Raw genomic sequence first — 71552 nt, 5'->3', positions numbered from 1 at the left:
ATTGTGTTGAGATCTTGTATAGCTAACAATATCTGTTCTACCCTGGTACTTATTATGTAATTTGACTGGTTGTAAAAATCTATAAATCTATGTTGAAAGTAATTTTCTTTTCTTTTTTTTTTCTGCCTCCAGGGTTATTGCTGAGGCTCAATGCCTGCACCACAAACCCATTGCTCCTAGAGGCCATTTTCTTCCCTTTTGTTGCCCTTGTTATTTATTGTTGCCACTGTGATTGTTATTGTTACCATTGTGGTTGGATAGGACAGAAAGAAATTGAGAAAGGAGGGGGAGAGAAAGATAGACATCTGCAGACCTGCTACAACACTTTGTGAAGCGACTCCCCTGTAGGTGGGGAGCCAGAGGCTCAAACCTGATTCTTTAAGCTGGTTCTTGCGCTTTGTGCCATGTGTACTTAACACGCTTGTGCTACCACCCAACCCCCTGGAAGTAATTTTCTTCAAAAGTTAGAAGCCTCTTTCCTATTGATGTCTAACTCCCACTGAAAAGTATGAAACCTTTCAATTGGTACTGTATTTTGTTTTTGCTTGCTTGTTTTTTTGATAACCTGTTTTATTTCTGGAAACTTCAAAATAATAGTTTTTGGGGTCCAGTGGTAGCACAACTGGTATAGTGTACAAGTTACCAGTGCAAGGACCCAGATTCAAGCCTTTACCCTCCACCCCCCTGCAGGGGGGGAGGCTTCACAGATGGTGAGGCAGCCTGTAGGTGTCTTTCTCTCCCCTGCCCTCCATCTCTCTCCCTGCTTCTCCCTGTCTCTATCATAGTTTAAAATATAATAGTTTTTCCCCATTTTCATTATTTTGAAGTTGTATGATGCTATGTCTTAAAAACAGTCTGATCTCATATATTGTTATAAACAATGATGATAAACAATGAGTATTTTGCCTTTTCCTCAGTGTACTCTTTTTTTTTTTCTTTCTGGGCATACTAATAAGTTTTTGTGGGGATAGATAGCATAGTGGTTATGCAAAGAGACTCATGCATGAGGCTCCAAAGACCCAGGTTTAATCCCCTACACCACCATAAGCCAGAGCTGAGCAGTGCTCTGGTAAAGAAGAACCAAAAAAGTTTTTTCTCCTAGACTGTTTCATCATGTATGTTCTTTACTTCCTTCAAGTTGCTTTTTTTTTTCCCTGTTGGTTTTGGCTTCTGTCATTCTCAGATGCCTTTTGAATCCTATCGGCTTCAGTTTTGAGAGCCAGGCTCGAAAGGAGGGGTTTTATTTTATTTTCAGAAAGACCACAGAGGGGGCCAGTCAGTGGCACACCTTGTTAAACTCATATTGTACCTTGTGCAAGGGCCTAGGTTTGAGCCCCTGCTCCCACCTGTAATAGGGATGCTTCACAAGCGTTGAAGCAAATCTGCAGATGTCTTTTTTTTTTTTTTTGCCTCGGGTTATTGCTGTGACTTTTTTTTTTTTTTTGATAGGGCAAAGAGAAGTTGAGAGGGGAGGGGAAGATAGAAAGGGAGAGAGAAAGACACCCGCAGATCAGCCTGACCACTTGTGAAGCGACCCTCCTGCAGGTGGGGAGCCAAGGGCTTGAACTGGGATACTTGCATGCATCCTTGCACTTTGTATTAAGTGTGCTTAACCTGGTGTGCCACTGCCTAGCCCTATGCAGGTTTCTTTCTCTCACCCTCTCCCCTCTCAACTCCTCTCTGTCCTAGCGAATAAAATAAAATTTAAAGAGACCACAGCACTGCAGCTTCTTTCATTGCAAGGCTTGAATATAACAAAGTAGCATACTATCCAAGTGAGCTATTTTTCCCTAAAGCACAGCTTCTTTTTCTTTTCTTTCTTTATTTTTGTGATTTAATAATGTTTAAGAAGATTGTAAGGCAACAGGGTAAAATTCCACACAGTTCCCACCACTAGAATTTTATATTCCATCCCCTCCATTGGAAGCTTCTCTATTCTTTATCCCTCTGGGAATATGGACCAATTTCTTCATGGGGTACAGAAGGTGGGAAGTCTGGTTTCTGTAATTGCTTCTCCGCTAAACATGGACATTGGCAGGTCGATACATACCCCCAGCCTGTTTCTATCTTTCCCTAGTGGAGTAGGGAGGTTCCAGGACACATTAATGAGGTCACCTGCCCAAAGAAGTCAGAATGGTGTCATGGTAGTATTTGCAACTTGGTGGCAGAGTATTGGAGCTGGAGTGTTGACATCTCAGGCTTGGAATCTGTGGATATAGTCTATAGTGCAACATGGTGTGCTGACAATGGTTGCACTGATTTGGTTGAGGTCCGCAGATGCAGTATCAAATGATAGGGATCAAGAGAAATATGAAGGAAAACAAGCAAAGTCCCAGAGGGTCCAGGGCTGGGAGAAATATGGATTTTAAAAAGAATGAGAAAGGTTCCTTGTTGTCTTAGAGTTTAATAAGAGGATAGATAATTACTGTTATACCCCAGTTATTTGGGTGCTTGATTTACTTTGATGATCCCATAGCTAGGATTTACTGTACCATACATGACCTCACCATGATTTGTGTCATTTAGTGTTATTTATAAGTAACTGTATCTTAGATACTGACAGGACCAGTTGCTGCTAGTCTACCTGGCCTAAGATTATAGGTGATTTAATATTTCAAAAAAAGTTATTAAATATGCCTTAACAATTTAAGCCCAGTGTCAGAATTCAATTTACAAATTTGAAACATCAAATGCTTATTAGACTAAAGGAATATATACTCAGAACTGAAATCTATGCCTTTAAAGAATACACAACATTCAATCTGTTTCCCCCCATCATACTGAATAGTGATTTATAAGACTATAAATTAATAGGAGTATAGATTAACACCATACCTGCCTCCAAAGATCTGAAAGCACAGCTCCCTAACAAATTCTCCAAACACAACATTTGTTGCAAGAGTGTGAAAATAGTGATAGCATCTGCCTACAGAGTGACTGAGCAGCATCTGGGGAGACAGGAACCCCTTTCTACCCCAGTCTACACACAGCTTTATGTTTTCCCAGAGTAACAGTATATTTTCTGTGTGTGCTGGTACTAAATGTGTTGGCAGCTCAGGTCTGTAGATTCAGCTTACTGACTGTGGGTTTCACTGTTGCCTGATAAAGCATTTTTCTTGAGGCAGCAGATCTATGGCTGAATCTTAAGAGCTTTTATTTTTAGCTGAACAAATCCTCCAAGAATCTTTGTTTCCTGCTCAGGGGATATAGGTCTGACTTTCAGCATTTCAAAATCAGAATTGAGGGGAAAAAAACCTTCAGCATCCAATATGCAAATACTCTGTAAAATCAGCTTTATGTACAGTATACCTCCCTTCAAATGTACCTGTATGCTCCTGTATACATCCTTCTCATAGGCTCTTAGATGTATAAATTCTGTGTCTTCCACTTGAACAAGAAGAGAGAGCCTTACTGAACTGTTCAGGGGAACTGTGAGTATATATGGAAGAAAGATCTGGATATTTAGCTATTTCTTACAATTTTGTCCATTCTATTTTTTTTTTAGTGACAGTTATTTGGAGTTACTGAGAGATTATAATTTTTTATTTATTTTTTTATTTATAAAAAGTAAACATTGACAAAACCATAGGATAAGAGGGGTAACACTCCACACACTCCCACCACTAGCTCTCCGTATCCCATCCCCTCCCCTGATAGCTTTCCTATTCTTTAACCCTCTGGGAGTATGAACCCAAGGTCATTGTGGGATGCAGAAGGTGGAAGGTTTGGCTTCTGTAATTGTAATTTTTTTTAACATGATTTTTTTTTTTTTTAATTGCTTCCCCGCTGAACATGGGCGTTGACTGGTCGGTCCATACTCCCAGTCTGCCTCTCTCTTTCCCTAGTAGGGTGGGTCTCTGGGGAAGCTGAGCTCCAGGACACATTGGTGGTGTCTTCAATCCAGGGAAGTCTGGCCGACATCCTGATGACACCTGGAACCTGGTGACTGAAAAGAGAGTTAACATACAAAGCCAAACAAATTGTTGAGCAATCATGGACCCAAAGCTTGGAAAAGAGGAGAGGAAGTATTAGGGAGGTACTCACTGCAAACTCTAGTGTACTTCTGCTTTCTTACTTTGGTGCCATACTCCAAACTCAGTCAATTTCTGCTTTGCGTTTCTACTTCTTTTTTTTTTTTTTTTTTACATGCATAACATTCCCCAGATTCCCATTTAACAATACAACCCCCACTATTTCATTCATCATTTTTCATGGACCTGTATTCTCCCCACCCACCCACCCACCCCAGAGTCTTTTACTTTGGTGTAATACTCCAATTCCATTTCAGGTTCGACTTGTGTTTTCTTTTCTAATCTTGTTTTTCAACTTCGGCCTGAGAGTGAGATCATCCCGTATTCATCCTTCTGTTTCTGACTTATTTCACTCAACATGATTTTTTCAAGGTCCATCCAAGATCGGCTGAAAACAGTGAAGTCACCATTTTTTACAGCTGAGTAGTATTCCATTGTGTATATATACCACAACTTGCTCAGCCACTCATCTGTTGTTAGACACCTGGGTTGCTTCCAGGTTTTGGCTATTACAAATTGTGCTGCCAAGAACATATGTGTACACAGATGTTTTTGGATGGCTGTTTTGGGTTCCTTAGGATATATCCCCAGGAGGGGAATTGCAGGGTCGTAGGGTAGGTCCATTTCTAGCCTTCTGAGAGTTCTCCAAACTGTTCTCCACAGAGGTTGGACCAATTGACATTCCCACCAGCAGTGCAGGAGGGTTCCTTTGACCCCACACCCTCTCCAGCATTTGCTGCTGTTACCTTTTCTGATGTATGACATTCTCACAGGAGTGAAGTGATATCTCATTGTTGTCTTGATTTGCATTTCTCTGACAATCAGAGACTTGGAGCATTTTTTCATGTGTTTCTCGGCCTTTTGGATCTCTTCTGTGGTGAATATTCTGTCCAAGTCCTCCCCCCATTTTTGGATGGGGTTATTTGTTGTCTTGTTGTTGAGTCTGGCAAGCTCTTTATATATGTTGGTTATTAAACTCTTATCTGATGTATGGCATGTAAAGATCTTCTCCCATTCTGTGAGGGGTCTCTTGATTTGGGTAGTGGTTTCTTTTGCTGTGAAGAAGCTTTTTAATTTGATGTAGTCCCATAGGTTTATACTTGCCTTAGTCTTCCTTGTAATTGGATTCGTTTCATTGAAAATGTCTTTAAAATTTATGCGGAAAAATGTTCTGCCAATATTTTCCTCTAAGTATCTGATAGTTTCTGGTCTAACATCCAAGTCCTTGATCCACTTGGAATTTACTTTTGTATTTGGTGAAATACAGTGATTCAGTTTCATTCTTCTGCATGTTTCAACCCATTGTTTCCAACACCATTTGTTGAAGAGACTCTGCTTCCCCCATATAATAGTCTGGGCCCCTTTGTCAAAGATTAGATGTCCATAGGTGTGGGGCCTCATTTCTGGGCTCTCAATTCTATTCCACTGGTCAGTGTGTCTATTCATGTTCCAGTACCAAGCAGTTTTGATGACAATGGCCCTATAATACAGTTTGAGATCTGGCAGTGTGATGCCTCCGGTTCTGTTCTTTTTTCTCAAGATCGTTTTGGCAATTCTAGGTCTTTTCTGGTTCCAGATAAACATTTGTAGCATTTTTTCTATTCTCCTAAAAAATGTGCTTGGGATCTTGATGGGGATAACATTAAATTTGTAGATGGCTCTGGGTAATATATTCATTTTGATGATGTTAATTCTTGCAACCCATGAACATGGAATATCTTTCCACTTCTTTGTGTCTTTTTCAATTTCTTTGAGTAGTAACTCATAATTTTCGGTATACAAGTCTTTCACTTCTTTGGTTAGGTTTATTCCTAGATATTTTATAGTTTTTGTTGCTATAGAAAAAGGAACTGATTTCTGGATTTCAATTTCTTCTAACTTAGTGTTTGCATAGAGGAATGCCACTGACTTTTGAATGTTAATTTTATAGCCTGACACATTACTGTATTGCCTGATGATTTCCAAAAGCTTCTTGCTGGATTCCTTAGGTTTTTCCATGTATACTATCATGTCATCTGCAAATAAGGAGAGTTTGACTTCTTCTCTTCCAATCTGTATGCCTTTAATTCCTTGCTCCTGCCTGACTGCTATGGCAAGAACTTCCAACACTATGTTGAATAGTAATGGTGATAGTGGGCAGCCCTGTCTAGTACCTGATCTGAGGGGAAATGCTTCCAGTTTTTCACCATTGAGTATGATGTTGGCTGTAGGTTTGCTATATATAGACTCCACTATCTTCAGGAATTTTCCATCTATTCCTATTTTTTGTAGTGTTTTGATCATAAAGGGATGTTGTATTTTGTCAAAGGCTTTATCTGCATCTATTGATATGACCATGTGGTTTTTGGTCTTGCTTTTGTTGATGTGGTGGATCACATTGATTGACTTACGTATATTAAACCAACCTTGCATGCCTGGGATAAACCCCACTTGGTCATGATGAACAATTTTTTTGATATACTGCTGTATCCGGTTGGCTAGAATTTTGTTCAATATTTTTGCATCTATGTTCATCAGAGATATTGGTCTGTAGTTTTCTTTTTTGGTTGTGTCCCTGTCTGCTTTTGGTATCAGGGTGATGTTGGCTTCATAGAAACTGGCAGGGAGTATTCCAGTGTCTTCAATCTTCTGGAAGACTTTTAAAAGTAGAGGTATTAGTTCTTCTTTGAAAGTTTTGTAGAATTCATTTGTAAAACCATCTGGTCCAGGACTTTTATTTTTGGGAATATTTTTGATAACTGTTTCAATTTCATTAGCTGTGATGGGCCTGTTCATGTTATCCACTTCCTCTTTACTTAGTTTTGGAAGTTGGTAGGTATCTAGGAAATCATTCATTTCTTCCAGGTTCTCTAGCTTGGTGGCATATAGTTGTTCATAGAAGCCTCGCATGATATGTTGAATTTCTGCAGTGTCTGTTGTGATTTCTCCTCTTTCATTTACTATCCGATTTATTTGGGTCTTCTCCCTTTTTTGTTTTGTGAGTCTGGCTAAAGGTTTGTCGATTTTGTTTACTCTTTCGAAGAACCAACATTTACTTTCATTGATCTTTTGTATGGTTTTCCTATTCTCAATGTTATTTATTTCTGCCCTAACTTTAGTGATTTCTGTCCTTCTGGTTGCTTTAGGGTTCCTTTGTTGTTCTTCTTCTAGGTCTTTGAGATGTGCAATCAGGCTGTTTATTTGTGCCTTTTCTTGTTTCCTAATGTGTGCTTGTATAGCTATGAACTTCCCTCTTAGGACTGCTTTAGCTGTGTCCCAAGTATTTTGATAGCTTGTGTCTTCATTTTCATTGAACTCTCGAAACATTTTGATTTCTTCCTTGATTTCCTCTTTGACCCAGAAGTTGTTAAGAAGTGTACTGTTGAGCTTCCACATTTTGGCTCTGTTACTAATCTTTTGTTGATTGTTAAATGTTAGTTTAATTCCACTGTGGTCTGAGAAGATGCTTGGGATGATTTCAGTGCTCTTGAATAGGTTGATGCTGTCTTTGTGGCCTAACGTATGATCTATCCTTGAGAAAGATTCATGTGGATTTGAGTAAAATGTGTATTCCAGTTTCTTGGGATGAATGACTCTGAAAATGTCCAATAGTTCTAGTTTATCTATCTCTTCATTTAGCTCCCTTATGTCTTTACTGATTTTCTGCCTGGATGATCTGTCAAGTTGAGAGAGTGGGGTGTTGAAGTCCCCTACTATGATTGTGTTACTGTTAATATATTGTTGTAGCTCTTTCAGTAGAAGTTTAATATATTTAGATGGCTTCTCATTGGCTGCATAGATATTAATAATTGTTAAGTCCTCTTGATTGACTGATCCTCTGAGCATTAAGTAGTGTCCATTCCTATCTTTTTTAATCTTATCTATTTTAAAGTCTATCATGTCAGATATGAGAATAGCTGTTCCTGCCCTTTTTTGTGGGCCATTGGCTTGAATGATAGTTTTCCATCCTTTCACTTTAAGTCTGTGTTTGTCTTGTTGAGTTAGGTGAGTTTCCTGTAGACAACATATTGTTGGGTTGTGTTTTCTGATCCATCTTCCTACTCTGTGTCTTTTAATAGGTGAATTCAGGCCATTGACATTTATTGATATCAAAGATTGAAGATATTTTAACGCCATTCTTGTAGAGTTTTAGAGTGTTTTGATATATGTCTTATTTGTGGTGGTCTGACTGTTTATAGGAGACCTTTCAGAACTTCTTTCAGGGCAGGCTTGGTGATGGTTGCTTCCTTCAACTGTTGCTTGTCTGAGAAGGTTTTGATGCTTCCATCTAGTCTGAATGACAATCTAGCAGGATATAGTATTCTTGGCTGAAAGCCTTTCTCATTGAGCACTAGATAGATATCTTGCCATTCTCTTCTGGCCTGTAGTGTTTGTATGGAGAAGTCTGCTGCTAATCTTATGGGTTTTCCTTTGTAGGTGACTCTTTGTTTTTCTCTTGCAGCCTTGAGGATCCTTTCTTTATCCTTATTCCTTTCCAATCTAAGTATGACATGTCTTGGTGTCTTTAGGTCTGGGTTAATTCTGTTTGGGACCCTCTGGGCTTCTTGAATCTTTATGTCTTTGGTGTTGTCTAGACTAGAGAAATTTTCAGCTATTATGGCCTGTAGAACGCTTTCTTCCTCCCCTTCTCTTTCTTCCTCTGGTAAGCCAATAATGCGTATATTGTTTCTTTTGAAGTCATCCCATAGGACTCTGTTGTTGTTTTCAGCATCTCTTAATCTCTTTTTGAGATCTCTTACTTCTTTTTTAGTTGTCGCTAATTCTGTCTTCAGCCTCATAGATTCTATTCTCTCTGCCCTCTACTGTTTTCTGGAGTTCATCTATTTTGTTGCCCTGCTGTGATACTGTTTTAGCTTGTTCAGCTAGTTGCCTTCTTAGCTCAGCGATTTCAGCTTTCAGCTCTCTAATAACCATGAGATAATTAGAATTTTCTTCCATATTCTCATTTGTTGTTCCTGCATTTCTGATTACAATTTTTTCAAATTCTTTACTCAGTCCTGTTATTATTTCCTTAGCTAATGTTTGGATGTTGAACTCGTTGTTTTGTGCTTCACCCTCTGGAGGACTTTTAGCTGGACTCTTGTCCTGGTTCGAGTCTCCAATATTTTTTCTTGTTGTTTTAACCATTTTAAATAAGTTAACAGTTTTTTCAATCCCTGAGTTGGAGTTCAGTGGTGTAAAAGCCTTTTTTTTTTTTTCCCCTGTAGGCTATGGGAGCCTGAGGGCTTTTAAACTATCAATAGGCTTCTTAGCTTAATCACTGACTCCTGACCAAGAGATAAAGCAGGGTGTGGCAGAGATAATCCAGTGGTTATGCAAAGAGACTTTCACAGCCCCTCAGCTATGCCACCGAGGTATAGGTCTTCTGAGTTTCCCGGTTAGATCTCTGTACCCTGGTGTCCCTCCCTGTTGCTGCTCCAGATTCTGAGGGTAGTAGCAATGGAGACTCAGAGTTGCACTTGGTGAGTCTCTGGGGAGTCCTTTCCTCCCTTCAGCTGTCCCCTTGTTGGTGGAGCAGACTGAAGGTGGTGTCTCCACTGACAAACTGTCGAACTGTTAGCAGTCACTTAATCTCTCCTTAGGCCCCTCTCTCCTCTCTGTCACCAGCCACGCGTGTTTGTACTCACGGGTGATTTACTGGGTTTCTGTGGTCATTCTAGTCCTGTCTTGTTTCGGTCCGGGTGGTCTCCTTTGGTATTCCTAGTTGATCCGTCTAGTTCATTTTTTAAAGCTTTCCATTAAAGAGGAGTTGAGTGATGCCCTAGACAGCCTGAGAGCTCTCTAACATGATGTTTTTATCCTGTAACTTTTCCTAAAACAGAAAATAAATTTCTCCATGTGAGTGCCACCTTTTCTTTTATATATATATATTCCCTTTTGTTGCTATTGTTGTTTTATTGTTGTAGTTACTGATGTCATTGTTGTTGCATAGGACAGAGAGAAATGGAGAGAAGAGGGGAAGACAGAGAAGAGGAAAGAAAGATAGACACCTGCAGACCTTCTTCACCGCTTGTGAAGCGACTCCCCTGCAGGTGGGGAGCCAGGGGCTCAAACCAGGATCCTTACTCTGGTCCTTGCACTTTGCGCCATGTGCATTTAACCTGCTGCGCTACCACCCGACTCCCCCATTCTTCTATTTTTAACTCATCTTACCCCTCTTGCAAAACTTCTTTGAATTCTCAGTCTTTGGGGTGTCTTGAGTGCAGTTTGAGTTCTGACTTGGCTTTCTTCACTGCTAAATTAAGAATATATGTCTTTGACACATTGGGTAAGTTTGCAGCCTTAAAGAGACTGCAAAATGCATTGACTGAAAAATGCTTTAAATTAATTCATTGCTTTAATAAAAGGAGTAAGCCTGACAAAGGATTACTATCAAGGATATACTAAGACCCCTACACCTCAATATTAGTGTTCACTCAAAAAAAATTGAACAAGAGATATGAACTGATTATGTGTTTCACAGAAGCAGAAACTTGTCTACATACATGTGAAGAGATGTTTTGCACCTAAGTAATAAGAGAAATACATGCAGATCACAGGAGAGATCACATTTCATTCATTCAAATGGCAGAACTTAGGAAGTTGAAAGATCTAAATAAAGAGTTTCTAGATCCACAGATTCCTGTTTGCACCAGGTGAGGCTTTAAATTACTCCAATGAGATTGGAGAATAATTTACCATTATGTCACTCTTGGGGGTATACTCTTGACTAAGTTTTACACAGTACAAAAAATGACATACAAGTAGAATCAAAGCAATTCTGTTCATAGTATGAAAAACCTGGAAACAACATAGGAGCCTATCAGCAGATAAATGAAACATTATAAAAGCAGAAATAACCTCTGTGTTATATAGCAATCTGAATGATTTTTAGCACTATAATATTAAATGAAAAAGTTAGCCCCAGAAGATTAGACATCATGAGACCCTTTTGCAAAAACTAAAACTTAACATATATAAACATTTATTTTTGTAACTACTTAAGTTTAACATGATGTGTTTATTTTTTGGATGCCATAAATAAGAAAGCTAGGAGAAATTTAACCTAGAATTTAGGATAATAGCTACTTAAATTGGGGAAACAGGAATAGATTGGTAGGGAGGAAGGACTTTTTGATTACAGGTGGATTAATGCCTACCTTTTGTTTTGGGTGGTAGACTAGTAGACACCTGGTTATAATATTAAAAAAAAAAAAAAAAGTATTAGATCCCTCAATGAATGAAAAGGTAAAGGGGCTAGGATTCCTAGGGTGAAATGAAGATCCTTGCATGGAGCTTAGTTCTTTGGTCTGTTTTGTTTAAGAAGTTGCCTTTTGAATCTTGGGACAAATATCTGGTAGTGGAAAGGTAGATGTATATTATGTTGTGTAGTATATATTGACTGAAAGCTAACAAGCTTTCTAGGTGGGATTCATAATGCCAATAAATATCATATACTTTATAGATTATTTCATGCATAAGTATTTATAGCTATTTCTGTTCTTTCATAGAAATTTTTTTTTTTCCTTTCTTAGGACAAAATTAAACTATAACCCTCCAAAAGATGATGGATCAACCTATAAGATTGAACTTGAAGGGATATCGGTAATGGTTATGAGAGAGATCCTGGATTACATCTTCAGTGGGCAGGTATGATGAGAAACAAGGAAGGAGGACTGAGTAGAGACCTCTGAGCTCAGGGTGAGGGTCTCCTTTCATCCATTCTATGACAGAGCAGCACTATCATCTTCATCTTCTGTCATTATGTGCTCACTAGTGTCTCCAGTTCTGATAACACACCAATGTGTGTATTTCTAGGATTCTGCTCTTAAAGCAAAGCAGACTGAAATATCATCAGATGCTAGTGTTTTCACCATTTTAACTCTGCCTTCCAGGATGATTCATGACATTGGAGTACTTCTGCATATAATTCTGTCGCGCTCCCTCTCCCTCATTCCCTTCCTCCTTGATTCCAGCCTTGTTCTGAAATATACAAGTAGGGACTTACTCTGTCACACTAGAATGAAAAGGAGGATTTCTTGGATGGTGTGGGTTGTTTTGTAGAAGTGAAGTTTCAGATTCCCACAAATGACAACAGCATTGTCTTCATGGTACCTTGGTCCTTATTGCCTTTCTAAGACCTACATTCCTATTCTCTCCCACTCTTTCTTCCTAATTCTCCCTTACTCTCTATTTGCTTATATTCTGGGATTTAATGAAACACCAGGAAGGAAATGATTAGACTTCTTTTCTTCCTTCAACTCCCCACCCTATATTATGTGACTTGAAAAAATGTTTCTGAGAGGAATATAAGGAAAACCTTAGGTGTGATCAAGGCTAGCTATTTTAACAGAAAGAAATTCATTTATCTTGCATCCTAGTAAGACTCTTTTGTCTGTATTCTTTTTGAGATCTTGTTTCCTACTCTCTGCTAGTCCTTTGTAACCCTGTTTTCCTTTTCTTTTCTGAGAGCTATTTCTCCTATATATTTTCTAAATATTAAGCATGTAGTACTTACTTTTTCTGAATATTTTCATACTATCTAGAGTCAAAGTTAGTGACTGTCATCATTTTTGAAGTTTTTGATTTAACTTCTTGATGTTTATCCCTTGTTTCTTTAAACGCTGGTGGTGGGTGTGTAGATGTTAGGCTGTGTGTTAGTATATGATTGTTAGAAGTAAATGGAATTAAGCTGGCAAAAGAACTCAGTTGGATAGTGTGCTGCTTTGCCATGTGTGTGACCCAGGCTTGAGTCCAGTCCCCACCACATTGAAGGAACTTTAATTGCTTTAAAACCATAGTTACAACACAACTTAGTTATAGAAAACTTCTAATTTAGCAGTTTAGTTTTATTTAGATAGAATTTACTGTTTTCTCGGGTGCCTTGCTAAATTTGATACTAAGTAGCTGGGAAATTTTTCTTTACCTGCTACTTACTTTGTATTTTTCTTGACACGGTTTTATTTTCCAGTTCAAGTGATTAGCAATTATACATTTTTTTTATATCTGTGGTATGAAATGTTTCTTGCTGCATTCTATTATGAAAGCTCTCCTTCATACTAATTATTTGGTAGATATAAGCCATTTATTATTATGGGAGCATTTTATTTTATTTTTATTTTAGACAGATACTGAAAGACAGGAAAAGAGTAAAAGAGACCACAAACTTGGGGATTCCTTCATTATAGCAGAGACTAGGTTAAAATGTGGATCACACACAGCAAAGTATCATGCTATTCAATAACCTCTTTTCCATCCTGTGGAAGCATTTTAAAGATTCATTTCTTTTTCTCTCTTCCCTCCACACCTCTTTCTAAGTAGAGATTGTTTTTTTACATTTCCTTACTGTATGATGGGAAAATTGAGAAGAGACAAAAAGCACCAATCAGTGATTTTTTTTTTTAAATCTCATCTTGGGAATTTAACCCAGGAAATCATTTTGAGACTGAATTGTTGCACTGGGTGTGCTGTTTTGGAATTCAGAGTGAAACTGCTGATGTAGTACAGACTTTCCTTCTGGAGTTTACACTCAGGTTAGCATGCCATTTGTGAAAAGACTAAAGTGACTATATTTGGAAGCAAGATTTCCAGTAGTTTCTGACATTATTATTATTATTATTATTATTATTTTTGCCTCCAGGGTTATTGCTGGGCTCGGTGCCTGCACCATGAATCCACCACTCCTGGAGGCCATTTTTTCCCCTTTTTTGTTGCCCTAGTTGTTGCAGCCTCGTTGTGGTTATTATTGCCATTGTTGACGTTGCTTTGTTGTTGGATAGGACAGAGAGAAATGGAGAGAAGAGGGGAAGACAGAGAGAGGGGAGAGAAAGATAGACACCTGCAGACCTGCTTCACCGCCCGTGAAGCGACTCCCCTGCAGGTGGGGAGCCAGGGTCTCGAACCGGGATCCTGACGCCGGTCCCTGCGCTTTGCGCCACGTGCGCTTAACCCACTGCGCCACTGCCCGACTCCCACTATTATTTTTTTTAAATCATCTTCATTATACCATACAATGCAGAACTTTACAATTTTGAAGCATTTAAATAATTTAGAGCTTTTCTCTTAATGAACAAGGAACAACATGAACATCCACTATAGGAAGGGTTATAGTCACTATTACTGATAACTACTGTTGATAAATCAAAGGAAATGCTGGGGAAAGTTAATTAGTAATACACTGTGTTGTTTAAAGAAGCCTTGGGCAGTGGCACACTTGGTTAAGCACATACATTACAATTCAGAAGGGCCCAGGATCAAGCCCCTGTTCCCCACCTGCAGGGTGAAAGCTTCACAAGTCATGAAGCAGGGATGCAGGTGTTTCTGTCTCTTTTCCTCTCCCTTCTAGATTTCTCTCTGTCTCTATCTAATAAATAATGAAATAAATATATATAAAGACAGAAGAAGTGGCCTTGGTACCTGCAAACTCTTCTTGAACAAAACTGTTTAAAATTGGTTGAACCTATGAAATTGCCAATATTTAATCATTATTGACCTAAAAAAAAAAAAGGAGACTTCATTTGCTTCAATCTACTAGATTTGTGGTTTGGGTTTTAAGTAAATAGATTCAAATGTGAGTTACTTGTGTGATATTCACATAGATCCGGCTAAGCGAAGATACAATCCAAGATGTTGTACAGGCAGCAGATCTACTCCTGCTGACAGATCTTAAAACCCTGTGCTGTGAGTTTCTAGAAGGTTGCATTGCTGCTGAGAACTGCATTGGAATCCGAGACTTTGCACTTCACTATTGTCTGCACCACGTCCACTACCTTGCTACAGAATACCTGGAGACTCACTTCCGAGATGTCAGCAGCACTGAAGAATTCTTAGAACTGAATCCTCAAAAGCTTAAAGAAGTGATTTCTCTTGAGAAATTAAATGTTGGCAATGAAAGATATGTTTTTGAAGCAGTAATTCGATGGATAGAACATGATACAGACATTAGAAAGGTACTGATAGTTTATAGAACGGTCTCATGTCACCTTTTTACTTATTTTAGTCATTTTCAGTCACTGATTGATTTAATTATGTCTAATCCATGTTATAGCTATTTTTAATCTTCTTTACCTCAAAAAACTTAGGATGTAAAGGATATCCATGAAACATTTTCTCACTGCATGATTACTAAAGTGGTTGGTTTTTCAGACCAGAACAATCTACATAAGCCTATGTATTTCATAAAATGTCAGTGAAAATACCAGTATTTATAAGGAAAGTCCTAATCATTTGTGCATTGTTTCTGATGGAAAAAAAATCCATCTCATACCTTAAGCTGAATATGATAAAAATGCAATTTCCTCACCATAACTTGCAGCATCCTTCCTGAATGCATCATTAGGCTAATCCCCTATAGGGAACATAATGCTATCAGCAGGGAAAGTGGACTTCATGAGCCCTGACAGAGGAGTGAGGAATTTGAGCCCTCATTAGAGTGATTGTCACCATTATGGGAAAAAGCAGGAAAGTACTGAGCAGTGCAGTTCCAAATAGGAAGTGACAGCCTGGGAGGAAGGGTTTTATAGAACATCAGAAATAAAATCAGAACTTTAAATACAGCATTTATAGAGAATAGCCTTGATGACTATATTCAAAAACTGATTGTATTTCTGTTCTTAATAACTATTTTTAATAATTATAAATTTTTACTCTTTTAGGCTTAGTGGTATGTCTGTGTAGAAATCTTAAGTGTGGTCTCTGCTCAGTTTTTTTCTTTTTTTCTTTTTTCTTTTTTTAATTTCTTTATTGGGGAATTAATGTTTTACACATGACAGTAAATACAATAGTTTGTACATGCATAACATTTCCCAGTTTTCCATATAACAATACAACCCCTACTAGGTCCTCTGTCATCCTTCTTGCATCTGTATTCTGAGACTCTTTTACTTTGGTACAATACGCCAAATCCAGTTCAGGTTCTACTTGTGTTTTCTTTTCTGATCTTGTTTTTCAACTTCTGCTTGTCTGCTCAGTTTTTATCTATGTTCTTATTAGCTTGTAAGTTAGAAAAGGGGAAAGAAGAATTTCCAGTTCCAGTGTGATACCACTTATGGTGATCACTGCGGGCAGCTTCTTCCCATGTCTCTTCATGCCTTAAATTGATGAGGACATATATATCCACTGTGTGCTAGGAAAATAAGAGGCGGTTCTTAATCCTTTGATTAATCTGACTTGATGCTCTGAATATATTGGTTTTTATGACTTGGGCTATAGAAGAGTGTTGAGTTGTTGGAAAAGTAATGACATATTTTTCTATGCAAAAGAAAAGCCAATATACTTTAAAATAACTTTCTTTTGTTTTTTCTTTTTTAATTGCTACTAGGGTTATCACTGGGGGGTCAGTGCCTGCATAACAAATCCACTGCTCCTGGCAGCTATATTTTTCCCTTTTTTTGTTTGTTTAATTTATTTATTTTGATAGAACAGAGATAGAAAGGGAGAGAAACAGAGAGACACCTACAGTACTTGCTTCAATATTCATGAAGCTTCACCTCTGCAACTGAGGAGTAAGAGCAGGTCCTCATGCATGGTAATGTGTGCCCAGCCCCCAAAATAACTATTCCAAAAGCAAGAAAAAGTCTTTCAAAGCTCTCACCTTAACATATCTAGAATATCATAGTTGATTCAAATTTAATATTGGATAATGAAAAATATTGTACTTGTATATATTTTGACAGTGACTACTATATAATCCTCAAGCTTGTTTTAACTTTTGATTTTTCAATATTATAATCTTAATGTTGATACATTTTCGTTGTCTAGCTTGTCTTAGTTATCAAGTTGTTATTGTATATAATGTTTCTGTAAATGTTCTTTCACTCAGAACAAGTCAAGTGTAATGAAGTGAATGACAGAACTTTCCTAAATTTTCCTATTGTTATAGAAACCCTTTAGTGTTTATAAAGAAAGCTGCTTGAAAACTTCACAATGATTCACAAATATAAATCTGAACTGATGCTTTTTAAGTAAGATTTTTATTTTAAAAAGCATTTTGGGAAATAGGAATAGGCTGTTAAAGTGTGTTCAAGCAATAATGAGCAATTAAAATAACTTGCCTGTTGATAATCAACAATTATTCTCAAAGCCATGTACTGTATTCTCCCTTTTCTTCTTCCTCATCTTTGCTGCCTGCCCTCCAGGTCCACATGAAGGATGTTATGTCAGCACTATGGGTTTCAGGGTTAGACTCCAGTTATTTACGGGAACAGATGCTTAATGAACCACTGGTACGAGAAATTGTCAAAGAGTGCAGCAATATACCACTGAGCCAGCCCCAGCAAGGAGAGGCCATGCTGGCCAACTTCAAACCTCGAGGCTACTCTGAGTGCATCGTGACTGTTGGTGGAGAAGAAAGAGTGTAAGTATGAGTGTGAGTTTTTGTAAAGTGGCATTAAGTGAAGAAAAATTTCCATGTAAGCAAAAATTCATGAAGCCAGGAGGCAGCCCATCTAATAGGGCATGGGCAGATCAGGGATTCGATCCCTGGCGCCATGTGAGAACATAGTTGTGGTGTCTCTCCCTCTGTGGAAGGTGGTGGTGGGGAGAATTCATAATTGTCTTTTCAGTATCTGAAACATAATGGCAGTAGACTTTTTAAATTTCACAAGCATTTTTTTAAAGCTGTATTTATTAATGAAAGAATCAGAGTACTACTCTGGCACATGCAATGCTGGGGAATGAACTTGGGACCCTATGCTTGAGAGTCCAGTACTTTGTCAGCTTCACTACCTACTAGGTCCCCTAAACACTTTTTACAGCATAAAAAATAGTTTTTTGGGGTTTTTTTCCCTTTTTTTTTATTGTTGTAGTTGTTGTTGTTGTTGATGTCGTTGTTGTTGGATAGGACAGAGAGAAATGGAGAGAGGAGGGGAAGACAGAGAGGGGGAGAGAAAGATACACATCTGCAGACCTGCTTCACCGCTTGTGAAGCAACTCCCTTGCAGGTGGGGACCCTGGGGGCTCAAACCGGGATTGCGCCATGTGCACTTAACCCGCTGTGCTACTGCCCAACTCCCAAATTGTTTTTTTTTAAGCAGACAGAACTTTATAAAACACATTAACCACAAATCAGTCATTTATTCCTATAGTTCACGGAAGCCAACAGCAGCCATGCGATGTATGTGCCCTCTTTATGACCCTAATAGACAGCTTTGGATTGAACTTGCCCCTTTAAGTATGCCAAGAATTAACCACGGAGTTCTCTCAGCAGGTATGTTACATTGAAGATTTTACTTTAAACACAAAATCCAGTATAGTGTGATCTCAGGGCTGTACAGAATGAAAGATAAATTTGATTGTCTCCTGTGGTGACCTTTTTAGTGACACTAGCTTGGGAGACTATGATAAGGAGAACTGTCTCTATCAGTCCTTATTGTTCCCAAATCTTTTGTGTGTAGTTCTTTTTAAGACTTTAGTAGAGGAGCATTTTATTTGATAATTTACCTAATAGAAGAGCAAAATTTGGTGACTCTTGGCACCAATTAGCTATGTGACCTTACCTGGGATACAGAATATCTTTGAGCAGCCGGAGGTAAATAGCATAATGATTATGCAAACAGACTCTCATGTCTGAGGCTCCAAAATCCCAGGTTCAATCCCCTGCACCACCATAAGCCAGAGTTGAGCTATTGTGGAAAGGAGTAGACAAAATGGAGTTACAGAAGAACTATAAAGAATCCAAGAAAGGACATAAAGGAGAGCGAATTTAAACCTATCTTCACCCAAATATGATCTAATAGAAAATCAGATTATAAACATCTTAGGAACCTAGCATACAACTGAATATTATAGTAATGGTTGAAAGAGCCTGAACAATGGAACATACTCACCATCAGTTAGAATTGTTGAAAATAGCTGTATGAGATTGCCTATAAAACCTATAAACGGGGCCTGGGAAGTAGCACTGTGGGTTAAGTGCACATGGCGCAAAGCACAACAACTGGTACAAGGATCCCAGTTCAAGACCAGCTCCCCACCTGCAGGGGAGTCACTTCACCGGCGGTAAAGCAGGTCTGCAGGTATCTATCTTTCTCTCCCCCTCTCTGTCTTCCCTTCCTCTCTCAATTTCTGTCTGTCCTAATCAACAACGACTACAGCAACGAGAACAAGGGCAACAAAAAAGGGAAAAATAGTCTCCAGGAGCAGTGGATTCGTAGTGCAGGCACTGAGCCCCAGTAATAACCCTAGAGGCAAAAAAAAAGCCTGTAAACAGTGTGAGTCCCCAGCATCATCTAGGTGATATTGATCAATTTTATACTGATTCTACGTTGCCCCAAATTGTTATTCATAGACTACAAATTCCTGTTTTTCTTCTTTTAGCTCTATTTATAATTATAATGTATAATTTTATAAAAATAAAAGTTACAGAAAAGCAGATATTTTATATATGTCTTAAGGAAATATTACTTAAATGAGTTATGACTTAAGTCCTTTTACTGAGGAAGATAAGTTATTTAACCTTTACATGTTTGAAATCATTCCACATTACTACTTGTGAGAGATCTCCAGGAGATGGTAGAAAAGACTGAACTTGCTTCCTTACTACTGTTTACTGCCTTACTTCACATTGGCTGTTGCCCTTCTGATTTCATCTGACAAGGGCCATTCTACTAATCCTAATTATCATCATCAGTCTTCCTAGAATCTTTAGTGAATAGTCTCTGCTTACCCACAGCCATTGCCATTAAGTTTCTTGTTTTGTGTTTTATTCTTTTTGCTATTGGGGCTTCTTATGCTTACATGATTCTACCACTCTCAGTGGACATTTTCCTCCCTCCTTTCATTATCAGAGACAGAAAGGAGAAACATCACAACACTGATCATGAAACTTCCTCTGTACATGATGTTCCCATGTGGTGCTGGGATTGTGAATTTGGGTCCTTGTGTGGTCTTCTGGGAGATAAACCATACCATATCAAATTATAAGAATTGCCAAAGCTATACCCTAATATAAATAAGAACTTTCTGTGGATTCTAAAATTGTGGGGGCTGGGAGGTAGCTCACCAGGTTTATCACAGACATTATCATATACAAGGAGCCAGGAATTAAATTTACAAGTGATTGAGCAGTGCTACAGATGTGTTTTTTCTTTCTCCCTCTCTACCTCCCTTCCCCTTTTCAATTTCTGTCTAGTCAAATTAAATTAATTAAAATGTATTTAATACTATCATTATTTAGTAATTATTATCATTTTAATACATTTTAAAACTGTGGAGCTTAAAATTTTTTTTTAAATTACTGGTTATTGTCTGTCAACAGTAATAGCGATGGAGCAGTATAGCCACCAGGATGTAGGTCTAATTTCCCGGTAATATCTTCTCAGAATAGTATTCTTAAATGTTTATTCCCATTCTTCTTCTAGCGTTTGCCCTTCTTCCGTAGCCAGTCAACAGGTCAGGTTGAAAGCTGTCAGGAGCTGCTTATTGCTGGCTTTGAAAGTGACTGGGATCCATGTGGATTCAGTCGGCTAGGAAGGATCGTCAGTTTCCCCAATGAATGGGTACTCACGGGATGCACCACGAGAAGGTCGATCCAATGCATCCCAATATATGTACATATATTTCTGATTTTCACATAATGCACACTTATCATGAAGATTCTTGGTTCAGTCTGTTAGCCCCACCATAAGCCCAAACTGAGCAGTGCTCTGGTCAAAGGAATGAAAAGTAAATACATAAGTAACAATAAAATGATTGCTTTGGAAAGTATTTTGCAAAAGTACTTTTTTAAAAAAAGGTTTATATGACAGTTTTAATTGTGATATACACCAGACTTAATATCAATAACCCAGTCTAGCATTACCTGGAATGGTAACTTCAGCAAGTACTATTAAACTTTATTTTGGGTGCTTTATTTTGCTTCTAAGATTTATTGATGTACTTATTTTGAGAAAGAGGAAGAATGAGAGAGGACCACAGTACAGTTCCACTCTGGTATAGGGTAGTGCTGGGAGCTCAGGCATGCTAGTTGGTGTCCTCTACAAACTGAGCTGTTAAGACCCTATTCTGAATATAAAGATGCCCAGATCTGCATTTCCAGGGATCTTGAATAACCAGAGGTGGGTTGTGGTCAGAAACTGTTCAAAAGTTTTAGACACTAGGGATGGAGTTGTGTGGTTGAGCAGATTTTGTCAGTTTTCATTTTATACTATAGGCTGCAGAGAATCTACTCAAAAGATACTGGCAAGTGCAGTAAAATGGTCAGAGTGACTCAGAGTTACTTTGTCACCAAAGAAATATGGTAATGATTTTGAATCCTTTGTTGTTATCAGATCTTACCACACACTGTATACACTACTGTGATTTTTATATTGGACAGGAGGTAGTGTTAATGACAACTTAAGTTTCAACATCTTTGTGTGTCACTTTTGATATTTGCAGAAGGATTTTTGTTTGTATTTGGGGGCCAAGATGAAAATAAGCAGACCCTGAGCTCTGGAGAAAAATATGACCCAGATGAAAATACATGGACTGCATTGCCGCCAATGAATGAGGTAATATATTGCTTTTGTTATTTGCTGACAATTTTTTTTTCTCCTTAGTACTTTTTGTTCTTCATTTGAATATAAGTACCAACCCCAGAGCTAGAAAGGTAGAGCTCACAAGAGTAGTGAATTTTCATGGTCAGGGCACCAGGGATCAATCCCCTGTACTACCATAATCCAGAGTTAAACAATGTTTGTTTATTTATTTATTACTTATTTATTTAACCTCCACGTTGTCACTGGGTTTGTGCCTCCAGTACAAATCCACTGCTCCTGTGGCCATTTTTGTTTGTTTGTTTGTTTCTTTGGATAAGACAGAGAGAAATTGAGAGGGGTGGGGGAGAGAAGGAGAGAGAAAGATAGACACCAGCAGACCTGTTTCACCACTTGTTTCCCTTCAGGTAGGGAACGAGGGGCTTTAACTGGGATTCTTGCATGGGTCCTTACACTTCATACTATATGTGCTCAACCTAGTGCACCACTGCCCGGCCCTTTATTTTTATTTTTTTATTAGTGATTTAATATTGATTTATAAAACTGAATGATGGGAGTCAGGCAGTAGCACAGTGGGTTAAGCATATGTGGTGCAAATCGCAAGGACCGGCATGAGGATCCTGGCTCAAGTCCCCGGCTCCCCTCCTGCAGGTGTCTGTCTTTCTCTCCCCCTCTCTGTCTTCCCCTCCACTCTCCATTTCTCTCTGTTCTATTCAGCAATAATGACATCAACACCAATAAATACAACAACAAGGGCAACAAAAAAGAGATAAAAGAGAAAAAAAATTTAAAAACTGAAAGATAATAGAGATTTAATTCCATCTGGTTCCCACCACCAGAATTCTGTCTCCATCGTCTCCATTGGGAACTTCAGTAGTTCTCTGAAGGTTACAGATATTGAGTAATTCTATGACTGTCCATATATATTTCCCCCCCATTTTTATCAATAGTCCTGCCTTTCCTTCCTTGGTAAGTCACCCTTATACCTGTTACCACATGCACATGTCTTTCCTTTTTCCTCTTCTGTCTCAGGTAAAAGTGCCTGGCTTCCTCTGGTGTTTTTCAGATTCATTTCCCTTTCAGTGCTGGTCAATAACAAGATTCTTGGTGACAAATGTTTTGGGTCCTGATGGAATGGGAGTACAGAGCCCTCTGGTTTATTTCCCCTATCACTTACCCCTCTGGGAGTATGAAGTAAAATTCTTTTTGGGGTGCAGAAGGTAGGAGGATCTGGCTTCTATAATTGCTTTTCTGCTGGACATGGACATTGGCAGGTCGATCCATACCTCCAGCCCATTTCTGTCTTTCTCTAGTGAGGTAGAGCTCTGGAGAGATGAGGTTCCAGGAAGCGTTCATGAGGTCATGTACCCATGGAAGTCAGGATAAAATTCATAGTAGCATCTGGAACTTAGTGTCTGAAAAGCAATAAGATGGAAAGCAGACAAAATGTTTAATAAACAGGAACCATAAAGTAGGAATAGAGCAGATAGGGGCCTTAAGGTAGGAAGAAGCTAGGAAGTCTTATTTATGTTCTTAGGTTATGTTCCTAGGAGCCTATGTCTTAGTAATCTTTGCTTGAGCTTGATAGTTAACATGGGGGTGGACTAGAAATATTGTCTGGGAAGATGGTGTCAGAGTTGAGAATAGGGCTAGAAATCTAGGTGAGGGCAGAGAGTTGCTCACAAACTTGAAGAAAACATACAAATGTAATTAAAATTACCACACAGTGGAGGGGGAGGTCAGGAATTAGTGCAGCAGGTTAAGCGCACATGGTGCAAAGCGCAAGGACCAGCATAAAGAGCCTGGTTCAAGCCCCAGCTCCCCACCTGCAGGGGAGTCACTTCACAAGTGGTGAAGCAGTTCTACAGATGTCTCACTTTCTCTCCCTCTCTCTGTCTTCCCCATCTCTCTCCATTTTTCTCTGTCCTATCTGACAACGATGACATCAATAACAACAGTAATAACTACAACAACAAAAAGACAATAAGGGCAACAAAAGGGAAAATAAATAAAATTAAAAAAAAATTTTTTTTAAATACCACACTGATCTAAGCCAGGGCCCATTATCTATTCATATTTAGCACTGGAGCCTGTGTAACCTCTTGCGTCCCTGTCAGACTGAGCTCACAGTCCATAGTCCTAGCTAGGAACATTCTAAGCCAGAGTAGAATCTTGGGAGGAAGGGGGAAGGTTGAGGGAAAGAAAAGATAGTGGGGAGGAGGGCTGCTTTGCAATGCCTATGACACATATTTGAGTTCAATGGTATGGTGTCTTTCCTCACTTCACTGTGAGAAAGAAGGGTGGGGTGGGGGGAGGGTGTTTGGGGGTAGGTATACAGTGGACAACAGCAGCAACAACAACAACAAAAAACCCTAGCCTGGAGCAGTAAAGTCTGAGTAACAGCAGCAAAAGAAAAAAATGTAGCAACCTAGCCAAGCCTCTTGCCTCATATGCCAGTGCCTGCATCTTGACTCTTCTTTCCTCTCCACTCATCTCACTTAGTGCCTGCTTCAGTTCTGGAAATGCTCCTGCTTTAGGACTGCTGCCAGCTACCTGCCATGGCCTACTCCCTGGCTTCTTTCAGTTTTAGTCTAAATGGTGCCCTTTCCAAAAGCTTTTCTTCCAGCTCCAGCTCTGCTATCTCCTCCCCTGCCTTATAGCATTTTCTCTTCTTGCTCTGTAGTATTTTTCACTCACTAAATGTTTTTTAGTAGTTCACTTTGACGTTGGGGCTTCTTGTCTGTTTTGCTCACTGCTCAGTCATCAAAGCTACAGACAATATGTAAGGGCATAAAGGAGATACTCATTGGCAAAGAAAGGCAAAATCCTTAAGGCTCCTTGTCATTCAGATAGCCTTAGTACCAACCTATTGCAACCCAGTTCCATCCCACAGGCACCTTGTTGCTGCTATTCTTACTTTTCATAAATCAGCTACACAAGCTTACTGCCCATTGGTCACTATACAAGATAATTTTATTGGATAAGGAGGTCTTCATTCTTTTCCTTGTTACATGCTACTATGAGTAAAAGTAATGACTGCTCACCAGTCAAGTCCTTTGATTTGAGAAATTACTGCGCGGTTTTCTGTCTCTTGTAAAAGGATGAGCTCTTGGAGTTGGGCAGTAGTGCAGTGGGTTAAGCGCACATGGCACCAAGCACAAGAACCAGCATAAGGTTCCCGGTTCGAGCCCCTGGCTCCCTATTTGCAGGGGAGTCACTTCACAAGCATTGAAGCAAGTCTGCAGGTGTCTGTCTTTCTCTCCCCCCTCTGTCTTCCCCTCCTCTCTCCATTTCTCTCTGTCCTATCCAACAATGACATCAATAACAACAATAATAATAACAATAACTACAACAATAAAACAACAAGGGCAACAAATGGGAAAATAAATATTTTCTTTTTTTAAAAAAAGATGAGCTCTTTGGGAAAACAAATATCTGAGGCATAATTTTGAACACAGCACTCTTTTGCTAGAACTCTGGAATATAAATCTCTAGTTGTAATTAAATATATGAATATCAGCTTTCTAATATACTCACTGACTTATGTAGAAATATCTTTGATGTCTTTTCAGGCAAGACACAACTTTGGAATTGTGGAGATAGATGGAATGCTATACATTTTAGGAGGAGAGGATGGTGACAAAGAGCTAATTTCCATGGAATGTTATGATATTTATTCTAAGACATGGACAAAGCAACCTGATTTGACCATGGTTAGAAAGGTGAGAAAAGCACAAAGCACAAGGACCAGCGTAAAGGTCTCAGTTCGAGCCTCTGGCTTTCCACCTGCAGGGGAGTCACTTCACAAGTGGTGAAGGAGGTCTGCAGTTGTCTATCTTTCTCTCCCCCTCTCTGTCTTTCCCTCCTCTCTCCATTTCTCTCTGTCCTATCCAACAACGACGACAACAATAAAACAAGGGCAACAAAAGTGAGTAAATAAATAATTTTTAACAAAAGAAAGATGAGAACTATATTTTGATAACTACCCCAATTTTTAAAATAATGTTTAATTTCCTATTATTGTTATTATTATTATTATTATTATTATTATTGATAGAGACAGAGAGAAATTGAGGGGGGAGAGAGAGACCCTGCAGCCCGGCTTCACCACTCATGAAGGTTTCCCTCTGTAGGTGGTGACTAGGAGCTTGAACCTGAGTCCTTGCGCACTTTAATGTGAGTGCTTGACCAGGTGTACCACTGTCTGGTCCCATTAATGTTTCATTTCCTACATATGCCTCTTAGTATCATTGATAGTGTTATAAGAAATATATTATGGAAACCACCCCCCTCCCAGCTTGCCTCAGTCATATACCAAGTTTATCCTGATAATGGGCTCTGTGTGGCTCTGCTGTGTCTGGTTTATATTTTTGTGTGAATGCACTCACGTAGGAATTATCTAGATTTACCAGCCCTATTGTCTTAATTACCATAGGGTTAGGGAGAAGCGTTAATCTACAGGTAAAGACAGGCATCACTTACTGAATGAACTTTTACTTAGAGCACTATCTTACCTGTATTTATACTCTCTAGTATGGGCAGGGAAATACCATTGAGACAAAAATTTGTCCTGTGCTATTGACCCAGGAATGTGTTCATACTGTGTTCTCTCATCATCTGTGCCCTTTTCAGCTAAACCATTTTGGGGACAAATTGAGCAATGTCTGCACTTCATGGGAAATCCAAGTAGTAGTAAAGGAATAGAGACACTGGAAGTGCTGACATTGGAATGTGTGCATTGTCTCGCTCTTCTCATTATAAAAACCCTGTGGCCTGGGAGGAGTGTGGTAGGCAAAGTACCCAACTTGCAGGAGTGAGGTCCTGAGTTCAATCCCCAACATTGTGTTTGCCAGAGAGATGTTCTGATTTTCTTTCTCCCTCTGAAATAAATCTCTTTTTAATACTACAAGATTCCTGTGTTAGAGGGGTAATTTAACTTTTTTTAAAAAATTAAAAACCTACATCCCAGAATAAATAGAAAAACAAAAAAAATCTTTGACTAGAGTGAAGCATTATAAGCATGAGGTCTGTCACCCTCTATCTCTGTAAAAAATACTTATTTATGGCACTAAAGATAACATAATGGTTGTGCAAAAGACTTTCATGCCTGAAGCTTTGAGGTCCCAACTTCAACCCCCTGTACTATCATAAGTCAGAGTTGAGCAGTGCTCTGGTTTAAAAAAAGAAACATATATATATATTTACTAATGAGAGAGAGAAGGAAGAAAGAGAACCAGGACATCAATACTTGTTGTGGAGCTGTTAAGATAACTCACCTCAGAAGACACGAGCTTTGTCATGCGTGCAACTTAAATTTGAGCCCCCAATACACTAAGGGGTAGTACTATGCCACCGAGGAAAGCTTTGATGCTTTGGTGGTGTTCCTGTCTCGTTTCTGTATCTGAAAAAAGTTGGCATGGCATAGCATGACAAAATGCCAGCAACAACCAAGGTTTAAAAAAGAAAAGTAACGGGAGTTGGGCGGTAGCACAGCGGGTTAAGCGCAGGTGGCACAAAGCACAAGGATCCCGGTTCGAGCCCCCGGATCCCCACCTGCAGGGGAGTCGCTCCACAGGCGGTGAAGCAGGTCTGCAGGTGTCTGTCTTTCTCTCCCCCTCTCTGTCTTCCCCTGCTTTCTCCATTTCTCTCTGTCCTATCCAACAACAACGACATCAACAACAACAACAATAATTACAACAACAAGGGCAAAAAAAGGGAATAAATAAAATAAATATTAAAAAAAAAAGAAAAGTAACAAAACAAACAAAAAATGCTGCAATATTAGAAGGCATGTTAGTGTTACAGTTAAAAATCAGATCCTTTTCTGAAGATCTTTCATAGCTTCCTGTCAGACAAGTCAATTTATATTCTTCTAACTTTAATAATAAATGTTGCTTTCTCCATTCAGATTGGCTGCTATGCAGCTATGAAAAAAAAAATCTATGCCATGGGTGGAGGGTCATATGGAAAACTTTTCGAATCTGTGGAATGTTATGACCCAAGGACCCAACAATGGACTGCTATATGTCCACTAAAAGAGAGAAGGTGAGAGATAATCAATTTTATAGATTCCTTACTGGCCCATTGGGTGTGAAGCCACTTCACCTGTCTTGTGCCTATTTTCTTTCAAACTATCCTTGTGTTTGACTTGGCACTTGCTCTGTAAAAAATTTGAGGAATGGGCAGGGGTAGATAGCATAATGGTTATGCAAACAGACTCTCATGCCCGAAGCTCCAAGTCCCAGGTTCAATCCCCTGTATCACCATAAGCCAGAGCTGAGCAGTGCTCTGGTATTAAAAAAAAAAAAAAAAAAAAAAAAATTTAAATAATAATAAAAAAATTGAGGATTAATATATTGTTTAAAAGGTCCCTCATGTTCCTGAAACACTGAATATTGTAGTTAAAGCAAGCATAAGAGAGACTAGAGAATGGGGTCATGAGTCAAAATCCAGTATCTAATATGTTGTGTATTTTTCAGATTTGGAGCCGTAGCCTGTGGAGTTGCCATGGAATTATATGTGTTTGGGGGAGTCAGAGGTCGTGAGGACATCCAGGGTAGTGAGATGGTAACTTGCAAATCTGAATTCTACCATGATGAGTTTAAAAGGTAATTATGAATGGTTTCATGTGGGTTTCACAACTTTTTCTCTATGTTTACAAAGCCATATTTTAGCTTTATTTAATTTTACTTTCAGGTTACCTCTCTAAATTATCTAGGGGATATGTCTATTGTAGACTGGATATTGGGCTGTCAGAAGAATCATAAGGTGGGAGTCGGGCGAAAGCACAGTGGGTTAAGCGCAGGTGGCGCAAAGCGTAAGGACCAGTGTAAGGATCCCAGTTCGAGCCCCCGGCTCTCCACCTGCAGAGGGTCACTTCACAGGCGGTGAAGCAGGTCTGCAGGTGTCTATCTTTCTCTTCCCCTCTCTGTCTTCCCCTCCTCTCTCCATTTCTCTCTGTCCTATCCAACAACAACAACATCAATAATAATAACTACAACAATAAAACAACAAAGGCAACAAAAGGGAATAAATAAATATTAAAGAGAAAAGAAAAATCGTAAGACATTTTTGCACAGAAAAATATGTCATGACTTTTCTGACAGCCCAAGAAATTTGGGTAACTTAAAGGACAACCATGGGAAGATATTTCTAAAATGCAGATTGAATTTTATACTTAAAGTTATTCCTTGACTTCCTATAACTTTTGGGAGAATTTTACACTCCTTAACTTAACACATGGCCTTTTGGGTTTTTTGACCAAAGAAGCTTTTTAAAAATTATGTTTTAATTGATTTAGCATTGGTTTACAACAGCATTTTGCCTGTGTCTGGTCTTTCTGCTACTATTTAAACCCACATGTACTACTTGAGTCATGCTAAGGGATGTCACTCCCTCAAACAAGGTATAATTTTTTTTTTTCTGACACTGTTCATTTGTACTGTTGCTTTACCTAAAAATTTTCACCCCACATTTGTCCAATTATACAGCCTCTTCTGAAACTCTTGCCTATGATCTTGAGAAAGCTTTCTTTCCTAACCTGATCTCGGTAGACTTCTCAGTCTGTGATCCCATAATACCCCATCTCCCTCTCAGATTGTGACTATACAATATTATACTGGCCATCAGCTCTGTTAGGGCACGATTTAACTCAGTCTACTTTGGATCCTACATGGCCCATATTAGATATTCAGTAAATGCTGATCAATTGGGCAAAGTACAGGGCCTATGGTTCTTTTTTTTTTTTTTTTTTTTTTTTTTTTATTTAAGAAAGGATTAGTGAACAAAAGCATAAGGTAGGAGGGGTACAACTCCACACAATTCCCAACACCCAATCCCCATAACCCACCCCCTCCCATGGTAGCTTTCCCATTCTCTAGCCCTCTGGGAGCATGGACCCAGGGTCGTTGAGGGTTGCAGAAGGTAGAAGGTCTGGCTTCTGTAATTGCTTCCCCGCTGAACATGGGAGGGCCTATGGTTCTTAAAACATCTGGCAATTTGCCATGTATGTATAGTAGAATACATCCTTCCCCACCTTCCCTCTTTCTCCTCTCATACATTTTATTTAATATTATTATTGTTATTATTAATTATTTTTTACCAGAGCACTGCTCAGCTCTGGCTGATGGTGGTGGAGGGGATTGAACCTGGAACTTCGGAGTCTCAAGCATGAGAGTCTGTTTGCCATAACCATTATGCTATCTACCCACTGCCCCACACATTTTATTTTTGTAAACAGAAAACATTATTTTGATTATAGTTGTATATCGATGCTAAAATTAACCTTCTTACAGTATTTCAGTCATTTTTCCAGAAGGGGGTGCCATAATATAATCTTTAATGTCATATGTTTTAGTTACGGCAAACAATAAATAGTTATCAGTATTTAGAAATACATAGGGCCTGGTTGAGTATACACATTACCATGTGCAAGGACCTGGGTTCAAGCTACTGGTCCACACTGGAAGGGGCAAAGCTTTGTAAGTGGCGAAGTAGTAGTACAGGTATCTCTCTTTCTCTCTTCCCTGTCTCTTTTCCCTCTCAGTTTCTCTCTGTCTCTGTCCAATAAAAAATAAATAAAATATTTTTTAAAGTCTAATCAGTGTCTTTTTAAAAATATAATTTTTTCTATTTTTCTAATTAGTGTTTTCTTTATTGGGGGGATTAATGATTTACAGTCAACAGTAAAATACAGTAGTTTATACATGTGTAATATTTCTCAGTTTTCCACATAACAGTGTACTACCCCTCAAGGTCCTCCTCTGCCATTATGGTCCAGTACCTGAGCCCTCACCCCCACCCCAGAGTCTTTTACTTTGGTGTAATACACCAAACCCAGTCCAAGTTCTGCTATGTGTTTCATTTTTCAACTTTTTTATTTTTATTATTAATATTATTATTATTATTAGTGATTTAATAATGGCCAACAAGATTGTATGATAAGATGGGATACAATTCATACAGTTTCCACCACTGGTGTGCCATATCCTATCCCCTCTATTGGGAGGTTCCCTATAATTTATCCCTCTGGGAGTATGAACTAAAGATCTTTATGTAGTGCAGAAGGTGGGAAACCTGCCTTCTGTAATTGCTTCTTCACTGGACATGAGTATTGATGGGTCAATCCATACCACTATCCTGTTTCTATCTTTTCCTAGTGGGTTAGGGATCTGGGGAGGTGGGATTCCAGGACACATTAGTGAGGTCATCTGCTGAGGGAAGTCAAGTTGGCATCATGGTAGTATTTTGCAACTTCTGTCTATGAGTGAGAGCATCCCATATTCTTCCTTCTTTTTCTGACTATCTCACTTAGCATGATTCAAATTCCATCCAAGAGGAGGTGAAAAAAGTGAAATCACTCTCCACCTGCAAGGGGAAAGCTTCACAAGTGGTGAAGCAGGGTACAGGTGTCTCTCTGTCTCTTTTCCACTCTCTATCTCCCTCTCATCTCTCCATTTCTGTCTCTATGCAATAATAGAAATAAATAAACAAAAAATATATTTTTTTAAAGTGACATCAATATTTTTAATAGTTGAGTAGTATTCTATTGTGTATATACACCACAACTTTCTCAACCACTCATCTGTTGTTGGATACCTGGGTTGCTTCCAGAAAAATATAACTTTTTAATATGCTTATTTATTTACTGGATAGAGACAGTGAAATTGAGAGGGAAGGGGAGATAGAGGTGGGGAGAGAGAGAGAGACACCTGTAGCACTACTTCACTATTCAAGAAGCTTCCCCCCTGCAGGTGGGGACTAGAGACTTGAAACCATATCTTTGCACATTGTAGCATATGTACTCGACCAGGTGTGCCACCACTTGGTTCTTTTTCTTTTTTGAAGATTTTATTTATTTTACCAGAGCCCTACTTAACTCTGGCTTGTGGTGATACAGGGGATTGAGCCCAGGGCTTTGGAGCCTCACCCTAATATGCAAAGAGAGAGGCAGACTGTGAGTATGGATTGACCAGTCAATGCCCATGTTCATCAGGGAAGCAATTAAAAGCCAGATCTTCCACCTTCTGCAACCCACAATGACCTTGGGTCCATACTCCCAGAGGGATAGAGAATGGGAAAGCTGTCAGGGCAGGGGATGGGATATAGAGATCTGGTGATGGGAATTGTGTGGAGTTGTACCCCTCCTATCCTATGGTTTTGTTAATGTCTCCTTTTTTAAAATTAATTAATTTTTTTTTAAAAAAGCCTCCAGGAGCAGTGGATTCGTAGTGCAGGCACTGAGCTCCAACAATAACCCTGGAGGCAAAAAAAAAAAATGTATTGAACTCTCAAGCAGAAGGTCCTGAGTTCAATCCCTGGCAGCACATGTACCAGAATAATGTCTGGTTCTTTCTCATGAATAAATAAATATTAAAAGAAAGAGAGAAGATTCTTCCCAATACCTTCATCCATTTTTCAATGGAGCTATTTGTCTTCTTATTGTTGAGTTTGGTGAATTCATTGTATAATTTGGTTATCAGTACTCTGACCAATATATGACACATAAAGATTTTCTTCCACTTTGGTGGAGGTCTCTTTGTTACGGTAATGATCTCCTTTGCCATGTAGAAGCTTTTCAGTTTGATGTAGTCTCTGAAGATTTATTTGTGAGAGAGGCTTGAAAGAATCATATTAAGTGGGAGTCAGGCAATAGCATAGTGGATTTTTTTTTAAAAAAGAATCATATTAAGTGAGATGAGATAAGTCAGAAAGAGAAGGATGAATATGGGATCATCTCACTTATAGACAGAACTTGAAAAATACTGCCATAATGCCAACCTGACTTCCCTTGTCAGGTGACCTCACCAGTATGTCCTGGAGCCCCACCTCCCCAGATCCCTACCCAACTAGGGAAAGATAGAGACAGGCTATGGGTATGGATTGACCTGTCAACACCTATGTCCAGCAGAGAAGCAGTTACAGAAGCCAGACCTTCCATCTTCTGCACCACATAAAGATCTTTGGTTCATACTCCCAGAGGGATAAAGAATAGGCAACCTTCCAATAGAGGTGGGATATGGCACTCTGGTAGTGGGAATTGTTGGTCATTATTAAATTAAAAAAAAAAGAAGTTGAAAAAAATAAGATTAGTTATTTCTTAAAAGATCAGGTATCTCGGGAGTCGGGTGGTAGCGCAGCGGGTTACGCACACGTGGCGCAAAGTGCAAGGACTGGCGTAAGGATCCTGGTTTGAGCTCCTGGCTCCCCAGCTGCAGGGGAGTTGCTTCACAAGTGGTGAAGCAGGTCTGCAGGTGTCTATCTTTCTCTCCCCTTTCTGTCTTCCTCTCCTCTCTCCATTTCTCTCTGTCCTATCCAACAACAATGACATCAATAATAACTACAACAATAAAACAACAAGGGCAACAAAAGGGAATAAATAAAAAATATATATATTTTAAAAAAAAAGATCAGGCATCTCCAACTATGTTATATTTGCATACCATGGCAACAGTTGCCAGATGAGCAATCTGTATGAGATTGGAGACCATTTATTCTTTTTAAGTAATCTCTTGTCTTTCCTGTCTTTGTGTTCCCTGTTTTTATTTTAAATTTTTCCTGGATAAATGTCTTATCTTATTTTGTGTTTCTAACTAAAAACTTTTAAAAGAAAAGCAACAAAATTGCCTTCAACTATACCAAGTTCTAGTGACAGTGTGATATATCCTGATAGTATCTCTTTTTCTGTTTGTTTTTTTCTCTTTTCTCTAATTTCTTTTTCTGTTTCTTGTGTTCCTGTTTTACTAATACTACCTACTACCACTTTCCCAGATATCCATCCTCTTGGTCAACTCTCTCTTGTGCTTCTGATCTCATCCTTCTCAGGTTTTACTTTTTTTTTTAATTCCACAGTACTTTTCATATTTTCCTTCATTTTCTGCTACTACCCCAATAACATTTACTCTTTCATATGTTTAGTATCATTAGCCTCCTAACAAGTCAACCAGTCTTTTTACTTTGTGCCTTTGAAAAAGTAACTTAATTTGGTCATTTAATTCTGCTTAAAATTCATATTTCCCCATTGCTCATATAAAGATAAAGATAATAATACTTAGCCTTCTACTACTCAGGGTCCTCCACAAATTTTCAGTCTTTTTCAGTTTCCTCCTTTCATGAGTCTTTTGTTTCAGTTCACTTCTCAAAAACCATTCTGATTTATTACCTCTGCATTTGCTTATCTTACATACCTCTCCATGTTTTTAGATTAAATCATGTTAGTTGTTCTGTGAAGTCAGTATTTGTTAGTTTCATCTTCTGATGCCTCAAAGTATAATTTAAAAGACAGACTTGACAACTTGTTCTCTTGCCCACGGGTTGGGGCTCATTGTGGTAGAAAGTATGGCCAAGTGGAAATTCCTGGAACTTTCCTTCACCAGCAAGATAGAAAACAAGAAGCAAGATTGCATCCTTAAGACAACTGGCAGAGGGGGCTGGGCACTAGTATACTGGGTTAAGTGCATATAGTGCAAAGTACAAAGACCAGTGCAAGGATCTGGATTTGAGCCCCCAACTCCTCACCTGCAGAGGTCACTTTGCAAGCAGTGAAGCAGATCTGCAGGTGCCTTTCTCTCCCCCTCTCTGTCTTCCTTTCCCTCTGTTTATGTCCTATCCAACAACAGTTCCCATTGGATGGCTGCCAGGAGCAGTGGATTTGTAGTGTGGGAACCGAGCACTAGGCGCAAGAGGCAAAAAGAAAATGGCAGAAATTAGTGCCATCACCAGACTGGAAAATGCTGGTGAAACCTGTCATTTTCTCACTTAGTTCACTTAGAAAAATCACATGGATTTTGAAAAGTAATGGTGAAGTTTGTTAAACTTAAAGAGTTGATTACATTGGTCATCGACTCATCTCAAATGTATTATCTTAATGTAGCATGGTGTTCCTGGGAGTCAGACGGTAGCGCAGCAGGTTAAGCGCATGTGGCACGAAGCGCAATGACCGGTGTAAGAATCCAGTTGGAGCCCTCGGCTTCCCACTTGCAGGGGAGTTGCTTCACAAGCGGTGAAGCAAGTCTGCAGGTGTCTGTCTTTCTCTCCCCCTCTGTCTTCCCCTCCTTGCTCCATTTCTCTCTGTCCTATCCAACAATGACAATAATAACTACAACAATAAAATAATATGGGCAAAAAAGGGGATAAATAAATACAAAAAATTTAAAAATTTTTTTTAAAAAATAGCATGGTCCTGTCCTAGGTACAGAGCTACTGATTTAGTTAATTCATTTTCTTCATACCAATTTGTGAGTACCAGCAGCAGCTGTAAACTTTTACCTGATAGGGCTAATAGTTTGTGTCAACTGTATAATAGTCCACAGAGATTTTTATAATTTTAGTGTGTCACAGAACATCTTTTTTTAAATATTTATTCCCTTTTGGTGCCCTTGTTGTTTTATTGTTGTAGTTATTATTGATGTCGTCATTGTTGGACAGGACAGAGAGAAAATGGAGTGAGGAGAGGAAGACAGAGAGAGGGAGAGAAAAACAGACACCTGTAGACACCTGCTTCACTGCCTGTGAAATGACTCCCCAGGTGGGTAGCCGGGGGCTCGAACCGGGATCTTTATGCCAGTCCTTGTGCTTTGCGCCACATGCACTTAACCCACTGTGTTACCGCCTGACTCCTGCCACAAAACATCTTTAAGTCTTCTTCCTTTGATTACTCTATTTAGATCTGCTAATTAGAAAGTAACAAAATACTAAAGATACCTTTTTGAGACATGTGAATGAGAGGATGGAAGATGAAAACTCATGGGTAGAGGTAGATAGCATAATGGTTATGCAAAGAGATTATCCTGCCTGAGGCTCCCAATTTCCAGGTTCAGTCCCCCACACCACTATAAGCCAGAGTTGAGGAGTGCTCTGGTAAAATAATGATGATGACAATAATAATAAAATTAAAATATTAGCCTCACTTTTAGTCAAATATTTCTAAGACATGACCTAGTCAGAAGATAGTAATACTAGTAATATGGACAAAAAGGAAATCTAGTATATGTAGTTAAAACTAGTATGAAGTAACTAAAGGGTTAGACAAGACTCAGATACTTACATAAATAGCTAACATAGGAAGCACAGCTGCTACTTTGAGGATTGAGAAAAAATACACTAAAAAGAAGCAAACTGGGAGTCGGGCTGTAGCGCAGCGGGTTAAGCGCAGGTGGCGCAAAGCACAAGGACCGGCATAAGGATCCCGGTTCGAACCCCGGCTCCCCACCTGCAGGGGAGTTGCTTCACAGGCGGTGAAGCAGGTCTGCAGGTGTCTATCTTTCTCTCCCCCTCTGTCTTCCCCTCCTCTCTCCATTTCTCTCTGTCCTATCCAACAACTAAAACAACAAGGGTAACAAAAGGGAATAAATAAATAAATAAATAAAATAAATATTAAAAAAAATTTAAAAAAAAACCTCTCCAAGAGAGTTCATTTCTTAAAAAAAAAAAAGAAGCAAACTAGGGGTCAGGATGTGGCGCACCTGCTTGAGCGCACATGCCACAGTGCACAAGGACCCAGGTTCAAGTCCCCAGTCCCCACCTGCAGGGAGAAAGCTTCAGAAGTGGTGAAGCAGGGCTGCCGGTGTCTCTGTTTCTCTCCCTGTCTGTCACCCCCTTCCCTCTCAATTTCTGGCTGTGTCTATTCAATAAATAAATAAAGATTTAAAAAAAAAAAAATATATATATATATATATATATATATATATATATATATATATATATATATATATGAACCACCTGTGCTAAGGTACAAGTTGTTTAAAAAAAAAAAAAAAGCAAACTAGAAGAACCATCACCACCCCCTCAAGGCTAGGAATTACCTTATTGGAAGAGGGTGTGCTCTGGCCTACTGTATAGCAGAGCAAAAGGGAGACAGGGACCAAAACTAGTACAAAGGAAGCTGTCTGTGGAATGATAGAGTACCTCACTTGAGGGTGAGCAACTCCAGGTCTCCTCAGAGGTTCATGGACCCTCTCCTCTACCCAACCTTGCATCCCTCCAGTGCCCTCTGTTGGCTGGGGCTCGGAGCCTGCACTACGAATCCACTGCTCCTGGAGGCTATTTTTTCCCTTTTGTTGCCCTTGTTATTTATTGTTGTTGTTGTTGTTATTGCTGTTGTTTCATAGGACAGAGAAATCGAGAGAGGATGGGAAGACGGGGAGAGAAAGATAGACACCTGCAGACCTGCTTCACTGCTTATGAAGTGAACCCCCCCCCCCGCAGGGGCTCGAACCAGGATCCGTAAGCCAGTCTTTGTGCTCTGCACCATGTGCACTTAACCCACTGCACTACTGCCTGGCTCCCTTGCTTTATCTTCTTAAAAAACAGGCTGTTAATGCTGTTTATCTTCTCAACTGTGTTTTTCTTCCTCTAGTTTCTGCAATTATCTGTTATTTCCCCCCTCATTCTTACTTTGGGTTTATTTTGTTCTTTCATTTCTAATTTCTTCAGGTCGAATTTTTTAAATTATCTTTATTTTGGTAGAGATGGCCAGAAATCAGGGATATAGAGAAGGAGAGAGACACCTGTAGCACTGCTTCACCACTTGTGAAGCTTTCCTCCTGTATGTGTGGACTGGGGGCTTGAACCTGGGTCCTTGAGCATTGTGACATGTGCGCTTAATTGGGGGCACCACCACCTGACCCCAGGTAGAATTTTTTATTTTTTAATTTCTTTGCTGAAATCTCTTGTGTTGTCATCATATGCATATAGTTATGGTAACTGCATTCAAGCTTCTGCCTGCGAGATGATCCCAGAATCTGAGTCATCACAGAGTTGGCGTCTGTTGTTTATTCCCTTGAGAAGAAACTCTCATTTTCTGGCTCTTTTTTTGTTGACTAATTCTGGATTGCATCCTGGATGTTGTGACTATAGGCCTTGAAGACTGTAGATTGCTTCCCAGTGTTGCTCTGAGAGTTTGAGAAACATTAAATTTGGGTAGATAGGCTGCAGGCTAGCTGTGGAGGGTGGATATCACCCTCGGAGCAGGTTATTAAGCCTTGGTTTACAAGCAGTCACTGTTGAGATTGACATACTTGAGATGAGCTGGTCCACATGAATGCAGGGCTTTCTTTACCTCTTGTCTTTTCTGAGAGCCACACATAGGTGATCTTGATTGTCCCTTGTTGCTCTATCCTGATTTTAATACCCAGGGGTTTTAGCTATCCTAAGCTCCCTACCACCACAGAATGTTTTCAGGTGTTGCTGCTAAAGAATAGGATACTTGCTCCATGTGGGCAGGTTTAGCTTTTAGCTTCTGTCCCAAATCTACCTGCTTTTGTCTGATTTCCAGGTCTCTGAGGCAGTTGTCTTTGGTCAGGAATTTGTAGCTGTTACTTATAACGAGAAGCTGAAGTATCACTGGTGCTTTCTTTCCTTCTCATTCTTCTGGAGGTTCTAACCTCTCATTGTCTCTTTCTCCTCCCTCTCTATCGTCATTTATGTCCTTCCAGCCAGTCTGCCTTGTGCAGGTAAAAGGGGTCCTGTTGATGGATTTGTTCAGGGAGTTGTGTGCTTTTCCCCAGTGATTGTGTGTGGGATTCAGCTGCAGAGAAGGTGGAGGTATACTCAGCTGTTTGATTTGTAGCCTGGGAAGAAGTAATATGTTGAGGTGTATTAGAATGTTATAACATTGATTTACAATATTGTAGAGGCCAGACAGTGGTGCACTTGGTTAAGTGCACACATTACCATTATTGTACATGCTCCAGGACATTTTTTTCCCCATACTTCCTCAATAATAAGTGGTTGGGAATCGGGCGGTGGCACAACGGGTTAAGCACACGTGGTGCAAAGCATAAGAACCAGCGTAAGGATCCCGGTTTGAGCCCCCGGCACCCCAACTGCAGGGGAGTCACTTCACAGGTGGTGAAGCAGGTCGCAGGTGTCTCTCTTTCTCTCCCCCTCTGTCTTCCCCTCCTCTCTCCGTTTCTCTCTGTCCTATCCAACAATGATAAAAACCAACAAAGGCAACAAAAGGGAAAATAAATAAAATATAAAAAACTTTTTAAAAAGTTGTTGGGAGTCAGGCAGTAGTGCAGTGGGTTAAGCACACTTGGCACGAAGTGCAAGGACCAGTGTAAGGATCCGGTTGCAGCCCCCAGCTCTCCACCTGCAGGGGAGTCGCTTCACAAGCGGTGAAGCAGGTCAGCAGGTGTCTATCTTTCTCTCCTCCTCTCTGTCTTCTTCTCCTCTGTCGGATTGTGTCACGGGGGAGAGAGAAGAGAACAGGAACTCGTGGTGGAGCGGGAACACAAATCTTTATTCACGCGGACGCCCCGGAGTTGGGTGCAGGCACAGCAGTTTAGGCCACGTGGAGCTAGCAAAATGGTTGCCTCCCACTATGCCCACCAGCCCTTCTCCAGGTCTTCTCTGGATCAGGATGTGGAAGAGAAAGAGCGAAACTGGAACAGCAGTGGGATTTATAGGGTAAAGACGGAAGTGGCAAGTTGGGAACGGGACTGGCTAGGAAAGGGGGTGGAGAGAGGCAAAAGGCATGCTGGGAAGGTGGAAGCGTCCTTAGTAACTGTTGCGATGGTTTTAACTGAATTAGCAGTACCCTGAGGGGATAATGAAGTGGGGATATTTCAGGCAAAACAATGATTATGTAAGCAGAGCAGGGGGACTGGCTTTAAGGCCCAACATCTCCCCCTTTCTTTTTATCTAATGGCCATAGTATCAGGAATGCAGGGTGCTTTGTGAGGCAGGGAGTCTGATAGGACGAGGCACACCTTTGGGGTTACTGCTATCCCTCCTTGCTCAACCTCTCAGTAAAGAGAGACTAACAGGATTGACACACTCCTCAGGTTCAAGCCCTGCCAAGCTTAACCACATCCTCACAATTTCTCGACATCTCCCTTTCCAGTGGCCATATTTAAATGGGTCAATGTCTGTAAAAGACTCCATCTCTGACAGAGGAATAGTAGTGTAGGGCTGAACAGAAACCTGCTGGGAAGAATACTGAATGATATTGTGTATGCATTTTCAAAAAGAACTGGCACAAGACAGGGATAAGTAAGAGTAGCAAAAGACAAGGTGAGACTGAAGAGAGGCCTGGTAGGTGGAGAGGGGCTGCCTGATGGGTGGAAGGGGCTGCTGCTTGATAGGTGGAGGAGTGGGGGCCTGATAGACCGAGGGGTGAGAGGGGTGACTGGTGTTGCAAAGTCCCCAGACAGCTAGATGCAAGGTCCATGGACTATTACAGTCTTCGACAAGTCCAGCAGTGTAAAGGGAGTGTCCAAAGGTGTACCAGCAAGTCCAATAGAAGTGTCAGTCTAATGCCAACAACCAGGGGAAGAAATGCCACACGTCTATCTTGACGGGGGAGGACAGCCACTGGAACTTTGCTTCTCTGTAGAGAGTGAGCTGGAACCGCCAAAATGTGACCGGCGAAGCAGAAGCAGGTAGGGCAGACAGTGATGGGCAAGAGAAAGGCAGTAAGAAAGTTCTGTCCTTGGAGTCTGTGAATCAGGTTTTTCAGATCGTGTCACGTCACATCATGGGTTTCAGGGGGTACACATCTATAGTTGTGCCATCTAGTGGGCGATGTCAGAGTGTGCAGGGGTCCAGATGGTTTTTCTGGGGATTCCTGTGAAGGAAACAAACAAATCTGCTTCCCATGGTTAGCAGGGCATCTGGTTCAAATTTTTATAAATATTAAAGGAGGTTTAATGTAGTTGGTGCCTTAGCCAACTGAATATTGGGGGATGTATTCCCCCCCCCCTTTTTTTTTTTTTACTTAATTGGGCCTATGCATTTGGTGGGCCTATTCAACAACCGTTTGTCTTTGGGGTTGTAAGGGATGTCTGTGGCATGGGTGATGTTATAAAGGAAAAAAGTCTTTAAATTGTTGGCTGACAAAGGCAGGCCTATAGTGGCAAAAGGAGACAAACCAGTTAAGTGTAGAAAAATATGTGAATGTTGTTAGTTTACATAATTTGTATATGGGGGAACTTCTTATATAGTTTAATATCTTACCATATAAGCAGATGCTTCTTCATGTGAAGGCTTTGACATAGTTGTAGTCAATTACTTGTGAAGAAAAAAAACTTTTAACAAGTTAGAGTTTTACTATAATTGATAACTCGATGATTATAATTGGTTTAAGTATCTTTATAATTTTGTTTAAAGGTCATCTTATGTGACCTTGTGTAGCAAGCAGTCTCTGTACAGCAGGATCTTCAGACCAAATTTAGTTAAAATAAATATTGATTTTTAACTACTTTTTACTTTGGACTTTAAACAAACTCAGGTTACTTAGAGAGTTAACACGTTAGTGACTGGTTCTTTTTTTTTTTTTTTTTTTTTTGAACATTTATAATGTCAGGTTGATGCCAGATTTGTTGTGGATTAATTTTCACAAGATTAGTTTACAGGGCATTTTGGGGGGCCCTCCAAAAATGTCCTGTATAGAGAATTTGTATTTTAATTTTGGAGATGATGAATCGGCACGTTAATATTTAGACTTTTACCTTAAATACTCAGTTACTTTAGCAAAGTAATTTTACCTTTATAAGAATTATGTTGAAAACTTCTTTATTTAACTCTGCTTGGTAAGAATATAGCTTCAAAGTTACACTTTTAACCATTAAGCTAATGTTTACCAAACTTGAAACACACACATAAACATGTAGTTTATAACACACAGGAAGAGAAAAACTTTTGTTACTAAGACATATCATTTCAAACACAAATTTAGATCTGTACTCTCTTACTTGAACCATCTTTACTCACACAGTTTAAGATTAAACATTTCACATTTATACCAAGACTTCAAAAAAAAATTAAAAGAGGAGAAAAACAAATTTTTTGGACTGTTTCTGGACGTCTCCAGAAACCATGGCTGCATCCAGCATTTTTATATAAAGTCAATTAAGTTTCAGAGTACTCTGAGCAAAATGGGTCATACAAAAAATTTTGGTCATTCACCTCACTCAAAAACTTTTTTTTTTTTTTTTTTTTTTGGTCATTCAACTCATTCACAAAACACAACTGGCCAGTCATAGCATAAGATATTCAGGGGGTGGAGAGAGGGCTCTGTGAACCAGATTTTTCAGATTCCACCGTGTCGTATTATGGGTCCTGGGGTGCATCCTGCAGCCAGTCCTCTTGCAGTGTTTCTTGTTCCTCAGGGATAGCAGTGCCATCATGCGGGTATTGCTGGACATGGCAGGCAGGAAGCCAGACAGATTTTGAGTAATTCTGTGGAAACACGCATGCGAAACCATGGTCAATAGGGGGTCAGGCCCTTTCCAAATTTTATCAAGTGGGTCTTTCCATTTGACCTTAATAGCTACGAGGGTGGATGGTGTTTGCCAATGAAGAATAATAGGAGGTTGGTTCTAGTTTTTGTAAATATTAAAAAGATTTAATATAGTTAAGGCTTTTGTCAGCTGGATATTGGGGGGGTATATTCTTTTTCTTTATTTAATTGTGCCTTAAGGATTTGATGGGCCCTCTTGACAATGCCTTGTCCCTGTGGATTATAGGGAATGCCTGTAGTATGAGTAATGTTCCAGAGGGAACAAAAATCTTTAAATTGTTTGCTGGTAAAAGCAGGTCCATTGTCCGTCTTAAGTTGAAGAGGAATGCCCATTACAGCAAAACAAGAGAGCATATGGCTTATAAGCTTTTTTGAACTTTCTCCTGTCTGAGCTGTAGCCCACATAAACTTAGAGAAGGTATCAGTTGCCCAGCACTCCTCTCTCCATTTCTCTCTGTCCTATCCAACAATGACAACATCAATAATAACTACAATAATAAAACAACAAGGGCAACAAAAGGGAAAATAAAGAAACAAAATCTAAAAAAAATAAGTTGTTTCCTTTTATTTATTTTATTGGAGAATTAATGTTTTACAAATTATAATACTTTGTGCATGCATAACATTTCCCAGTTTAATAAGTTGTTGTTCTTAAGAATGTAATAAATCCTTTCATTTTGGATTAATTTAAGACTTGTAGTAGAGTTGCAAAAATAGCAAGAGTTCCTATAAAACAGTTCACCCATCTTCTCCATGTTACATAACTGAAGTACAAATATCAAAACCAGGATATTTACATCTGTATAACATTACTAAGTAAACTTACAGGCTCTATTTAAATTTCACCACCTCATCCATTAATACCTTTTTCCTTCTCTATTTCAGAATCCATTCTAAAATCCCACTTGCACATTAGTTATGTTTCTTTATTATCAGTTCTTGTATTTCATGACCTTGGTCGTCTTATAGAGCATTGGCCAGTTGTGTTTTTATAGAAGGTCTCTTAACTTTGCATTTGCCTATGACTTACTGTGATTGAGCTACAATTGCATAGTTTTGGCAGAAACATCACAAAAGTAATATTGTACATTTCTCTCTCTTGACAGAGAAATTGAATAAATGGGAGATAAAGAGGGAAGAGAGAGAGGCACCTGCAATATTGTTTCATCATTTGGGAAGCCTCCCTGGGGACTGGGGGCTTGACCTATATATAATGTGTACCCTGTACCAGTTGTGCTACTGCCTGGTCCCCTTCACCATTTATTTTTAGCATCATTTTCAGACTAGCCTCCAGTAGTCATTACTGTGAAATTTGTCTAGTGATGATTTTTCTCTTTCCCATATTCTTTCTACAGGGAATTCTATTTGGAATTCTATTAAAAAAAAAAAAAACTGTCCCTGTCCTTAAATTTTTTTGACTTCCTTAATTGTATCCATCTGTGTTTTAGGTGGATCTATCTTAATGACCAGAATTTATGCATCCCTGCTAGTTCCTCTTTTGTTTATGGAGCTGTACCCATAGGAGCCAGTATTTATGTTATTGGAGATCTTGATACAGGTAAGACCGTTGCATTGAGTTTTGGGGAACTACTTGCAACTGGCTCCGGGGTTAGTAGTCTCACCTTTACTTATTTCTTTTTATGGTTTAGGTACCAATTACGACTATGTGCGTGAGTTTAAAAGAAGCACAGGAACCTGGCACCACACAAAACCCCTTCTTCCATCTGACCTGCGGCGCACTGGATGTGCAGCCTTACGTATTGCAAATTGCAAGCTTTTCCGCCTCCAGCTGCAGCAAGGCTTATTTCGTATCCGAGTTCATTCCCCCTGAAGTGAAAACAGAGCAGACGCAGGGCCCAAACCAAGTGCACCGTGACAGTGGCTTTTTGTGAGGGGACAGAGATGGCAGCCAAAGCTTGCTCTGACTGTCTGCCTTTGTACGGTATTTCTGGTGGTTTTATAATGCTTAAAAGCTTGAGCTCCTGTTTAGGAGAACGTGTAACTATTGAAAAACCACCTGGGAGGGAACAGTTCCTCCGGTTTGATGTGTCTGTAGCAAATGGAGGCTAGTAAATGTCAAAAGGAAAAGGAAAGTGGGAGTCAGTACATTGTAAAATATTGAAGTTAAAACATTAAGGTGCATTTTCCCTGAAGGGAATTGAGATCTGATAAACTGTTGTGTTCTAGTATCTGGCTTTGGTAAACAAATACAAATCCTTATATGCAAATCAACATATCCAAACCATACCACAATTGCTTTTCTATTACACTTGGAAGGAAATATTATGCCTAACCCTACCCAACAAATTAAGGTTTGTGCCTAAAATGTTAGATTGGATGACATGCCATTTAGTGTCGATGTACCACTAGTACTCATCTTAAGAATCTCTTTAAAATTATTATGATAACTAAGATAAAAATTTCTAAGATAAAATTTATTTTATGACATTCTATCTTAGTAATGTAACAGTTCAGTAATTTGATTCAAGTTGCAGCCCTCCTATGAATTTAAAGGAAGTTGCTAACTTCTCTGTTAATTTAGAGTGAAATACGGCATATCGTAATTTCTAGGGGAGTACTCTTGGAGTTGTGAAGGATCTCATGCAGTGCCATTCTTTCAATTAATCAAAACCATTTTATAATAAATAAGAGAATATTAGTGAGTAGGAGATGTTATAAAAAGAAAGATCTGAGTCAAATAGTAAAGATCTGCTGTAAGAAATAAAATCTATCCAGATAAGATATGTAGGGATCAAAAACTTAAAAAAAAAAACACAAAACAGACAATCCCCGACTTATGATGGTTTACTTGGGATTTTTTTTACTTTTTAAGGGTGTGAAAGCAATACCCATTCAGTAGCAGCCAATACTTTCTTCCGACCCTGGGTGGCAAGTGGCTGTGGTTCCTGGTCAGCTTGTTGATTTACAGTATTTTCAACTTATGATGAGATATCAATATGCAATTCCATCATAAATCGAGGAAGATCTGTACTCTGTCTGAAAGCACACAAAGTCTTGTTTACTACTGCTTAGGATTTGAAATCTTGTCTTAGGATGCAAACCCGTGTTAAGAATCTAGTCTTAGTAGTAGAATTTTCTCAGTGCCGCTCATTAGTAAAGAGTTTTAGACAAATTATGTTACAAGTTTGGCTGGTAGGGTAAACTACCTCAACTCAATTTCATTCTGTTCATCATAGGGCAAATTAATCCTTTACGCCTTTTCCTCTCATTCCCATGTCAGCCCACTCCACCCCACTTTCCATTGGGGGAGAGATCATTCTTGGTAGCACATATCATGTAAGATATTTTGTTTTTCATTCAAATTATACCACTTTAGTGTGGAATGAGGACCTTTGAAGTACTTGATTACTTCAGAATTTGAATTTTATGCAATATCATATTTCTAATCAACTTAATATATAATTCCTAGTTTTTAATTGTTTTCTATAGCTTTTTTCTTATTAGAATATGACTATAAGAAGCAGCATTTTGTCTTAATGTTTAAAAGTTATATAAATGTATCTTTTGGTTATAAATTTGAGGATGAGGTTTCTTCTAGAAACTTCCCATATGGAATGTTTGTATGCTACTACATGTAATGAAACAACTCTTAGGTTTTCCTACCCATAAACAGAGAGGAGGGTGACCTAGCTGCACTTTTTTTCTTAAATATGTAGAAGACAATATTTGTAAAAGTTGCTGAAAGGAGCCTTGCCAGTGTGGGTGCTGAGAATGTTCTGTTTGGCAGAAATACTCACACAGTAAAAGAAGGTATGAAATTTCTGTCTTCTGTATCAGAGGCACCAGACCAGATTTGCCACACATTCATTTAACACAAACTTAATATGAAAGCAAAGCCAGGCTTTTTTTTTTTTTAATTGTATATCTGTTGGCTATTGTCTGTAGACCTTTTCCAGTGATACTTTAACTATCTTTTAATCATAGTGTACTATGTAACCATTGCAAAGGAAGAGGACTTCCTTACAGTTACTTTAAGTGGCAACAACTTGCAAAATAATAATAATAATAAATAAAGTTAAGTAGATCTTTTTTAATAAAATACCCTATATAGAACAGAACCTTGGCTTTCAGAAGCTACAGTTGAAGTACATTAAAATACTGATACCTTGTGAAAGCTATAATAGTTATAGACTCCCCTTCTTTCAATTCTGAAGTTTAAAATTCAAGGAGACATTTTTTTCTTTAGGAGTGAGTGGTTCCCAACTAAAATATTCTCAGTGCCTGTGTGATTTGATCATTTCATTTTATATAAGTAGCTTTTTTAAAAATTCAGTTCGCTGACACTGTAGCTACAGAAATTAAGTACTAATTTAAAAATAAATTTGCCACTTAACATGGGATGCAATAACTAATAAAAGCTGCTAAGTGCCAAATTGTTATTTTGTTATATATAATTGTAATAAAGTATTAAGTTGATGCATAGGGAAGTATTTAATTTTGTGGTGTTCAAAAAGTATCATGACTTTGACAAAGTACAGATATTTCAGTATTGTGAAATAAATTTTTAACTCATTTCATGCAGGTTGATGTTTTGACATTCCACCCATACTTGAGGTTTCTTTTCTTGATAAATTTTCGGTACTTCTTTCTCCATGAGGCACTTTTACCACTTACTTGTTGGAATTAGCAGCTGAGGGTAGATCTATTAAATAGAAATATCTTTGGAAGAAGTGCAGTTTATTTTTATTATCCCACCAACAGGAGGAAAGTTGCCTCAGGTTAGAGTATATGAGTATTTAAAGAATTTCTCATAGGCTACAGTCTAAAGTAGGTTTGTTTAACATATCCAAACATAGGTTTTTTTCAAAAATTGAGTGTTAATTTTAAATGAAGTTACTTTTTGTTTGTGTTAGTGCTTATATACTCCAAGGAGGGGGAGTGCGTGTTACAGTCTACTAGTCTATTTGCGTTTGTTTACTTTTTTGAATTGTACTTTCAGTCAACATAGATTACTGTCTCCTGGTGCTTCAAATAATCCTTGAGCCTGTGACCCCTCCGTTTATACTACTATGTTAAACTCATGTTGAGTGTAAATATTGAAATATTTGTAGGTTAGTACTAAGTTTTACTTGGCTTTTTGCATTTCTCTTCTTTATTGGAAGTAAAAATAGTGTTTACCAACTAACAGTTGGTATGCTATAAAGAATTAGCCTAATAATTTTTTAACCTAATAAATTTTTTAATTTGTTTTTTTCATTAAGTAATTGTTTTACTAGGGGCTGATAGTTGACAGTAGGCTATGAGATGTTATATTTATTGAAGTGTTCTATTATATTGCACTACCACTTTATGAAAGCACTTTCTTTAGCGATGATCTGGAATTGCCATTATTATAATTTTAAGTTAAGGTCCTCTGGGCAGTGTATATATAGGAAATGTATTCTTTGTGTGTTGGCATGATAAAGATAGGACAGTCTTTGCTATGACCCAAGTTACTTACAGGGTATAAGTTAAGTTTTTGGAGAAATAGAGTAGCTGCTCTGGTCCATTAGGGTTCCATGTGTTGTATATCTACTTGAGTGTATCAAACCAGGAGCCCCAAAAGTTTTCCAAGGAGGGCTAAAATATTGCAGTATTACCTTCCAGAGTGCTGGTTTTCCTGAGTAAGAGGATGCTTCCTGTGCCCACCCGAAGACATTTGATTATCTGGAGAGAGAATGAGGAGGTACTTTTATCAGTTTAAAAGGAGTTGGGACCTCCTTTAAAAACACTGTTGGGGGGGGAGGCTGCCCCTATGACCTAGTGAGCTTTGACAGACAGAGAGAAGAGACTCCAACTGGTGCTGAAAAATCTGTCCTTTACTAGTCAGCCCAGTGTTTAGTAAGCAACTGCTAAGAGGTCTGCAGGGTTTACCAGTGAGGCAGATGTAATACTACTCTCCCTTGAGGAGCTGTTTTATTCATCTGCTAATCTCAGTCTGACACAGAGTAACTGATGTCTGACCAATGACAATAGTATTTTGGAACAGCATTCTTTCCTCAGAGGACTGAGAAATGCTTTCCAGAAGTGGGAAGTGACCTGTTCTGCTAGATTTCATGAGAGACCTACCACACAGGTGGGCTGGCCTCAAAGACAAAGTAGGAAACTAGTACTGAATAAAAGTGCACAGTGCCTGATGGTGTACTGCTCTGTGGTCTTGTGTCCCACAGCATCTTATTTAAGGTTCAAATCTTTTCCAAAACGTAGTACTTTGATCCTCACATCCTGAGTAGAAGCCATGGACAGAATTCACATCTTGGGTTATCATTTCACCATTCAGCCTGTTAGATTCTAACCTAATTTTATAGGCATATGGGCATATTTTAATCAAATAATCATTTGCCATATAACTTGTACCACCCCCAGCTCTAGTCATAGCCTTTGAAAACTGCAGAGTTAGAAACCAAGAAAAACTCTTTGGTTTTGTTTGTTTTGTCAGTTAACTATAGAAAATTTAATGATTTACTAAAGTCTTAAGAGAAGTATTTATATTTGAAAGAGAAGCTCTTTTTACCTTTAGAGAGCTGATACTTCATCTATACCTTCCTTGCCATATGTAATCAGTAAGGGAATGAAATTGTATTTTAGAATGTTAAGGAAAGTATTTTGCTAGCTTTCCAAGAATCCTTTACAATTGGTTCAGAAATTTCAGGCAGGTATGTCGTAAATGTAAGGAATGACCCACAGCTCAATTATGAGAACAACAAAAACTCAGGATGAGGGTGTGTTCTACCTGCTGACAGGAAAGTCTCCATAGACTTGAACTACTATTCTTTTTATATATTTTTAGCAAGCCAGGTGATAAAGCTTTTTAGAGTTTTGTATTTTTTTTCACAAGTAATTATATTATTTGGATTTTCAGTTTATCTCCTCCTTGTCATATTATAACAGTTGTAAATGTCCCGTTTATATGACATGGGAAGAGCTCAGTTATAAGACTACCCCTTTGGTTGTATGCTAATAGTTTAGAAAAGTTTGTTCTATCAGTGCAATTATCTAAGTGGGTTTTTAACTGCCCTTACTCATGAAATTAACAATATAAGTAAAATAAGAGAACATTACTAATTAGTGAGAAGTGTCTGCTGCTTTCTCTTTATTTTGAAATTAAAAGCTAATCTTTTAGCATTTCCATTCAGGTAAAATTTGGCCTAATTAAATTTTTGATAGTTATAGCCTTATGGCCCAAAAGGAAGAAGGTTAGAGTAGCAGGAAGGTATATAACCCAGGTTCCAAACACCATGCATAGAGTGAAATGAGAAGGTTATCACAATCTATATTGATAAACAGCCACCTCAGAGATTTCAGATATCAAGTTTATATAGGTTTTTCCTTCCTTCTGGCTGGTGAATTATACTTATTAGAACATAATTTTTTTAAAGATTTTATTTATTTATGAGAAAGATAGGAGGAAAGAGAAAGAACCAGACATCACTCTGGCACATGTGCTGCCAGGGATCGAACTTGGGACCTCATGCTTGAGAGTCCAAAGCTTTACCACTGTGCCACTAGAACATAATTTTTAGTTCTTCAGTACAAATAGGTTTTTATAGTACCTTATCTTTATTGTTCTTAAATCATCAGTTACAAATAAAGTATACCTTAAAACCTCACATTAAATTTTTTTTCAAGATAAACCATTGTACTTGGTTTAAATATGATTATAGGTAGCTTGCTTTATAATGTTTCCTGCTTAATTGGATGAGAATTATATGCACTTATTCCCTTGTTCTTTGTGTTTATAGGAAAAACTGTTCTCGGCTACCTCATTATGTAGTGTTGTGCTTGATCCCCTGCCAATTTAGAAGAATTCAACACATTCTGTCCTTTAACAAAAGCCTGGAAGCAAGCAGTAAGCGGCCTTGAGGAATACAATTCTCTAAGGCATATTTTCCATTTTACTACTATTTTTTTAATAGGCACGTTTAATCAGGAGGAACAATAATTCTCCAAAAGCTGCTGCAAAATGATTACTTGAAACCCAACTTGAACTTTAAAGAGTCTTTAAAAGGCTATGTTTTCATAACGTAGAAAAGTAGTATATTTAAACACCACTGCTGTGTAAAATAGAGGGCTTGATTTCCATCCCAGTTAAGATCAGACAAGAATATCTGTCTATCTGTAATTTTACCCTGGAATTTTAGCTGCTTGGAGCTACATTTTTTTTCCCCGCTTTTTATAAGGTGCTATTGTGAGCAGTTTAAGGGTCTATTAAGTGTATTCTCATGAATTTTTTTTCCAAGAATCTTTAATTTTGGTGAAAATACAGGTTCATTGCTAAGTTTTACCCTTTAGGTTCTGAAAGCCAAGTGGTTTAAATGATACTTTGAGAGTATTTTCTTAGTGCACAGTTGAGGTTCCAAACAGAATTATAATTATTACTTAAAATCATGAATGAAAGGGTTTGCTTTTTATGTCATAAAAATATGCCCAGTTCTCTCCTGTCCCTTCTCTATGCAAATCTCTCACCTGCCCGCTTACCTGATTGTCAAGTTAGGAAAGTGGAGAAATCCAGCAGTTCTGCTAAACAAATCTTCTGTTGCCAGTTGATTTTCTGTGGAAACTACACAGTTATTTGTGGTCAAAAAAAGGTTATTCCTATTCCTAGAGCCTTAGTATAGTAGGGAAAACTTGAATAACAAGGAGAATCTAAAAAAAAAAAAAAAAACTTTCTTTATGCATGGAGAAGAATTAATGTTTATTTTACACTGCACTTTTTAGGGTAAAAGACTTGCTCTTGACAATAAATGGCATGTCTTTAGCTTCCTTCTCAAGTTTATCGGCATGTTACCATGTGGATCTGGCGATAAATCATGAGACATTTCCCTGCTTGGTGTCCAAGAGAACCAAACCTGACTCCTTTAAAGCCTCAACTTTCTTACTTATCTTGAGGAAAACATCTATAAACATTCTGTGTTCTTCCCTAAGCAAACCTATGAGTGTTGGCTTTGGTGCTGGGTGTGTGCAGGTTTGAAGGCTCACTGCTGACTTTTGGAAGCCCTTTAACCCTGTGCTCAGTGTTGTGCCTCTGAGGTGGGATGATAGGATGTTAACAAGAGTCACTGGGGGAGATTTAGTGGAGTAATGAGTAATTAGGAGAGCTGGTGCCTTCTACACAAGCAGAGAGGTAGTTCTAACCCAACTGCTGTTGCCATTCACTCAGTCTCTGCTCACTGAGGTGGGGGGTGCGGGTGCTGTCCCTCACTGAACATTCTGACCTCAGTGCCCTCTTCTTTCTGATGTCTGCTACCATGTGATACCATTATATGCAAATAAATGTATATTTTCCTTATAAAGGTGCATACTTTTTAGACCTGTGTCACACTGTCCGTCTGTCTCTAATATTTAAATTCAAGATAGTCCTAAATAACAGAAACATCTGAAAATGCTTCAAATGTTTAGTTGTTATAAATAGCCCTTAATTCAGAACTTAATGAAGTTCTCTCCTAATACTTAACAGTCTTTTCCAAAGTTGAATTTTCTTCCCCCCCCATATCAAAAGTAGTAGTCTAGTTGGCCAAATACTAGATATTTTCTACATACCTTGAGATCAGTAGACCTCAGCTATGCTCTCTTAACTTGGATGTTATGTGAAACTCAAAAATAAGCAAGCAGTTTGTGTTACAATTACATGTGTATACTTACGTATTTTCAAATAAAGAGTTATTAACAAAGTAAGGTATTTAATAAGATCATCCTGATAACCTTTGTTGGTTAGAAAAGAAAGAAGCAGCAAGGTTGAAAGGACTATGAAATCAACTGAATGACCTTTATCCAGACTACATTAATAAGAATGATCCCTGTCAACTTAGACCAAGGTACTCATTAACAGTGTCATTCTTACCATTACTGTACTAGTAACTTCTCTAAAAATATAGAAAACAGAAAAGTTCTGGGAGGGCAGCTATAGAGATTTCTCAGTGGGTAGAGTGCAGATTCTATAACTCCTGAGGTTCTGGATTCATTTCCAGATTGCATGTGCCAAAACAGTACTCTGGTGTCTCTCTCCCTCTTATAAAATAGGGTGCTTTGTTTTGTTTTGTTTTCAGTTCTGGCAGGGATCAAGAGTTAGCTGTTAGGATTGGTAATACTCTTTATAGCCTAGTAAAATAGCTAAATAAAGTCATATCTAGGTTTTGAAAAGATAGCTCCTGATTGAAAGAAAAACAAGTAGGGGTCAAGGAACCTTCATAATTTGAATATAAATCAGATGTTGCTGTTGTTTTTCTTTTTTTAAGAAAACTTTATTTTTTTTCCCTTTTGTTGCCCATTGTTGTATTGCTGTCATTGTTGTTGGTTAGGACAGAGAAATCGAGAGAGGAGAGGAAGATAGACACCTGCAGACCTGCTTCACCACCTGTGAAGCAAACCCCCTGCAGGTGGGTAGCCAGGAGCTCGAACCAGGATCATGATGCCAGTCCTTGTGCTTTTCGCCATGTGCGCTTAATCCGCTGTGCCACCACCCAGCTCCTAGACAAGGCTTTTTAAATCAGTTGTAGAATTTCAAAATATAATGATTTTTTGATAAAAGTGTGCGCCCTCTGCAGTACCAAGCACTCCTTCCTCTCTAAAGACCTTCCCAAGTTTCATCCTTGTACATCTTTGCAGTGACACTAGTAAGAGGATTCTTGCACTTTGGCAGGATGTTTGACACTTGCTGTAAACAAGAGGATCTGTGAACAGTTTAGTAAATGGGGGGGGGGGGGGGTTGGGGAGATTAACTAGCTTTAACCAGAACTTTGCTTTTAAAGAGTCTTTGTTTATCTTCATTGGGTTGTTATCTCTACCCTGTTCTTCCCTCCTGTCCATCTGCACATCACATCAGCTCACAGTATCCTACCTGCAGCCAGTGGCTAATAGCTATGGCCACTTTCACCATTTGCACTTGGATAACTCTCTGACTCCCTTTGAACCTTCAAAATACTTACACTTTTAGAAAGTTCTTTAAGACTACATGGACAAACTAAAATAGTGATCCTTGCTTTACATTTTGTCTTACCTCTACCAGTCCCTCTGCATGTATAGTCTTATACACGGGGCCTGAGTGATTTCCTATCTGGGGGTGCTGTAATTATACCCTTGGAAAAATTGAGTTTGGCTAACCTTTAAGCCCCTTCCAGCAATAGAAGGTGCAGCCTTACTCATAGATGGTGTCATCTTTTGAGGACTCGAAAAGCTTGCTGTTCTCTTAGGATGTTTTTCTCGTTTTCACTGAAGGCATATCACAGTGGTGTGGGAGGCATTGCATACTCTGAGCTCAGTGCTTGTTTGTTTGTTTCCAGAGCACTGCTCAGCTCTGGCTTATGGTGGTGCAGGGGATTGAACCTGGGACTTTGGAACCTCAGGCATGAGAGTTTCTTTGCATTACCATTTCGCTATCCCCTTCTCCCCTTTGAGTTAGTGTCTCCCCATTATAGCTCCCAGCCTTGAGAAAGCCTAGTTGAGAAGGAAATGACCATAAACTGAGACTCAACTTTCAGGACCCCACAGGAGTAGGTTGTAGTTTTCTCACCTACATATGTCTGTGTGCTTCCTCCCATTTCCTGCATCATCTTCACTATGTTCCTTGTTATGCCCATTGCGACTTTCCCAGGATCCTGCAAGTGGAATTCCTTTGAGAACAGAGGCTCTTCCCCCATTTAGCACTTGTTTCCATGTCATTGTAGGGACTTTAGTCAAGGTACAAGAAAGCTACTGTAGTCATGGTTTTTAGAATACTCTTACTTGGCAATCACATGCCTACCTTGTCCTTCATCCTGTACTTCTTCCATCTGGATTTCTAATGCCTTCAATTATGTATCAAAAAAAAAATTTTTTTTTCTTAATGACTATTTTCTAGACCATAGGCCTAAAAAATACTTGTAAAGGCACTCCTATGAGAGCCTTGAACCTGGCTGGTGTGACTAAAGCTTTGCATAGTCAGCTGGATATGGCTGTAAGAGCCAGGCAGATCCAGATCCAGAGCTTTCCAGAACTTGACTTCCTGCTCCTCTCATTTAGAATCCTGTAGAGCTCCTCCCCCAACAAATTCCCCAGGCATAGCCACTTTTGTTTCTGTGGCTCCTTAAGCAGCTGGAGGCCCTCCAGATTCCTCTGAGCCAGGAGAAGGGGCTCCAGATGCCACATCTTCTACCTCATGAGTAGAAGCTTCTACCCAACTCTCAGGGTAGCTTCTACTCAGCCATGAGGCACTGTGCTGCCCCATCACCTGGCTAAATGCTCAAAACCTGGGTGGCTCTGGGACACTCATGTGATACTTGCTCTCCCCAAGCAACTACAGAATCACTGTGGAGGTTCTACCCTATTCTAGCTATACTCCTTAGAGCAGGGTAAGATTATCATTTCTTCTCTCTTATTTCACTCTGAATTAAAAAGACCTCCAAATTCTGAATAGCATCAGAAATTAGAATTTCTTGCTTGTAGTGAGAAAGACCATCCTTTTGTAGTCTTTTGGTAAATAATTTATTATTAATAATTTAGCATAAATGTTCTTTTAATTATGCTCTTATTTTATAAATATACATGTACTTAATATACGCACACACACATATATATATATAGAGAGAGAGAGACAGACAGACAGACAAGACACAGACTCTGGTACATGGTGAAAGGAGGCCGTCAGCAAATCTTCCATTTATTTTGACCTATACCATTTTTCCCCCTCTGTGTAGTACTAGGGACCTCATGTGTGTTAGTCCAATACTTTAAAACCATTGCCTCCTCCAGGGCTGCTAGACAGATAATTCATGTTCAGAGATTTGACAAGTGGCCTTTAGTCAAGAAAAGCACAGGTTACTTAGCTAAACGTGGACCATTAAAATCATTAGAAAATTTAAATAATTATTAACCAGTAAGTTTTTGGTTTTTTTTGTCTTTTGTCTACCTATGAGACTCTTCATTGCTACTCACTTGTAACACAGCTCTTATTTGGTTCCTCACTCCTGTACCTTTTTAAATCACCGATGGCATAGTGATGATACTCATTTTCTTTTGAATCAGACTACTTGTGAATTGCAGCAGCCATGAAAAAGCCATTAGGGCTTTGCTAGAAACATTGAACAATTGCAGAGGTGGGAAGGGGGTAGGGTAGTATGCCTTGGTAGATCCCACACAACCCTTCCTGCTCCACCTCCACTCCTGTCTTCATCACATGTGGGTCACAGCAGCTCTGTTTGTGGACTCCTGCAGATGTTCTTTCATCACCATGCGTCTCAATGACAGCTATCTATGCTTGTAGGTCTTTGGATGAGATCCATCCAGAACTCACTATAATGTGTAGTTTCATTTGTTTCCTACCACTGATGTAGATCTGCTACTGAGAGAAAACTATTAGAATTCCCTAAAACAAGATAAGCAATTCAGTTTGACTCTACCAGGCCCAGGGTTGACCGTCACAGTAGACCCTGGTCCTCTTATTGGCTGGTGCACGAAGTATGGAATAGTCAAGGGCTAGGTTTTAACACACTCTGCCATTTGATGCTTTTAGTACCATGAGGACAATTCCATAAATACTATATCAATATTCATCCTGCTGAACACAAATCTTTCCTCCATTAGTTTGTCTCTATTTTCTGATCTGTTATATGCAGAATAGTTTTTAATTTAAATCCTGCAGTTTTTATTTGTCAAATGAGATTTCAAACTGAGAAGTCTACTTAGATGTGTACTCAGTTGGGGTTCTGTTGTGTATAATACAGTAGCTTGATCTTTAAAGAAAGACTACTGAAAACCAGGGATTTGTGATTAAAAAAAAATACATAAGCTAGATAAAAGACATTACATCTAAAGTTTAACATATTGAAGTCCTGGGAAGTTGCAGCTTGTAAATTGTGCTCCCCAAACTTAGTAGTACATAGTAGAGAAAGTGTGCTGTTATTTCACTGAAACATCATGTCTCCAACATCTTGTGGTCCAAATATATCTGTTTGTTCTATGGAGTAATTTTCTGTTCCTTTACTTGTGTGAAATTTAATGAAGTTGAAATAATTTTGAACTAGTAATGTTTCTCACGAAGTTACTTTACGGTTTATGAGTAATACTAATGCCGAAAGGTTAAGTTAAATTTCTGAAATCAAGTAGCATGTACTCTGTTTACATGCTTCAGTTTATTGTGGAGTAACTTATAGGGTCAATCCCTTTCCATAAGCACAGGACTTGTGCTTAAAGAACATAATGCAACTGTGCTGTTCTGTTGTACTAAGGATCAGTGAAAAGTGTTTTATCTTTTTTATGTAGTTTGTACTGACTGGATTTTATAACTGTAAGAAAACAGAAACAGAGTGTTGTATTTTGATCTGAAATTTGTGTATGGTAATTTTGTTTTATGTATTGGAAGTCCATTTAAAACTTGAAATATTTTCTAGAAAGGTAACCAACAAAATGAATCGTCTTTAAGCTGTTTAATTACCCTAATAAAACAATTTGATGGGGAAGGCACTCCAATTGGTTCTCATATTTATAATGGTTCCTATTTGATTAACAATAGCCGTACAACTTGACTTGATTCATGAATGGAATAGTGTTTCTTTTTTCTTTTTAATCTTTATTTATTGGATAGAGATAGCCGGAAATCCAGAGGGAAGGGGGTGATAGAGAAGATGAGAGACAGAAAGACACTTGCAGCACTGCTTTACCACTCACAAAGCTTTCTCCCTGCAGGTGGGGAGCGGAGGCTCAAACCCAGGCCCTTGCACTAAACCAGGTGTGCCCCTGAATAGTGTTTCTTTTATGTTTGTTATCAGCTCCCTGGAGCTTGTGCTTGTGGTGTCAGATACACTCCTTAACAGCCACACACTGCAGTTATAGTCCTATCCAAATAGGTTTCCATGTTGTCCTGCCCCAAAAATAGTTTTAAAATTCCTTTCCTGAAAAAACAGCATATTGGCATAAAAAAAAAAAAAAATAGAGAATCTTGATGTCAAGGTAGAGTTTTATATTAGAGAATCTCTATGGATAGTAGGATTTTTCTCTAATTTCTCCTTGCCAATGTTACCAAAATACTGTCAAAGACAGATCTTCACTAAAGACAAAGAAACGGTAGAGAGCTTAAAGAACTTACTAGTAATGTCAAAATTACATAGTCACTTCTGAAATCATGTGAAAAGTAATAAAGGGATCATTCATCTTCATTCGTATAGCAGTGTGTAATGTACCTGGAAGGTGGTTAAAAAATTTTTTTCTACATTCCATAGCAAGAATGTTAAATGGTCCAGCTGTCTGCAGACCTTTTGACTTTGGTGGGTTGGGGTTAGCAGGGCTGCCACAGACCATTTCCTTTAAACAAAGCCGGTATCCCAGTTGGCTGAATGCAGAGTGAGGGACTGAAGCCTTTCCCTAGCCTGTGGCCTCACCAACAGCATTGAGGAGTGGGAGGGAATTGGAGTGAAAGGCACTCCACTCCTGACTGTGTCCATCATCACTACCATCACCACTGCCACCATCATGCCCTCCCCCAACTGGGAAACCTCAGCAGTCCCCTGACTTCTTTTTTTTTTTTAACCAGAGCACTGATCAGCTCTGGCTTATGGTGGTGCCGGGGATTCAACCTGTGACATCATAGCCTCAGGTGTCATAGTCTGTTTGCATAACTGTTATGCTATCTACCCCTGACCTCCCCCTGACTTCTCAGTGACAGAAACAGTGAGGGAATCCTAGACCAAATCACCAGCCAATCCCTTATATATCTAGTGTGGTGGCATGTCAGTCTGCCGAAGACCTCTCTACAAAGGATCTCAATCTGGGGTGAGGGGTGAATATACCCCTTAATTGCCCATGATAAAGCAGGGGGAAGAGCTCATTTTGATGCCTATGGAGATGAGAACATAGGGACTAGCTATGTCACTCCCCTTATACTGACACCTGCTTCTGTGAGTTGTTATATCTTGTTTGTCAACTACAGGCCATAGACTGTGTTAAGCACCTCTCATAGGCTAACTTGATTTGTCCTCACAGCCACCCATTTACGTTGGAGGGAACAGGCCTAGGGAAACTGTCAACTTGATTAATGGGTACAGGGCAGAGATCCCAGCAATCCAATGCCAACACCTCTCTCTGGAGGCCTTTTGAAAGCTGCTCACTTTTTTTATTTTTCTTTTTTTTCCCCTAAGGATATTATTATTATCTTTATGTATTGGATAGAGACTGACAGAAATCGAGAGGGTAGGGGGAGAGGGAGAGGGAGAGGGATAGGGACAGAGAAACACCTGCAGCACTGCTTCACCACTCACAAAGCTTTTCCCCTGTAGGTTGGGACTGGGTGCTTAAACCTGGATCCTAGTGCATTGTAACATGTGTGCCCAACCAGGTGTGCTACCACCTGGCCTTTCTCACTTTTTTTTATTAACATCTAGGTATTGTGGTCAAAGGAGTCAATCAGGAAGATTTCTCAGATTGGAGTAGAGTTAACTAGTGCTACTGCCATTTTTCAGACTCAATAGAGGCATATATATATATATATATATATATATATATATATATATATATATATATATATGACTTTATTTATTAATGAGAAAAAGAGTAGGAGAGAAAGAACCAGACATCACTCTGGTACATGTACTGCCAGGGATTGAACTCAGGACCTGATGCTTGAGAATCCAATGCTTTAACCACCACCTTAATGTGCCACCACCTTTAATGCGCCACGTCCTGAACCACTGGCTTTTTTTTTTAAAGCAGACCAAGTTTCAGTGAAATTTTTCTTTTGTTTTTTTGTTACGCTAGGGGTTTTTTGTTCTTGTTTTTGTTGCTATCATTAAGAAACCTATAGTTCCCTATTGAACTTGAAGGGGCTTATTCTTGTTAAGTGTCCTTTTGATTTCATAGTAGCATCTGACATTTGGCATGAGGAGGGTGTGTGCCAAGCTGTCTTCACTGGATTTTTCCTAAGGGCTGGGTCAGCCGCTCCCACTGGCCCCAGTTCATTTGTAGCCAAAAACCATTCTCTGCTTGCCTTGCCTAGAATTCCCTGCTAACAAAGCTGCCTCTGGGGTTGCAGAGACTCTGGAACAGCCAAGGGCAAGAGGGGTGGAGTTCCCAGATGACCCTGGGAATTAGTTTCCTCAGCCACATCATGGGAGGTGGAGCCAAGTGATATTTAACTCTGCTTTCACAATGAAGCATAAAAGCATGCACACTAGGAATGCTGTAATAAAATAAATAGCTGGAAAGAATGAGTATTGCTGAGGATGCAGGGAAGTTGGAACCCTCAAGCACAGCCAGTGGTAATGTAAAATGGTGCAAGCACTGTGGAAAAACTGTTTGATGATTTCTCAGTAAGTTAAACACAGTTTCCTTATAACCCAGCAAGTCCACCCCAAGAGAAATGAAAAAAAGATGTCAACAAAGAGCTGTACACAGATATTCTCAGCAGCACTGTCCACACTGGCCAGTGCTAATCAGTAGATGAGTGGATACACAAAACATGGTTTACCTGTACAATGGAATATTATTCAATCATAGAAAAAATGAAACGAGGGACCAGCATGATGACTCAGCGGTTGAAGATTGCAGTTCAACCATTGCAGGAAAAAAAAAAAAAAAATGAAGCACTAACATGGACTCCACATGAATGGACCTTGAAAACATTATGCTGGGAGTCGGGCTGTAGCGCAGCGGGTTAAGCGCAGGTGGCGCAAAGCACAAGGACCGGCATAAGGATCCCGGTTTTAACCCCGGCTCCCCACCTGCAGGGGAGTCGCTTCACAGGCGGTGAAGCAGGTCTGCAGGTGTCTATCTTTCTCTCCTCCTCTCTGTCTTCCCCTCCTCTCTCCATTTCTCTCTGTCCTATCCAACAACGACAACAACAATAATAACTAAGTACAACAATAAAACAACAAGGGCAACAAAAGGGAATAAATAAAATAAATATTTTAAAAAAGTAAAAAAATATGTATAAAGACCCATAGGTAACTCAAAGGGTAAAGCACAGACTTTACAGAGGCCCTGGGTTTGATTGGCTTGATCCCAAGTACCACATGGGAGCACCATATATGATGAAGTGGTGCTTTGTTCTCTGCCTTTTTTTAAAAAATTTATTTATAAAAAAGGAAACACTGACAAACCCATAGGATAAGAGGGGCACAACTCCACACAATTCCCACCACCAGAACTCTGTATCCCATCCCCTCCCTTGATAGCTTTCCTATTCTTTATACCCTCTGGGAGTATGGACCCAAATCACTGTGGGGTGCAGAAGGTGGAAGGTCTGTCTTCTGTAATTGTTTCCCTGCTGAACATGGGTGTTGACAGGTCGATCCATACTCCCAGCCTGTCTCTCTCCCTAGTAGGGGCTGTGGGGAAGCAATGCTCCAGGACACATTGGTGGGGTTGTCTGTCCAGGGAAGTCTGGTCGGCATCCTGCTAGCATCTGGAACCTGGTGGCTGAAAAGAAAGTTAACATACAAGGCCAAACAAATTGTTGATCAATCATGAACTTAAAGACTGAATAGTGCAGATGAAGAGTTGGGGGGTGTGTGCTCCATTTTATAGATAGCTAGTAGGCATATTTTAGTTATATTCCAAAGGGCCTGTGGCAATACTAGGGTTTTTTTTTCCCCTGAGCCTGAAATCTGATATGCAGGTGGATCTAAGTTATTGTTTGGGGAGATGATGTCATGACTGGATCAGGGAAGACAGTAGCTCCCTAATTTGGGAATGGGGTATAAATATTGTTGACTGTAAACCCCATAGCACATGACACAAATGTTGGGTGGAGGAGGCCACATGATGCTATTGCACATGTGTAAGACCCTCTGTTTAGTCCCTAGCACTCTGTTGTAAAGAAATTAAAACGTGGTCCGGGAGGTGGCTCAGTGGACTCAAGCATGAGGTCCCAAGTTGAGTCCCCAGCAGCACATACCAGAGTGATGTCTGGTTCTTTCTCTCTCTCTTATCATTTCTCATGAATAAAAAAAAATTTTTTTTTAATTAAAGCGTGAATTACAAAATATAAACAAATAAAAAACACTGTTATGTCATCAGGGGAGACAGGAAATGGGGATCCACTGTCATGTTAAGAGTAGTATTTACTCAATAACCCTTGTGTGGGCCAGGTTCAGGCAAAAGGGGCTATGGGTCAGGCAAGCACAGAGTGTTGATCTTGGAGCTGTCCACTGTGTTTGTGTTGACCTGTGTTTGATGATTTTCATATCTTTGTAGATTTTGTTTGGTTTTGGTTTTGCTTTTTTTGTTTTTTGTTTTGTCTTTTTTTTTTTTTTTTGCCTCCAGGGTTATTGCTGGGGCTCAGTCTGCACTACAAATCCACTGCTCCTGGCAGTCATTTTTCTGTTTTTATTGCACAGAGAGAAATTGAGAGGAAGGCAGACAGGGGGAGAGAAAGACAGACAACAGCAGACCTGCTGCACCACTTGTAAAGTGACACCCACACCCCACAGGTGGGGAGCCGGGGGTTCGAACTAGGATCCTTGCTCAAGTCCTTGTGCTTTGTACTATGTGCACTTAACCCAGTGCACCACCGCCTGACCCCATGATTTCCATATCTCTTCCAGACTATCAGGAAATTGAAACCACCCTTGTAAACTACTATTTCTAGATTAGATTCAGTGGTGAAGTTTAGCTTATATTTTATTTAAAAATACAAGGGGGCAGGGGAGAGACAGTGCACACTTTTCCATGTGCACAGAACTAAATTTGAGGTGCCTAGCCATCACTTGGAAGCACAGAAGCTTCACAAGCAGTGGTAGAACAGTGCTGTGGTGTCTTCCCTCCTGTCTGTCCCCTTCTATCAGAAAAAGGATCTATATGTATGTATGCATATACTTATATGTATATATATAGATATACCAGGAGATAGCTCAGCAGATAGAGCACACAGTAAGCCTTGGCACAATCTAGGAACACAATGGATAACATCAAAGGGAGCTCTATGATGTCAGAGCCTAGCAATTAAATGCCAGACTACTGGGAGTAAGTTTCCATCATCCACCTACCACTCCTCCACCCCCTGTCTAGTTTTTTTTTGTTTGTTTTTTATGTTTGAGAGAGATGCAGAGAGACACACACAGAGAGAGAGAGAGACACCAGAGCACTGCCCAGCTCTTGCTTGTGGTGGTGTGGGGGATTGAACCTGGGACTTTGGAGCCTCAGGCATGAGAGTCTGTTTGCATAAACATTATGCTATCTCCCCTACCCCCCACCCCCGTCTAATTTCTTACCCTGAACTAAACTCTGGGACCTTTGTGTTATAGTGACCACTAGATGAACTCTGGCATGGTACATACTGAGAACTATGACTGGTGGGTGTTGAGACCTTGTGCCAACTTTAACTCAGTGCTTATGGCTATTAATAGGATTGAAAAAGCTAGAGTTGGCACCCTCTTGCCACCATCCAACCTGGCCTCCTTCCTCTGGTTGTTTGTTGCTGCCTCGGAACTTAAATTGTTTGTAGGGAAAAGCAACACACACTCCCCTGTACTGGGGGTGGGTGCTCAGAGATTTCCCAGTCTGGGAATCTTACCACAAGGGTGGGTGTATTTATATCCAGCAGGATATAGTTATCAGTGATGGCCAGGAAAGGGGAACTAACAGTTCCAACATGGACAATGGTGGCCGCCGCTGTGTCTTCAATCTGTTGAGAAGCAGGGAGGGAATGAGGGAAGGATGGTTGTATCATCTGCCTCAGCTTTCTTCCGCTAACCTACCCTCTGAACTACCCAGAAACTGACATCATCCCAGGCATCATGCTTGGATCTCTGCTACTAGTTGCCATCTTCATAATGTTAAGTGATCAGCATGAGCTTAGAGTAACAGATGAAAAAGTGACAGTCACTCAAGTCCATGGCATGTGTCAGGACTGGGAGTTAACCCAGGTCTGTCTGATACATAATAGGCTTGTGCTCTTTCTTCACCTTTCCTTATGCCAGTATGTTCTTTCTGTCATTGGACACAGTGAGTGGGGAGACTTCTCTGTTCGGTCCCCCAGGGCATCTACATCTATAGATATGGCCAGAAAAGTCAGCTGTGTTTGGGGACCTCCCTTCTCAGAATTTCTACTCTACTAGAAAAACCCTTGAGGTACCTTAAACCCCTATGATAGGTGGAATGATGCCCCTTTGCTTCCTAGACAAATCTACATTCTAACTCCAGAGCCATGAATCTGTGACCTAATATGGCATTAGGGGCTGTGGAAATGTGACTGAGGGGCTTGAGGTGGGAGATGATCCTGCATGATTGAGACAGGCCCCAGTTCATCACAAGGATTCTTTAACAGGCAGGAAGGTCAAAGCAAAGATGTGACATCAGAAGGAGAAGTTGGAGGGATACAACCACAAGCCAAAGAATGAAGATGCTTCAATTTCCTAAAGTTAACCACTGCTACAGCTTGATTTTTTTGCCGACTGATACCTTATCCTCCAGCCACAGGGCCTTCTGCAGCCACAAGACATTGACATGTGCTGCACCTCTTCACCCATTCTGGATGCCAGCTTCTCATCCTATAGGAGATTTGGTATCTCCCGTACCTCCTTATAGAGGACTTCAGCAATGTTTACCCATTTCAGTATCAGAAGGATTGGAAATGACAGAAAGCTTGCAGAGATAACAAAAATGAAGAAAAGGAAAAAAGAAGCTATGGGGATGGGGGCAATGGTGCACCCAGATAAGGGCTCACATTACTATGTTCAAAGGCCTGGGTTCAAACCCCCACTCCCCACTGCAGGGAGGATGCTTCACAAGTTGTGAAGCAGGTCTGCAGGTGTCTTTTTTTTTTCTCCAGTCACGGGCTCGGTGCTGACACTACAAATCCACTGCTTCTGGTGGACTTTTTTTTTTTTTTCATTCAATAGATCAGAGAGAAGTTGAGAGGGGAGGAGGAGGGAGAGAGAAAGATAAACACCTGCAGACCTGCTTTGCCATTCATTGAAGTGTCTCCAAAACGAGCTCCATGGGGAGCAAGGGCTCAAACCCAGGTCCTTGTGCACATCCTTGTATGTAATACTGTGTGCACTTAACTGGGTGCACCACTGTCTGGCCCCTCTATCTTTCTCTTTATCTCCCTCTCCTTTCAATTTCTTTTTTTTTTTTTAATATTTATTTATTCCCTTTTGTTGCCCTTGGTTTTTTCATTGTTGTAGTTATTATTGTTATTGATGTCATTGTTGGATAGGACAGAGAGAAATGGTGAGAGGAGGGGAAGACAGAGAGGGGGAGAGAAAGACACCTGTAGATCTGCTTCACCACTTGTGAATCGACTCCCCTGCAGCTAGGGAGCTGGGGGCTCCAACCGGGATCTTTGCACCACCTGCACTTAACCCGCTGCACTACCAACCAGCTCCCCCTCCCCTCTCAATTTCCATCTGATAAGAAAGAAAGGAAGGAAGGAAGGGAGCAAGGAAGAAAGGAAGGAAGGAACAGAGAGGAAATGGCTGCTGGGAGCAGTAGATATCTAGCGCTGGCACTGAGATCCAGAAATAATCCTGGTGCCAAAAAAAAAAAAAAACTGCTGGTTCTCTACAAATAAAAATAACCAAATATGGACTCCTCTCAGTTCATCTTTCATTTTCCACTTTTTATAAAGCCCTAAGTAGGAAATATCTTTCACTTTCCTTTTAGTTCTACTGTCAGGAAGGATAACAGTTGAAGACTCCTCAAAACAGCAGACATCAGGATTTAGGAATCAACAGAGGAGAGAACAGTGGCAACCAGAACACTAAGCAGACCAGTGCTTAGCAAGGACTTCAGTGCTGTGTGGAAATGAGAACCTAGCATTGCTAGACATCCAGATTTTCCAAAGATGGAAAATCTAGGGTATTACATGCAATGCTCCAGTTTCTGCATTTAAAATTAATTGAATTTTTAAAAGAAATTTTAACACTGTTCATATCAAACAAATATGTCTGTGGATCTGATTTCTAATTTCTGCCCTATTTCATCACCTTATTTTTTTTTCTCCTAGCCAGAGATGAATGAGAAAATATGACCATATTATTTTGCAGCTGCTTTCATTCAGAGAGAGAGAGAGTGTGTGTGTGTGTGGTGGTCCGGGTGGTGGCGTAGTACATAAGGCATTGAACTCTCAAGAGTGAAGGTCCTGAGTTCAATCCCCCTGCAGCACATCTGCCAGAGTGTTATCTGGTTCTTTCTCTCATTCATCCTCGCTTCTCCTTAATAAATAAATAAAATCTTGAGAGAGAGAAAGTTAAATTTTTCATTTCCCAAGCCAGGCTGGTTATTGTAGCTCACTTTGCCAATAGAATATGGTGGGAATGACTGCAGTCATTCAAAAGTTAGGCCCATAATAGCCCTGCAGCTCTGCCTCTCATGAGGCACTGTGTTGGGTAAAGAGGTCCTCATTCAGGACTGTTCAGTGGTGAGAGACCACATGGAGAAAGAGTTGCAATGGTGAGACCTTTTGAAACCCTCCAGATCCAATCAAATCACCAGATGATTACTGAAAATAGCCACTGGCAAGACCAGCTAAAGAATCTCCCTGCTGAGCCCTACCTACATTGCAAAATTATGAGGAAAGAAGTGAGGGTTCTTTTAAGCTATATGCATTAGGGTATTTTATTAGGTAGCAGTAGATTGCTGACAAGTAGCCCTTATTATATATAATCTCTCATCTCTTTTTGTCTCTCTACCCTGCACCCCTTCACATACACACATCATACATACTTCCTGGAATATTGACTGTATTAGTCCTCAAACTTTGTCTCATTATAGTAATTTAAAAAATTTAAAAAGGGAGTTGGGTAGTAGTGCAGCAGGTTAAGTGCATGTGGTATAAAGTGCAAGGACTGGCATAAGGATCCCAGTTTGAGCCCCTGGCTTCCCACCTGCAGGGGAGTTGCTTCATAAGCGGTGAAGCAAGTCTGCAGGTATCTATTTTTCTCTCCTCCTCTCTGTCTTCCCCTCCTCTCTCCATTTCTCTCTGTCCTATCCAACAGTGAAAACATCAATAACAGTAAAAATAACCATAACAATAAAACAACAAGGGCAACAAAAGGGATTAAATAAATATTTAAAAAAATTAAAAAAGAAGTTTCATGAGGGCCTTGACGGAGGTTTAATAAACAGGAGGTTTATTTCATGGCACGTTATTTAGGTAGATAAAATCTGTGACAGCAAAATAAGCACAGGGGCAAAGATGAACTAGTCATGATAGTAGGGAGCCACGAGTCTTTAAGCTAGTTACCAGCACCTGAGGACACGTGTTCAGAAGTGGCATGGTGGATCCTGAGGAGGAGAGCAGGCAAAGAGCAGCAGGATCAGAGCAATTTCCACCAAGCACTCACATAAACAATTTTCCTACACACCCACAGTCCCTTGTGGGTTTGCAAAAAGTCCATTGTATGCTCATCAGGTTGACGTCAGCTGTATGCTAATTACACTCATGTCCCAACATGTCATGTTCCCTGTTGAGGTCCAGTACCTCATTTAATGCTCAGTGAGTGCTCAGTAAATATTTGCTATAAGAATGAATCAGTGGGGAGTCAGGCGGTAGTACAGTGGGTTAAGCACATGTGGCACAAAGCACAAGGACCAGTGTAAGGATCCTGGTTCAAGCCCCCGGCTCCCCACCTGCAGGGGAGTCCCTTCACAAGCGGTGAAGCAGGTCTGCAGGTGTCTCTCTTTCTGTCCCCCTCTGTCTTCCCCTCCTCTCTCCATTTCTCTCTGTCCTATCCAACAACGACAACAAGAATAACTACAATAAAACAACAAGGGCAACAAAAGGGAATAAATAAATAAATTAAAAAAAAAAGAATGAATCAGTGGTCCCGGAGGTGGCGCAGTGGCTAAAGCACTAGACTCTCAAGCATGAGGCCCTGAGTTCAATCCCCGGCAGCATACATACCAGAATGATGTCGGTTCTTTCTCTCTCTCCTATCATTTCTCATTAATGAATAAATAAAAATATTTTTTAAAAAAGAATGAATCAGTGGAGGTGAGGGAGATAGATAATAGTTATGCAAAAAGTCTCACATGCCTGGGGCTCCAAAATCCCAGGTTCAATTCCCTGAACCACCATAAGCCAGAGCTGGGCAGTGCCTCTGTTAAAAAAACAAAACAAAACTGGTGAATAGATATTTAGGTCAACAAACACTTACAATGCCAACTGCTTGTCACAAGATACCAAGCTAGAAATGAGAGATCCAGGCTCTCCCTAAGAGAAAACTTAACTTCCTATGCTTGGGACTCATCCTTCTCATATTATTTTATGATGGTTTGGGGAAGTCCTTTGGATTCCAGATAGTCACATCCCATTTTATCAGATAAATAGTAAAAAAAAAAAAAAAAAAAAAAAAAAAGTTGTGCTTTCACACTTGAGCAAAATTGAGTGTGAGTTCTGGAGCAGGTAGCCTATGCAAACTACAGTCATCTTTTAAATGAGAACAGAGGCTGACACGTATTTGAAAGACTGCTGGGAGGCTTACTCAGATGCGTTCAGATCTTGCCTATAGAAGAACTCAGGAAATGTTGGACTTGTGATGTCTTCTAGGGTTAGGGATTTGCCTGGGAAGCAAGCATATGGGGTCTACAGGTGGTGTTCAAATAGAAAAGATGAAGATGCTGGACCCAGAGGTGCAAATGGAACCTGTGTGATCTCTATTCACAGTCAAGTCTCAACTAAGGACATTTTAGATAGGATTCAACAGCTGACTGGTGCCATCTGTACAACGTATCTACTCCATTGACCTTTGACCCTTTCCCTTAGGGTAAGGCCCAGCCTTGAACCTTGCAACCCTTTCCAGTTCAACCCTGCCAGCTACCCTCCCAACCCATTCTCCAGAAGACTACTTATGGTATTTCATCTACCACTTTCTCACTCTGTTTCTGAAACCACTTGCATCCTCACAAAAGCCCTGAGGCATTTTCAGACAGGAAATGAAGAACTAGAAAGTTGAAGTCATCTTCAAATGGGTAAAAAGAGCCAACAGGGATCTGAGGGGCTGGGTGGAGAACAGAGCCATTGTGGAGCTTAGAGACTCATCTGCCCACTCACCTCATGCTCTTGCTAGACCTGAATGTCCCCTGGCATATCTCCAGGAAGCCAGTGGATGCCAGTATGCAATTTCAGAAGAAATGGGGTGGATCGCTTCTCGGGAATCCTCCAGAGTCAATCCCAGAGGAACTGTCGTAGCCCTTGGTGGAGGCAGGGCTGGGATGACTTCACATTTGGATTAGGAACTTGGAAGAGACAAAGCTTGTCTGTCTGAGTAGGTGACCTCCCTCCTCACTGATGGGAGGTGACATCCAAATGCACAGGGATCTCCATGCTGAAGGGTAACAGATCCAAAGGGCATCCAGGAGCCCTTGGTGAGTCTCTCACCTTTTGCTCGCTGCTGCCCACTGCCAGGGACCTGACCACTCATCCTGCACAGTCTCTGGCCTTCGTATGTTACCTTCACTTAGGCATTGAGATCACCTGGGGAGCTGCAACAAACACGTCTAGCTGGCTTGCACCTGAGACCAATTAAATATGAACCTCTGGGGTGGTGCCCACATGCTGGCATTTTTCTAGGAGCTCCCACATTGATTTGCAGCCAGGGCTGAGCTCTACTACACACTGAACTAAACCCCGAGATCATTGGGGACTTGGAATATGTAAATAAAAGTTCGTTTTTCTCTTCATCTAACAACCCTTGGGGGTAGGTCCTAGTATCACTTTGCTTATTTTTTTTTAATTCAAGTCACCTTTATTATTATTATTTTTGGATAGAGACAGAGAGAAATTGAGAGGGGAGGGGAAGATAGGGAGAGAGACAGAGACACCTGTAGCTCTATTTCACCACTTGTGAAACTCCCCTGGCAGGTAGGGACCAGGGGCTTGAACCTGGGCCCTTGAACACTAGTGTGTGTGCTTGACCAGGCGCTCGAGACACCACCTGGTCCCTCATTATTATTATTTATTATTTACAGATGAGAAAACTGAGGCACAGAGTAGTGAAGTCATTCACCCAGGGTTGGACATGGGGCAATCCCAGGATGGACCCCCAGGCATGCTGATCCCCAAGACTTTGTGTTAAGCACCACGTATTTTTGCCAGACAAGACACAGACACAGAAGAAAAAAATATATGGAGGTCAAAGCAGACCACAGAACAAATGCAAATGTTACCTTAATGAGAAAAATAGAGATGTCTTGCATTTAGACAAATCAGAATTCAAATCCTTTGCCAGTTACATGATCCTGACAAAGGAAGATATTTAAATTTTTGTTGTTGTTGTTTGATTGGGGTGTGTGTGTGTGTGTGTGTATGTATATGTATATTCATTCCAGTCTCCCCATCTTGAACAGAGATGTTGAGAGAACAAATGAAAACACCCAGGACAAAACCTGGCAAATGAGGTCAAGAGTGTTCAGTGATGGCAGATCCTGTTTGCAACTTTCCTTTCCACCCCACCTCGATCACAGGTGTGTCCCCAGAGAGAATGTCAAGGGGCTTCTTTGGATCTTCATGAAGTTCTGGCAGCCTGGGATTAACCCAGAGATCTGAGGTGAACTTGTTTTGTGAAAAAGGTGGTTGGAAGAGGTTTTCTCCCCCAGCCAAGTGACCTTTCTTTAATCAACATTCCTGATGATGGTGCTTCACCCAAAGCCCTCCTCACTTCCTTGCAGTGCTAGTATTCTCATCAGTGATGAGTTTAGCCTCTTAGAAATCTCCACATTCCAGCCCACAGCACAGAAACCCCTGTTAGAACTGGAGTGCACAGGAGGCAAGCCCTGGGCCTTTCTGTCAACTTTACTTCTCAGATAAGGAGCTTCCCAGAGGTAAGGACTCCTTTTTGCCTTCAGAGCCTAATGACAGGTCTCTAACCTGTGTGTTTGGCAGTTCTGTGAGTCAGCTGAGGGGGCCAGGAAGGCAAAGAAGAGAAAACACTGTTCTGTTAGTCCAACCCAGAGTTTGACAAGGGTATACACTCATGGAACTGTGTGACTTCAGGTGTGGGAGTTCATCTTTGGACATCATGGTTTTCTTTTTCTTCTTTCTTTTTCTTTTTTTTTAAGCAGAGCACTGCTCTGCTCTGGCTATGGTGTTGCAGGGGATTGAACCAGGGACCTTGGAGCCTCAGACATGAAAGTCTGTTTGCATAACCATTATGCTTTCTTCCTTACCCTCATCATGGTTTTTTAATGAGAAATAAGCTTGATGATAAAAGTGAGAATTAAATTGGGATGGGCTGTGGAGATAACATAATGGTTATGCAAAAAGACCTTCATGCATGCCTGAGGCACCAAAGACCCCAGGTTCAATCCCCAGTGTTCCCATAGCCAGAGCTGAGCAGTACTCTGGTAAAGTTAAAATTTAAAAAAAAAAAAAATTTAAGAAGCATTAAACTAGGTAGTGAAGCACACCATGACCATACAGTAAGTGAAGGCTACTTGAAGGAGTCCATCTGTCCATTAAGATAATAGTCCATAGATCCACAGGAGTCCAAGCCATTAAAATAATTGTAGTACTGTGAATCCTGCTGTAAAGCCAATATTCAATAATACCTAGTACCTAATAAATAATAGCCAGTATTCAATATGTAGCATCCAGTAAATCCATAGAAGCAATAGCTATATTCATTAAATGTTTGTTTGTTTTGACCAGAGCACTGCTCAACTCTGGCATATGATGGTGCCAGGGATTGAACCTCAGACCCCTGAGCCTCAGCATGAAGCTGATGCATAGTGCTGTATCTTCACCCTGACCAAAATAGTTTTAGTATTTTGTATGTTGTTGGCTACTGTGAGTTCAATACCCAGTAAGTGGTCACCTGATACCCATATAAATAACATCCAGTAAATAAACTGTTGTAATGGTATAACTTAGAATAATTTTGATACTGTGGGCAAATGTGATTCCTAAATAAAAAGTTCTGATAAAATATGCTGGCTATGAGGAAAAGGGAGCACTTGACAGCAGGGCTGATGGAGACTCAAAAGCTGAAGTGGAAAATGCTAAATTTTCTTCCCAATTTTCTTTTCTTTTTTAAGATTTTATTTATTTATTAATGAGAAAGATAGAAGGAGAGAAAGAACCAGACATCACTCTGGTACATGTGCTGCTGGGGACTGAACTCAGGACCTCATGCTTGAGAGTCTGATGCTTTATCCACTGCGCCACCTCCAGGACCACTTTCCCAGTTTTCTTTTTGGCAGGTAACCAACAGATCCCCTCTGCCTTTCCCCACTTGAAGAAACAGGAGACCCTCTTCCCCACTCACCTTCCCTTCTGTCACAAACATCCCATGGTTCCTGCATCATAGTGGCTGATGTGCCAGCAGAGGGCGCTCCAAACCCACAAGGCCTCTGACTCTGCTCATAGGGAATGGGAGGCTCAGCATAGTAACCTCAAGCCCAAGGAGGAGAGGGAAGCTGGTCCCCTTGTGTTCTCCTTCCTTCCAACAGGGCCTTCTGCAGAAGGATCCCTGGATTCTGGATGAGACAAAATGGTTGTTAGTGATGGTGGAGAGGCAGTAAGGTTGGGATGTCCTGTCCTTCATAGCCCTGATGGCCTTGGAAAGTTAGAGGATGTCTAAGGCCCCTGTGGTGGCACACCGGATTAAGCACACATAGTACTAAGTGCAAGGATCTGGGTTTGAGTCCCTCATTCCCCACCTGCAGGGGAGATGCCTCACAAGTGGCAAAGCAGGTCTGCAGGTATCTGACTTTCTCTATCTTCCCTTCATCTCTCAATTTCTTTCTTTCCTGTCCAACAAAATGGAAAAAAATGGCCATCATGAGCAGTCGATTCGTAGAGCTGTCAATGAGCCCCAGCGATAACCCTGAAGGCAAAGAAAAAGAAAAGAACGTTAGAAGGGATCTATTTCATCTCTATTTTGGGCAGCTCTGTCCCCTCAGACTCTTGACTTCACCCAC

General features: G+C 39.9%; 1 protein-coding gene across 1 annotated transcript; it reads left to right on the top strand.

The window, feature by feature from the left end:
• Positions 1–11524: 11524 nt before the first annotated feature.
• On the top strand, positions 11525–46260 carry GAN (gigaxonin). The gene is made up of 10 exons (XM_060185117.1): positions 11525–11660; positions 14609–14959; positions 17147–17364; positions 18095–18216; positions 21387–21499; positions 25057–25206; positions 27393–27529; positions 27964–28092; positions 43175–43284; positions 43376–46260. The coding sequence occupies exons 1-10, from the start codon at positions 11619–11621 to the stop codon at positions 43555–43557; spliced, it is 1554 nt and encodes a 517-aa protein (XP_060041100.1). The 5' UTR covers positions 11525–11618; the 3' UTR covers positions 43558–46260.
• Positions 46261–71552: the final 25292 nt, after the last annotated feature.

This window comes from Erinaceus europaeus, chromosome 2, assembly GCF_950295315.1.
Source record: "Erinaceus europaeus chromosome 2, mEriEur2.1, whole genome shotgun sequence".
NCBI lineage: Eukaryota > Metazoa > Chordata > Mammalia > Eulipotyphla > Erinaceidae > Erinaceus > Erinaceus europaeus.
The sequence above is the reverse complement of the archived record's forward strand: the minus strand, read 5'-3'. Positions and strand labels throughout refer to the sequence as shown.

Excerpts from the sequence above, each read along its gene's own strand:
- GAN (XM_060185117.1), top strand. The coding sequence starts at position 11,619 with ATGGTTATGAGAGAGATCCTGGATTACATCTTCAGTGGGCAG. Across the intron at positions 11,661-14,608 it reads ATTACATCTTCAGTGGGCAG|ATCCGGCTAAGCGAAGATAC; the intron begins GTATGATGAGAA and ends ATATTCACATAG. Across the intron at positions 21,500-25,056 it reads CATTGCCGCCAATGAATGAG|GCAAGACACAACTTTGGAAT; the intron begins GTAATATATTGC and ends ATGTCTTTTCAG.